We start from the raw sequence: 72,089 nt of genomic DNA, 5'->3' as shown, positions 1-72,089 counted from the left end.
CCTCTGCCAGCCATTTGCGTGCTGTCTTGGGAGTATTGCACATCAGATGGGAAAACTGGGACATCTGTGTGATGTAGGCGTTATGGCAAGAACGAAGGAACATGGTAACTGTATTTGTAATGAATGCTGTTTACACTACTAGTCTTTCTCTTTCCTCACTTTCTTGTTTTGGCTAGAAGCATCATTTAACTAATATAAGCAGAGAAAGCTCTTATTTTGTTTTCTGGTGATGCTATAAATGCTACGTGTCTCAGCCTGTAATGAATGACTGCACATGTGATGTTACGGCAAGGTCTGGATGTGGGGTGCACAGACTTGTGCTTCTCACTTCAGCGATTCCAGACTGTAGGAGATGTGATAAGCATGTGGTCCTCAGCCTCATCTCTCCCCCACCCCAATCCCATGCACTTTTTTTTCTAAACAGGAATGAGCAATGTGGTCAAAGCATGTTTTCAGGGTGTCCTTGTGTTGCAGGAGTAGCTCCACCATTCACAAAATACCTTTCTTCTTTTCCCCCTGTGCTAACATGTTTTTTCCAAATCCCCTCCTTTATAGCTGCCACAACCTTCCTCACTCTATCTATCTCCTCCCACCACCATTCCTCTCCTCACTGCTTTTCTGTAATTCTTTCTCCTCTAACCATCCAGCACTGTGCAGCCCAGTAAGTATCTTTGAATGCCTTTATTCCCATACTGTTCTTCTGGTGAGGAATGAGCCTGGTGAGAACAGCTTGTGACTACTGGCACTGTGACTGACCATCTTATTTTTACTCAGTTGAACTGTATAGTGCCAAGACCTCTGAAGGAGAAGACGAAGAAGAGAAAGGAAGAGAGGAACATGAGGAAAAAGAGGTGGAGGCAAGGCAGTGGAAGAGAAGCAAAAAAAAAAAGGGGGAAGGGTTGACAGAGTTTTAAAAATACAGCATAGAATGCATAGGGAAAAGAGCTCAGACAGGAAAGATAGGCCGAGGCAGGCAGGTGAGCAAAGAACTGTTTGTTGGCAAAGGCCTTAACAACACTCCATTGCCCACGCTACAAAAACTTAAGACTGTGAGACCACTAGGGACGGAGAAAGTACTTGCATATAATAAATGTAAACTGTAAAGGCAGTATATCAAATCCATGAGTCTTGACCCTTTCACTAGAAAAGAGAGACCAGGCTACAGTGACTGGTGTCAATTGGCAAAGCCACCGCAAGACACTGAGGGCAAAGAGTGTGGGCATGCACTCTTTTAGTGAAGCTGTGCACTCGGTCCTCCTCAAAGCTGCATGGTAATTGAGAGAAGCCAAGCAGGGGGTAGTTTGTCTTTAGGAATAGCAGCTGTTTCACCAAGTCTGGTGCAAGTTGTAAACTATGTTCTCTGCCATGTAGCAAATCTGTCCACTGGGCACACTGGTTGGTGAACAGGAAAGTTAGGGGGCCTTTTACAAAGCCGCACTAGAATTTTTAGCGCACAGCAAAAATCAACTGGTGGTGAATTCTAAGACACCCATTATATTTCTCTGTTTCCCCCTGCTTGGCTTCTGTCAATTACCATGCAACTGTGGGGGACAAATAAACTGAATATCCTGTCATTAACACTTGACAAATTATTAATAAAATCTTAAACTTACCCCTTACTTGAAAAGGCAACCATTATAAAACATTTAGAGCTGGACTGATTATATCATGAAGTTTAAGAGTCCACAATTTATGAGCTGTTGTGTTTTGAAAGTACTGTAATTTGCTCATTTAAAAAAATTAAGCTAATATATAGAGGGGCATAATTGAACGAAAACGTCTATCTCCATGGGCGTTTATCTCTGAGAACGGGTCCGTGAAGGGGTGGATCGAACCATATTTTCGAAAAAAATAGACGTCCATGTTTTATTCAACAATTTGTGAGCTGGGCGTTTTTGTTTTTCAGTGATAATGAAAAATGAAAGCGCCCAGCTCAAAAACGAATAAATCCAAGGCATTTGTTTGTGGGAGGGGCCAGGATTCATAGTGCACTGGTCCCCCTCACATGCCAGGACACCAACTGGGCACCCTAGGGGGCATTTTTACAAAAACAAAAAAAAAGGTAAAAGAGCTCCCAGGTGCATAGCACCCTTCCCTTGTGAGTTGAGCCCCCCCAAATCCCCCTCAAAACCCACTGCCCACAAGTCTACACCATTACTATAGCCCTAAGGGGTGAAGGGGAGCACCTACATGTGGGTACAGTGGGTTTGGGGGGGTTGGACGACTAAGCATTAAGCAGCACAATTGTAACAGGTAGGGGGGATGGGCCTGGGTCCACCTGCCTGAAGTCCACTGCACCCCCTAACAACTGCTCCAGGGACCTGCATACTGCTGCCAGGGAGGTGGGTATGACATTTGAGGGTGAAAATAAAATTTGTGAAACATCATGTTTTGTGGTGGGAGGGGGTTAGTGACCACTGGGGGAGTCAGGGGAGGTCATCCCCGAGTCCCTCTGGTGGTAATCTGGTGATTTAGGGCACTTTTTGTGGCCTTATTCGTGAAAAAACAGGGTCCAGGAAAAGTGCCCTAAATTCTAGCTACAAAAGCATACGTTTTTTCCATTATCGGCAAAAGGCGCCCATCTCTCCTCGGCCGATAACCACGCCCCAGTTCCACCTTTGCCACGCCTCCGACATGCCCCCGTCAACTTTGTACACTTCCGCGATGGAGTGCAGTTGAAAACGTCCAAAATCAGCTTTCCATTATACCGATTTATTTGTTTTTGTGAAATAAACGTCTATCTCCCGATTTGGGTCGAAATCTAGGCGTTTTTCTCTTTCAATTATAAGGTGGATAATGAATTACAATAATCTAGATGTCCCACAAATATATGAGCTATTGTTATTTGATGTTCAAAAGAGAAGTATGGATACAATTTATGAATAATATTTAAATTAGCAAAAAAAAAAACACAAGTGAATCACACTGGTAATATGAGTTTGTAGAGTACAAACTGAATCTATTTTTGTCTCATACAAAGACTGAATCAATTCAAGCATTTATCTCATTCAACCATTGAATCTATTTTTATCTCATTCTGAGCAGGAAGGAGCTGACCATTAAAAATTACCTCAGCGGATAAAAAGGTTAATGCGAGCTTAGTAACCCACAAAACCTATTTTTCTGGGTTTATCAACAACCTATTTGCCCACATCCATTGAGATGCAGAATTCAGATAGCTTGTTAAATCTCATTCTGAATGAATATGCATGTTGTCACCATTAGGAGTCACCCCAGTGGCTGCACCCATAGGAGCCAACTTTTCAAAATGATTGGGTTTGCTGAAATTTTTTTTTTACAGGTGGTGCATTCCCCCCTCCCCCTCTCACCCTCCCCTCCCCTCCTCCCCCTCCATTCATATCAAGCAATTCTCCTCTTTCCTCCCCTCCCCTCCCCTCTCATTTATGTCCAGTGAATTCTCCTCTCTCCCCCTGCTCTCCCCTCCCTCCATCCATGTCCAACAAGTCTCATCTCTCCCCTGCCCTCTCTTCCATGTCCAGCGATTTCTCCTCTCTCCCCTCCCCTCCATGTCCAGTAACTCGCCCCAAACACCACCTGTCCCTTTTCAGCCCCCCTCTCCACTGAGTTCCAGGCCCCCTCCATCTCCTCCGAGTGCCAGTCCCAACCCCAGTCGGACCTCTTCTCCCGCAACAGTCCTCCGTTCTCACCTTCCTGCCACCCTCATGGAAACAGGAAATGAGGGTGGGACCAGAGCTGATAAAGAAGGGAAAGCTGAAGCCGAGCCTGCTCGCCTTTCATTGCTGCTGGGACCAAGCGAGGTAAGATGAGTTTTAAATTTTGGGCGGCAGGAAGGTGAGGATGGAGGACTGTTGAGGGAGAAGAGGGTGGGTGGGTTAAAATATTGGGGGTGCTCGAGCCTATGGCTGCACCTGATCTCAATGGGAGACAGAATGCTTGTGCTCTGGTGTGCCTGATTCAGTGGGCCAGTATTGGGAAAGAACACTGCCCTATTTCTATTGCTCCTCCCCTACATTCCCCCCCTAATCCAATCCTGGTGCGAAAACCCTTAAGATCGCAATAGAAGAGCTGCTAGCACGTAAAAGAATATTTTATTAAGGAGAACAAAACTTTTCAATCGAATAACAAAGCTTTTCACATGTTTAGGATTACCATCGTATAATCTTTAAGACAACCACAAACAAACTCTTATACAAATGGATCTATAGAGCTACTATCATAGAACTCTAGGCTTACTTAATGGCATCATCCAATCCCAATGCACAAATGGTGTTGAAATATTTATTTATTCATTCTTATATCTCACATTATCCAAAAAGCGATAGAAATATGACAGAAATCTTCCAGAATCCAGGTCCATCATTACATTTAGGTAAGCATTCCAATGAGTTAGAAGGAATGCATGAAAATCCATCAGTAACAAAAGGGAAGGAAGCAACAGAATTTGCGAAGGAAGAAAAAAACTCTTTAAGAATCAGCAGGGGAGAAACGACAAGTGGCAGCTGCATAAGTACAGCGGAAAATACAAAGTTGTTGATCAAATTCGGACACATGAATGGTTAAGGGGAGGTAAATTGAAATCTAAAGATGAGTGATTGATAGCTGCAGCCCTGGACAGCGAATTACAGCATTGAAAAAATAAGACATCTGTAGATTCTGTAAGAAAGAGCTAGACACAGTCACTCATTTTGTGGTTGCCTGCATACTGAAGATGGCAGAAAAGGTTTATACAAAAATACAAAGAGGCACAACTAGTTGGCACATCTCATTCATTGGAAACTCTGTAAGCATTACAACATCAGTGTACCAGAAAAGCACTGGGATTGTGACCTGAAGAGAATTGTGAAAAACGGAGAGGTTATGATCACCTGGGACATCCCCATCCCAACTGATAAAAAACTGGTTGCAAGAAAACTGGATATACCAGAATGGAATCGATTATAAATGTATCCCAAGCAATTATTCGATGAATCATATGGAGAGAGAGAGAGAGAGAGAGAGAGAGAAGATCCTCAAGTACCAAGAAATGCAGTCCGAGATTAAGAAAATGTGGCAAAAAGATACAGAAATATTTCCCATTGATTTGGGTGCCACAGGCTTGTTCAAAAAGAAGGAAGTTCTCTTTGGTACAATGCAAGTACTACGGTGAGCATTAGCAGTACATTTGAGAAACTGAGACCATACTCCACATATCCTGGCTTAGGAGTGAGGTTCATTGCGGTCATGTGAGAGGCTCACAACCTAACTGTTAGATCCTACAGGAAGACAGAGAAGAGATACTGGGCATGAAGGGAGCACAGGGACAGGGACATAGACGAGCAATGCTGGAAAGAGAGAAATAGGGACACACAGGGACAATGCTGGATATGAGGGGGGAGCTGATCACAGGGGGAGGGATATGGACTGCAGGACAGGTCAAGATAGGAGCACAGAGGAGAGATTCTGAAAATAGAGAAGGAAAAGGTCACAGAGGGCAGATGCTGAACTTGGATGGAGGAAGGGATAGTGATAGAGACAGGGATACAGAGGGGAAATGCTGGACAGGAGGGAAGATGGATGATGGACATGGAGAGAGAAAAAAGTCAAATGATCAGAAGACAGGGAAAAAACAGAAAATCAGAAAAAAGACACTGAGACCAACACAAATCTCTGGTATTTTGCATTTCAGTTTCTATTTCTCTGTTATTATTGTGTGCAGAGTCTGACTTCCTGAGATTTCCAGTGCATTTTCTTGTCTTCATACCTCTATTATTGATGTGTGGTCCCTTGTTTCATATTTGTTGAGGGTCTAAATGGGTTTTGTGTGTATGACTAAGGAAGTGATTTTCAAACGTTTTACTATGGCGGAATCCATAAAATATTTTTTTATACACCAAGAAACCCTCAATTTATGTAAACATATATATATGTCCATACAAACAGATTCTACAATCGAATTTCTTAAGGAACCCCTGAAGATAGATTGAGGATCCCTAGGGTTCCGCGGAACCCAGTTTGGGAATCACTGGGCTAAGATGTGGTATTCTGCTAGCATGTAGTGCCTGTGTAGAAATCTTGTTGCAGTCGTATTTGTTTTGTATTTTTTCACTAGGTAGTGTATTGGTATTTTAGGGCATGGTGTAACCTTTACAGTGCTGCCTTTTTATGCATACGGTTGCTGCTTTTTGAGTCTTGAGTTAGTGCTGTTAAGGTATGGTAAGGTTCTGAATGTGTTTTTACACAAGTTTGTGCATAGTGTTTTGTAGTGGAGGGACTGTGTGTTGGCCTTTCTGTGATGACACCGAAACTTTAATCTAATTTTAGTTTATTATAACATCAGACTGGGATTTATAAATGTTGCAGAATCTGTTGTGTGTTGAGGTGGTTGTCTTTATAGCAGACAAGTGTGTGATTAAGTTTAAATGATGAGATACTGCCAAATGAGGAATATTAAATACTGTACAGTTGAATTGTTTCCATAGGTTTGTATGTGGTTTAGTGTTAAGTGTTTGAAACAATACTACTACTACTACTTATCATTTCTATAGCGCTACAAGGCATATGCAGCGCTGTACACCATACATGAAAAGACAGTCCCTGCTCAAAGAGCTCACAATCTAAATAGGACAGACAAACAGAACAAGTAAGAGGTAAGGAAATTAAAGAGGTGGGGATAAAAGGTACAGGGCAAGTGAGTAGTGGTTAGGAGTCAAAAGCAGCATCAAAGAGATGGGCTTTTAGCCTGGATTTGAAGACGGCCAAAGACAGGGCTAGACGTACAGGTTCGGGAAGTCTATTCCAGGCATGAGGTGCAGCAAGATAAAAGGAACGGAGTCTGGAATTAGCAGTAGAGGAGAAGGGGACAGACAAGAGAGATTTTCCACAGAACGGAGTACCCGAGGGGGGGGGGGGCGTATGGAGAGATAAGAGTGGAGAGGTACTGGGGAGCGGTAGAGTGAATGCACAATAGAGTTTAAAATATGTAACATGTCATCCATGAAGGTACGTGATGGCATTACTTGTCAATAAAAATAGCCGTCAGCCTTTCCTTGGGGTTCAGTTCCTTCACCACCTACGCCTAGGTGGTTTTTTTCTGCACAGAGTTTTCAGGTGCCATATATAGAATCTAGCCCTATATGTGGAAAGAGTGGGCACTATTTCCAAATAATGGAATCACTATACACACACACAAACCATTGAACATAAGTGCATGAGCAAACTTGTACAAACCATTGTACAAGCGTGTATGAGGAAACCATTGAACAAGTATTAAGTACAGTACACACTTGTTCGAAGAGTGTGCACTATTATCAGACACAGGAACAACACAAAATTGAATTTTCTGTCTGCCCATTCTTGCAAATAGTATGGTTTAGTGCATAGACCCTTTGAAGCATATTTGAGGGGGATATTGTAAGTCTGATCTTTTTCTTTTGGTTTATGGATTTGATGTTCCTTTTTTTTTTCACTTGCCTAATAAAAATTCTACCGCTTTAATCATGCAACACAAAGCCAAAGAAAAAACTTCATGTTTCATTTTCAGAAAGCAAATATTGCATTTGAAACTTCCTATTGTGGCTTTTAAACATGAAATGAAAAAGAAACATATTAAATAATTAAAATCTAATTTATTTTAAAGGCCTTCGAAAGGTTTCAGCTAAGACAGCGTGAGTTCAATTTCACAAAAGTATATTAGTATATGCCAAACCTATGCATTATTAATACCATCATTTATCTGCATGAAGTTAAAGTGCGATAATGAAATTCAACAAGATCCAATCAACACCAAAGACAAAGAAATAGCATACGGCAAGTTGTAGAAAAATTGGTGCAATTGTAATTTTAAATGCCTTTTTGAAGGCATCCTTGCAAGCTGTGACTTCTGTCTGAATGCTAAGCGAATGGGACATTACAAATAGCTGCAATCTTTTCTTTTTATAATAAGAATTTTAGGTGTGATGTGCTACATTTTAAAACATTACATGTAATCAAAGGTTTGCCTACTCAAATGAATTTTTATTGCTTTATATGCTTAAGGTTATAAAGTGTTTCTTGCTCAAAGACCTCAGCATGGGTAACCAGCGACTCCTAAGTTCAAATGTTGCTTTATGCTGAGGTCTTTGAGCAACAAACACTTTATAACCTTAAGCATATAAAGCAATAAAAATTCATTTGAGTAGGCAAACCTTTGATTACATGTGATATTTTTGATATTGCTTACCACACAAGACTTGAATCCATCAGTATTGAGAGACTAACATTTTAAAACATTAGCATATATAACATCATATACCTATTTGCAAAAGGTTATTCAAATGTGCATATACCGCTGGATTCTATTTAGCATGCCTAGGGATCTGCGCTGAAATCCAAGAGTATTCTATAACAACGTGCATAACTTAATTGGCTTAATGAGCTAATCAGCGTTGATAACAACACTTAATAAGCAATAATGTGCACTAATAGGCAATAATTAGAATTTACGTACACAACTCGCTAAGCATATTCTGTAATAAACTGCATCTAAATTCTAATGTACACAGTTCTAAAGGGGCGTGGCTATCAGCGGGGAAATGGGCAATCCCAAATTTACACACGTAGCTATAGAATATGGTCCAGGACACGTAAATCTATGTGCAAGGGTTTATGCCACATTTTCATTGGTGTAAATGGAGGTGGCAGGTTTAGGCGCTGGGATATCAATTAAGCAAATTCTATATACCGCAACTAAATCTTAGGTGCCACTTATAGAATACGCTTAGCTGGAAATGTTTACTGCATTGATTTTTTCATTGCCTTATATAGAATCTGGTCCATAATGTCAAACATGTGAGCTGGATTCAGTAAATGGCAGCCAAAGTTAGGTGCAGTTAAGATCCTCACTAAGCGCCAATTCTAAAAAGGGTGAAAGGGAAGGGGAAGGGGAATTGGGACACTACCTTTCTGTGGTTTTTGCAACTATATTCAAAGTGATTTATATGGTAAATACAGGTACTTATTTGTACCTGGGGCAATGGAGGGTTACGTGACTTGCCCAGAGTCACACAGAGCTGCAGTGCGAGGTGAACTCAGTTCCCCTAGGATCAAAGTCTGCTGCACTAACCACTAGGCCTACTCCTCCACTTATTGCTAAGCAACCTTTATAGAATAGTGCTAAGAGCAGATTCCCACATCCAGCTTGGGCACGAGGACTTAAGCCTGCTGAAACCTTGTGTAAAACCTTGATTGTGGAAATCTAAGTATTCTACGAAATGGTGTCTAATTTCTGGGAATGCTCCTGACCTGCCCATGCCCCTCCCATGGCCATTCCCCTTTTGAGTTGTGTGCTATGAAATCTAGGTGCCCATATTATAAAAAAGGGCATAGGGCAGATGAATGAATAAGACACAATTAGTGCCAATTAACTTCAATAATTAATTGTTCGCACCAAATTGACTAATTAGTTTCCGTGCTTATCTGGGATCTGTGCACAAAACTGGATGCCCAACTTTGGGTGACCTTTATAGAATCCAGGAGATGATGTGCTATAAAACACTAGCCAGTGTGTGTTTTGCTACAGCTTCTCTCTTATTCTATATCAATGGAAAAACATTTAAAGGCTTATTTACTAATATGAACAAATTAGCATACAGTAAGTGAAAATCAGTGTGCTGATTTCTCTGGTGTTACCAGCATATCTCTAGACAGTTACCATAAAGAAAAATCCTTTAACTTGTGTAACGTTTACTTGCAGTTAGTACAGATGACCTTACTGTCTCCTCACCAGGCTAACTGCACGAGTGAAGGTTAGCATGCGGTAGAGTAGTGTGTGCTAACTGCAGTGTTCAATCCATGCCTAGAAACCACCCATTTCTCACCCCATAATATGCTATGCAGTTAGGGGTGAATTCTATACATGACGCCAAAAAAAAATCAGCACTGAAAAAGTGCTAGTCTATAAGGTAGGCTTAAAATTAAGCACAGTTTATAGAATAGTGCTTATGCCTGTGAATCACACCTAACTTTAGGCTCAGCCATTTGCACTAACTGAAACATGGTGCAAATGAATGCCCCCCACATTCTATAACAACGCACGTAAATGTAAGGAATGCCCCCAATCCACCCATTACCTTTCCATTTCCTTGTCCTCTTTTTCAACTCGCCTGTAAAATTTTGGCAGCAGATCCTGTGACTAAATTTATGCTCATATATTCTGCTTACATCTAATTAGTGCCAATAATGACATGTTAAAAAGCCAATTAAAAGGCGCTAATTGGCTCTTTATTTAATTAAATTGCATGCACAAATTGGGCATGCACCAAATTTGCATGTGCAATTTTTGGCAATTTTTATAAGGAGGCTAGGGGCTAATTCTATGTCCAGGCACCTCTGCCTCCATTTGGACACTCTGACACTGACGGTAGGAGCATATTCCATCATGGAACAAAGCACTTAGGTTCTGTTATAGAATACATGCATAACCTAGCACCTGCACTTAAACCAGCCATACAGCTGGAATAAATGTGAGCTCCTAAATACGGCAGCTATCCCCTGGATTCTATATAGTCCCTAGTGTTCTGTGCCGCAATCTAAGTGCATTATATAACAACACGCGTAACTTAATTGACTCAGGGGCCCTTTTACAGAGTGGCGGAAAGCTCAACATAGGCTTACCGGTTGCTGTTTTGGGACAGCCGCCGGCCCAATATGGCTCCCGGCGGTAGTTCCGCCCTGAGTGTGTGCCATTTCAAGGGGAGAAAGAAACCCCCTGGAAATGGCTTGCGTGGCAGTAATCCAGTGGTAATCGGGCATCGCCGTGCGCTGCCGATTACCGCCGGGTTAGCGTGGGAATCCTTATCGCCACCTCAGTGGGTGGCGGTAAGGGCTCCCTGCTGCGTGGCACCACTTAAAGACTACACTTAGATGGAAATGTATTCCACACAGAGTTTTTAGGCACCATATATAGAATCTGGCCCTATGTCCATAACTTACAGTATTCTGGAAGTTATGAGTACATGGGAGCCCAAGCCATGTGTATGCTCCCTTGAAAGTACATGCTATGCAAGTTAGGTGGGTACTTATAGAATAGTACATAGTATTTTAAACATGTATGCATGTAAATGTGAGTGCCTGCTTTGCAAAATTGCCCTTTTAATATAGGTACTTACATTTTTGTGTCCCTTGCATTCATAAATCTCTATAATACTAGCACTTCCATGCATAAATATACACTTACCTTCAAAAGTGCCAGTAGGGCACCTAAGTGCTATTCTGTAATGGACACCCAAATGGGCAGAAAATAGGCAGGGCTCTCACTTATGTGCATAACTTACAGAATATGTTACATGTGTCCCTGTTGCAGGGCCAGTCTTAGCAATTGTGGGGCCCTGTGCAGACCAGTTTGGTGGCCCCCCCAGCTCACTGCCTAGCCCCGCACCCCTGGCTCCTTGCCTAGCCTGACCCAGCTAGCCCCGTCCCTTTTTTACAAAAAATTATGTGTATGGGGAGGGCCCCAAGTCTCGGAGGACTCTGTCCTCTCTTCCCTTCTGAGCCTCAAGGCATCATGCCATGCCATGCCATGCACTGTCCTCCGCTTCCATCCCCAGCTCATCCCACTAAGCCTTAGGGTGCCCTTCCCAAACCTATCAATGTTCCCTGGTGGTCTAGTGGTTTCTTCAGGGCAGGAAAGAACCCCATTCTTTCGTGCCCGCTGCTGCTGCTTTCTTTGAAATGGCTGTTGAGACTTCAAGCAGCGGCTTTGTGAGACTTTGAAGAATGTGGCAGTGGCAGCAGGCAGGAAAGAGTGGGGTTCTTTCCTACCCTGAAGAGGCCATTAGACCATCAGTGTGCTTTGCATTAAGGGAGTGCCACGGGGCCCCTAGGAGCACGAGGCCCTGTGTGGCTGCCCCTCTTGCTTCTGCCTAAGACCAGCATTTAGGTGCCCTCACTTATGCCAGCTTCATGACTGGTGTAACTGTGGGTGTGTACAAGTTAGGTGTATGGATACTGGTTTACACTAATATTCTATAATGAAACTCAGGTGCCCAGATGCTATAGCAGAATAGGTTTCTACTGAACATCCTCAAGGAACCTAAATGGTCTTGTGGAAAAATGTTTCTGGCTTATGGACAACTTGAACATTTTCGGCTATAAGTTTCAATTTTTAATTTTGACAAAATTTGATTATTGCAACATTATGTACCTTGGCAGTTCAAAATATCTTCTTAGGAAGCTAAGAACAACTCAAAATATAGCTGTTTTATATATGATTTGAGAAGATTTGACAGAGTTACTCCCTATTATATACAGTTTCATTGGTTTCCAGTGGGGGCCTGAATAATTTTTCAACTCTATTGTGTTTAACATTTTTCGGGGTCTAGTTCTTGATTATATGTGTTCTATGGTTCACACATTTGACATCAAAATATGATACTCGTGGAGGGGCATTTTCAAAAGGGACGTCCAAGTTGCGATTTGGACGTCCTTGCAAAATGTCCAAATCCAGGGGTGGGAAAACCCGTATTTTCGAAACAAGATGGACGTCCATCTTTCATTTCAAAAATACCATCAGGGACGTCCAAATCCTTAAATTTCACCATCCCTAGATTTGGATGTCCCTAGACATGGACATTTCTGATTTTTGGTGATTTTTGAAACCAAAGATATCCATGTCAAAAATGACCAGATGCAAGCCATTTTGTCATGGGAGGAGCCAGCATTTGTACTGCACTGGTCCCCCTGACATGCCAGGATACAAACCGGGCACTCTAGGGGGCACTGCAGTGGACTTCATAAATTTCTCCCAGGAACATAGCTCCCTTACCTTGTGTGCTGAGCCCCCCAATCCCCCCCAAAACCCACTAACCCCAACTGTACACCACTACCTTAGCCCTTACGGGTGAAGGGGGCACCTAGATGTGGGTACAGTGGGTTTGTGGTGGGTTTTGGAGGGCTCGCTGTTTCCTCCACAAACGTAACAGGTAGGGGGAGATGGGGCTAGGTCCACCTGTCTGAAGTGCACTGCACCCACTAAAACTGCTCCAGGGACCTGCATACTGCTGTCATGGACCTGAGTATGACATCTGAGGCTGGCATAGAGGCTGGCACAAAATATTTTTAAATATGTTTTTTGAGGGTGGGAGGAGGTTGGTGACCACTGGGGGGAGTAAGGGGAGGTCATCCCCGATTCCCTTCGGTGGTCATCTGGTCATTTCGGGCACCTTTTTGTGTCTTAGTCGTACGAAAAACAGGTTCGGGTGAAAACGTCCAAGTGCTCGTCAGGGACGTCCTTGTTTTTTTCGATTATGGGTCAAGGACGTCCAAGTGTTAGGCACTCCCAAGTCCTGCTTTCGCTACGCCTCCAATACGCTCCCTTGAACTTTGGCCATCCTTGCGATGGAGTGAAGTTGAAGACATCCTAAATCGAACTTTGATTATACCGATTTGGACGTCCCTGGAAGAAGGTCATCCATCTTCCGATTTATGTCGAAAGATGGAGCCTGATAGTCATCTAGGACTATCGTTCTTCATATAAAGGATTGCGCTTTAAAAAGCCTTTTACAGATTTATTTTCTTATCAGGCAACCAAAATTTGAAATTCTTTACCTAATTCTATTGTCCTGCTGACACAATATATTCCTTCCGTAATTACTGAAAGCAGAATTATTCAGAAAATATGTACTTTGAGGTTGAATTTGAGCCCATTTCATTTATTCTGTATATCTGAGAATTATATTGCTGTTTTCATAATTTTTTAATGCTTTTTCCTAAGGTAGGCTTATCTAGTAATATGTGAACAATGAAATTCTTTCCTTGATTGATAAAGATTGTATTTCTTGTGACGTGTGTAACCTCCCAGTCAAGTTAGACTGGTTTTTGACTGCTGTAATCCACTCCGAAATGTAAATTTATGGTAAAGTAAAGTAAATGAAGGTGTCCACTTGTAGAATCACCACATTAGTGTGCTAATTATCAAGCCAGCCCAGTAATGGTTACCATGCTTGTGTGCTATGATCACACATTCATCATGCTGTAACCGCTTAGTGCCCTTCAGTAAACATGCCCCTTAGAAAATCAGAGAGGGCCCAATATTCAGCCTGTGGAGATCAGTGTTTTGTTGTCCTCCACTGGTGCTAAACCCGGAAATTCATTGCCAGACCATGTCTGGGCATGGACATTGAATTTATGGGTTTGCAGAGCCAACTAACACCTAGCCAGTTAAGGGGCCTTTTTACTAAGCCGCGTAGGCACCTATGCATGACCAACATGCGCCAATTTGGAATTACCGCCTGCCTACCATGTGGCCCGGATTGTAATTTCATTTTTTATGTGCGTCCGCTACGCGTGCCAGAAAAAAAGTTTTATTTTCTGGCATGCAGCGCTACCGGGCAGTAAAAGGCATTTGACACGCGTAGCCCATTACTGCCCGGTTCATGCGTGAGACCTTACTGCTAAGTCAATGGGTGGTGGTAAGGTCTCAGACCCAAAATGGACACGTGCAAATTTTCATTTTGCTGCATGTCCATTTTCAGTCAAAATTTTAAAAAGGCATTTTTACATACATATACTCATACACATATACACACATATGATGGCTTCATATTTAGTGTTTTGAATAACTATAAGAAATATGTATAAGATGTATGCATGCAAATGAATATGCTAATGTGCCATGCTAATACGCTAATGTACCCTTCCCCCCCCCCCACATGAAACTGTCAAACTACGCCATGAAGGCTTGTCATTACTGTTTGCCGCAGCTTGTTTCATGGCAGCCTTTACATGCATGACATCAGTTCTGTGTGCAGCAGCAGCAGCAGCAGCGTGCATTGGATGCTCTCCAAACTTTTGTACTTGATGCTGGTCGTTAATGATTATTGTGACTGCTGACGTATTACAGTCTCTATCTTCGCATCTCCAATACTAAGCAGTTTCTCCCATCTTTCTGACATATGTCACAGGCACAGAAGATAACCTTGGGCAACTAACTTCTCTTTCCCCTTTTCTGAATCTGCTAATTTGCAGAACTCCATTCCTTTAATATATCCACTGTAACAGTTTGTGATTTAATTGAAATATTTTACTTCAAACATCACTTTTTGCACAAACTGAACATCAACTGCGGTTCTGGATTTTATACTTGAAGCATAAGCTTTTAGAACAGTTTCTACCTTTTATACAATTGTAACATACGATTTCAATTCACAGCTTTTGTTTTCATCTCATTCATGAACAGGCCTACTTCAAAGCCATAGTCACATTTAATAATTGGCTTCCTAAACAAATTTAATACATTCATTCATGACTGAAGTCTTTACTCTTCCACATCAAACACTTGTGACTTTCCACCTCTCTTGCATTCAGTTAAATTTGTACCTATTGTATTACAATACCAAGTGGCTTAATGCCTTGATTAGACTAAAGCATGTGGTGTATTCTTTAAAAAAGTGATCTTCCACATGACAAATGTATGACTTCACATCTTTATCTTGATTATTTAATTTCTATACCAATTGTCTATTTGATAAATTAACTGTTAGACAAATTGTCTCTTTGGACGAATTGTACTTTAGATGAATTGTATCCTTAGACCAACTGTCATTAGACCAATTGTCCCAAATCTGAAACAGAAATGCCTGACCACAGGAGTGGGGAGGGGGGGAGAAATGCTGGATGGGGGGGGGGGACTTGGAGAGAAGAGAGAGAGATTGGGTGAGGGGATGGAGAAGAGCCAAGGAGGAAAGGAAGGTGGGGGAGAGAGATACTGAATGGGAAATGGGGTGAGCAGAGGGAAATGAAAGGGGGAGGGGTAGAATAGAAAAGAGGCTGAACTCAAAGATGAAGCTCCTGGAATTGTTTCCAGTTTTCTTAGTTTAAAAATAAATCTGCACAGAACAGTGTAGGTAGCTGCGGAATATAAGACTTGTATAACATAACATAACAATGAATTACTGAACTACAGGGAGGGGAGAGGGATAGATCCTGTTCTTGGGATGGATGATGCTGGAGAATGGGAAGAGAGGGGGAGAAGCAGGGAGATGCTGCTTTTAACTCCTAACCCTTATTCACTTGTTCAGAACCCTTATTTTATCATCCTCACTTTAATATTCCCTTATCTTTTGTTTGTCCTGTTTGTCTGTCCTAATTAGATTGTAAGCTCTGTCGAGCAGGGACTGTCTCTTCATGTTCAAGTGTACAGCGCTGCGTATGTCTAGTAGCGCTTTAGAAATGATAAGTAGTAGTAGTAAAAGTAGTAGAGCGACAGGGGCACAGGGAGGTATGGGGACAAAGAGGGCAGGTGCTGGACATGGGGGAGGAATAAGGACCGGGACACAAAGGGAATGATGGTAGATATGGACAGAGAAGAAATGTCAAACAGACCAGAAACCCTGGAAAGAGCAGAAGATGAATGGGACTGAGGGGTGGGGGAAGAGAGGAAAAGGGAAATTGGACTTGATATACCGCCTTTTTGAGGTTTTTGCAACTACATTCAAAGTGGTTTACATATATTTAGGGTTACCATATGGCTCCAGAAAAAGGAGGATGGATTGAGTCAGCTGGGTTTTACTTCCATTGCTTTCAATGGAAGTAATTGAGCCAGCCGGGTTTTACTTCCATTGCTTTCAAGCAATGGAAGTAAAACCCGGCTGGCTCAATCCGTCCTCCTTTTTCTGGAGCCATATGGTAACCCTACATATATTCAGGTACTTATTTTGTACCAGGAGCAATGGATGGTCAAGTGACTTGCCCAGAGTCACAAGGAGCTGCAGGGGGAATTGAACTCAGTTCCCCAGGATCAAAGTCCTCTGCACTGACCATTCGGCTAGTGGATAAGGGGGTAGGAAAGAGAGCAGTTGATGGATGGGACTCAGGGATAGGGGTGAGGTGTAGGGAGCAGAACAGAAGATGGATGAGAATCAGGGTTGGCGTAAGGATAGGGGAACAGAGCAAAAGATAGATGGGACTTAGGGGTGGGGATAGAGGTACAGAGCAGAAGATGAATGGCACTTGGTGATTGAGTGGAAGAATATTGGTAGGGGACAGAGCAAGGAATTATAGATCGGCGATATGGAGAGAGTATTTTGAGGGGATAGTAAGGACCTAGCAATTGATAGGTACGAGTAGGGGTGTGTTGATGGGTTAGGAAAATGAACAAAAGTGTGAAATGGGGTGGGGGGTAGGGGACTAAGAGAGAGGGGATAAAATGTGGGGAAAGGTTGAGACATTTTCCATGTATTTAGTCTTATATCTCACATTATCCAAATCAAGTTCTATTCTATGTGGCTTACAGTATAATAGAATCAGTTAGTGTGGTTTACAATATAATAAGGAACAGCAATCAACAGGTTTACAGCATAATGAAAGCCTTATTAAGATAATGAATCAGATAGAGAACTGTAATCATCATTTTTCCTCTAGGAACTTGTACAAGCCTTTTTTTAAACAAAGATACGCTAACCGCTGTTACCACATCCTCCGGCAATGAGTTCCAGAGCTTAACTATTCTTTGAGTGAAAAATATTTCCTCCTATTTGTTTTAAAAGTACTTAATTGAGTGTCCCCTGGTCTTTGTACTTTTGAAACAGAGAAAAATTGATTCACTTTTACCCGTTCTACACCACTCAGGATTTTATAGACCTTAATCATATCCCCCATCAGCCATCTCTTTTCCATGCTGAAGGGTCCTAACTTCTTTAGCCTTTCCTCATATGGGAGGAGTTCCATCCCTTTATCATTTTGGTCACTCTTCTTTGAACCTGTTCTAATTCTGCTATATCTTTTTTTTAGTTACAGCGACCATAATTGAAAACACCATGTAGTGATGCAGAGGCATTATAATATTCTTGGTCCTATTTTGCATCCCTTTACTAATAATTCCTAGCATCCTGTTTGCTTTTTTGGTCACTGCCGCACACTGGGTAGAAGATTTCAGTGTATTATCTACAATGATCTTTTTCTTGAGTGCTCACATCTAAGGTGGACCCTAGCATCAGGTAACTATGATTCGGATTATTCTTCCCAATGTGCATCACTTTGCATTTGTCCACATTAAATTTCATCTGGCATTTGGATGTCCAGTCTTCCAGTTTCCTAAGGTCTTCCTGCAATTTTTCACAATCCGTATGTGTTTTGACAACTTTGAATAGTTTTGTACCATCTGAAAATTAATCACCTCATTCATCATTCTGATTTCCAGATAATTTATAAATATGTTAAATAGCACCGGTCCCAGTACAGATCCCTGAGGCACTCCACTATTCACCCTCCTCCATTGAGAAAAATGGACATTTAAACCTACCTTCTGTTTTCTGTCCAATAACCAATTCCTATTCCACAGAAGGACATTGCCTCCTATCCCATGACTTTTTAGTTTTCTCAGGAGTCTCTCATGAGGTATTTTGTCAAAAGCTTTCTGAAAATCTAGATACACTAGTTTGCTGCTAACTTCAGACTGGTGTCATATCTGCCTTTTTTTTATCTAAGGTTTTAGAAAAAAGGTGGTTTTAACACAACTGCTTGATTTGGTAAAGAAGCAGGGGCTTCTTTCTGAGTTTGTCTGGTGTTAGGATGTCCCATAGAATAAAAACTGTTTTGCTGGATATTGTTGATGACTCTAAGAAATATCTAGATAAAAGGTCTACTAACTGCAGGGTCCCACAGGGATCTCCCCTCTCACTGATCCTGTTCAACCTCTTTATGTCATCCCTTGCCTCAATACACCTGGGACTTAATGAACTATTATTATCCTATGCGGATGACATCCTACTTCTCTTACCAGTAACAGCATCAAACAAAGATCCAAGTAGTGAATGGTATGACTGCTGTTAGCACCTGGAACTTGATTAATAAAATGAAACTGAATGCACAAAAAAACAAGGTCCTGTGGTTCTGAAATCAGGGAGTTGAGGTCCATCAATATCTTTGTCCAGTAGTCAAAGCTTTACAGTCGAATCTGAAACCAGAGTATTAGGGTCTTGCTTGATTCTTCACTCACCTTCTCTTCCCATATTAATCAGCTATAGAAGAAAACACTATTCAAAATGAGACAACTATATCTAGTCAGAGCATTCTTCAATCAAAAAGCCTTCGCACTACTAGTCCAAAAGTTAATCCTACATCACTTGGACTGTAACATTCTATTTCTTGGTATTAAGTGTCAATATCAGCTGCAAGACCAATATACAGATTGAATACTAGTGTTTCAACTCATCTAAACAAACTGCACTGGTTTCCCATAGCAGAAAGACTCAGGTTCAAAGCTGCTTGTTTAGTTTTTCATATCTTACAGGGCTTCACTTCGAAACTGCTGACTAAGACCGCTTTGCTATATATATATAGTTTTTATTCTTATGCGGACGATTTTCTTCTTATTCATTATGTTAAACCATCTAATATGGATCTTACACCACTACAAATTTGTCTGGATAAAGTGGCAGATTGGCTCACAACATATCAATTAGTATTAAATCCAGATAAGACTATAACATCTTGGATAGTAGGACAGGGCACATGTCCAGCAGTGGTACCTATGCTATTTGGCAAGAACATCCCTACAGTTAAATCTTTCAGATACCTTGGGGTTATAATTGATTCTGCTCTGACTTTCGAGGAACAAATATCTGACGTAGTGAAAAAATCTTTTTTCCATCTTAGGAGACTTCGGTCAGTTAGGAATTCAATTAGTAAGGATTCCCTTAAAACGTTGACATCTGCTTATATTACCTCACGCTTAGACTATTGTAATATCATATATTCAGGGATCACCCAAGCTAGCTTGAAGCGATTACAAAGAATACGGAATACTGCAGCACGTATGATTTGTAGGGCCCGGAGGGATGACAGAGTAACACCTTTGCTACATCAACTGCATTGGCTTCCGGTTGAAGCAAGAGTTAAATTTAAAGCCTTAGTTTTGACCCATAAGGCTTTTATACACTAAATCCTGACTATCTGTCAAATCTAACTATTCCTTACACTGCCACACGAACCCTTAGATCCCTGACAGATAACAGGTTAGTGATTCCTCCTCTTGCTAGGGCTAGATGGGAATCTACACGGAATTCGGCTTTTTTCTATCTGTCTCCCTCTCTTTGGAATGGCCTTCCAAAAGAGATCAGACTTGAGAAATCTTACTTTCATTTTCGGAAACTTTTGAAAACCTTCTACTTTATCGAGTATGTAGATCAGAATTTAGAATAATGGAAGAAAGGTTATAAATGGGCATCTGTAATATATACTAAGTCAAAACTGTATTATCTGTCTGTGTATATTATATTATGTATTTAATTTAGTATCTGCGGTGTTCTCCTGTGTATTAATCATGAGTTATATTGTTTTCATCTTATGTAGCTAGTTTGTGGGTTTGCTGTGCTTTCCTGTAATGATTGGAGTTCTAATGTCTGTCTAATTTGTACTTATTGTATTGCTTCCTTTTATAAATTGTAAACCGTTCTGTCTTGCAGTAGCAATAAGATACGGTATATAAATTGATGTAAATAAATAAAATAAATAAATAAATATCTGATTCAGTCTAACAGACTGAAATAACTAATGCTACCATCACCATTTCAAAAGACAATATGAAATCAGAAGATTTCCAGCTCTCTATTCCCCATACTTGGAGTCAAAATATGGAACTCTCTACCTCTTCCCAACAGAACAGAAAACAGCTACTTCAACTTCAGGAAGAGGCTGCTTCATAATAATCCAACATGACTTCTACTTTCTAGTATTATCTATTATCCTTTCCTTTAATGTTTTTAGTCTCATGCATTACACCAATGGTCTCTAATGTTTCTCATACATCACACTAACACTGTCTGCTTTTGTCTCACCTAGAATGTAAACTGCACTGAACCCTGGAAAGGGGATATTAATGGTATACAATAATTGAATTGAATTGAATGATATCTTACTGGTTTTATTGCACTTAAGTGCCACCTTTGGTACACTTGCCGTCTTATTTTCGAAAGTGATGGGCACCCAGATTGCGACCCAAATCGGAAGATAGGCGCCCATCTCACAAAGGCGCCCAAATCGGTATAATCGAAAGCCAATTTTGGGCGTCTTCAACTGCACTCCGTCGTGGGAACAAACAAAGTTGATGGGGGTATGTTGGAGGCGTGGTGAAGGCGGGACTGGGGTGTGTTTATCGGCCGAGGAGAGATGGGCGCCTTCGGCCGATAATCAAAAAAAGAAATGTGTTTTTAGCATGAATTTAGGTCACTTTTTTGGACCCTTTTTTTCACGAACAAGTCCCAAAAAAGTGCCCTAAATGACCAGATGACCACTGGAGGGAATCGGGGATGACCACCCCAGTGGTCACTAACCCCCTCCCACCAAAAAAAAAGAACTTTAAAAACTTTTTTTCCCAGCCTGTATGCCAGCCTCAAATATCATACCCAGCTCCATCACAGCAGTATGCAGGTCCCTGGAGCAGTTGTTAGTGGGTGCAGTGGACTTCAGCCAGGCGGACCCAGGCCCATCCCCTCCCTACCTGTTACACTTGTGCTGATAAATGGGAGCGCTCCAAACCACCCCCAAAACCCACTGTACCCACATGTAGGTGCCCCCTTTACCCCTTAGGGCTAGGGTAGTGTTGTACAGTTGTGGGTAGTGGGTTTTGGGGGGGATTTGGGGGGGGGCTCAGCACCCAAGGGAAGGGAGCTATGGACTTGGTATTTTAATTTTTTTTTAATTTTTACAAGTGCCCCCTAGGGTGCCTGGTTGGTTTCCTGGCATGTGAGGGGGACCAGTGCCCCTGGCCCCTCTGATGACCAAATGCCTTGGATTTGTTCGTTTTTGAGCTGGTCACCTTCGGTTTCCATTATCGCTGAAAAACGATACTGCCCAGCTCAAATCCGCACAAATCCGATGCATTTGCCCGGCACAAACCGTATTATCGAAAAAAAAAATGGATGCCCATCTTTTTCGAAAATACGGTCTGTCCCGCCCCTTCACATGCCCGTTCTCGGAGATAGACGTCCATGGAGATGGGCGTTCGCGTTTGATTATGCCCCTCTTGATCACACAACTTTATTAACTAGATTAATGAAAATGGATTTTTGATGTTGCATCTGGTTCAGATTTTTTTTTAGAGAATAGGTCCCAGAGTATATTGGTTAAATCTGAACTCTCTAAATCTAAATTTTTGAAATATGGAGTAGCAGAAGGTGCTTTATTGTCACCATTGCTTTTTTAAATCTTTATATACACCCAGTTATTGACATTGAGCTGAGACATGGAATTCATATCCATTCGTTTGCTCATGACATTCAGTTATATGTTTCGTTGGGATCAGCCCAAGAAGGCCAACTGGAGAAATTGCAGATTTGTTTGACTGAAATAAAAAATTTGCAACTGAATGCATCTAAAATCAAATTCTTATGGATTCATAGAGGTAATTGTCAATTTTCCAGTCCATCTTTATTATGGAAAGGGTCAGGATCAGGATATTTGGATTGTGGAAGAGCTAATTTTAAATATGTAAAGCTGGCTATTGATGCTTCTGGATTATTGTCTAGTACATGGGGTGTGCAACTCGAAAAATGTTCATGTTGTGTCATTTCCTGCAATGTTCATTTTGTTCAGGGTCCTTTTTTTTTTTTGCAATGTTTAATTATGGAAACTGTATCATTAAGAGTGTGCACTCACAAAATATTTGTTTCCTTTCCTATTATTATCATTTGAAAATGACACGCAATGACATTAAGAATGTCATTTGAAATGAATGCACATCCCTACTGCTGAGCAATCAGAAGAAAGCTGTGTATAATGAACCTTTGGTCTTCTTTCAACCCAACTAGCTACATAGATTTGTGTTTTTAGAGCGTCAATACAACTTCCTATCTTACTGCTTCCTCCTGTTTTTTGTTCTGAGATTATTATAATACCAGACTGAGATTGTTCTTGTGCCACATTTGTCCTTTTGCTACACTAAGGGGCCCTTTTATTAAGCAGTGCTAAAAAGTGGCCAGCGCTATCCCCAGCGAGGGTCTTTCCCACTTTTAGAGTGGTGGTAAAATGACCTCATTTTCCAGTTTACCTATTAATGGCCATGCTCTAATTTTGGGCAAGGCCATTAGTGTGTGAGCCCTTACCACCACCTATTTTATGGATGCTAAGGGCTCACGTACTAACCATGCACTAATCAGTCAGTGTGTGGCAATATAGTTGTGCAAACCGATTAGCACAGAACAGGCTTACTCTACACTCCCCAGACATGCTCCCAGTGCTAGCTCATGGGTAACATACCCTGATCCCAAATCTACCACAAGAAGACTGAGCATGCCTGTGGTTATTGCTTTTTAACCTGCAGTAAGCAGGCATTAGTACTTACCGCAGCTTAGTAAAAGGACCCCTGAGATGGTTATAATGTTGTTGGCTTTAGTGTAAATCACTTAGGGCCCTGTTTTACAAAGGCGCGCTAGCATTTTTAGTACACACTAACCATGTAGGTGCCCATAATATTCATAAATATGCATAAAGGAATCCTGTGCAGAAGGAATGGATCCTCAGAAGCTTAGCTGAAATTAGGTGGCGGAGCAGGTGGGGGGAAGAGGGGTTGGTGGTTGGGAGGTGAGGATAGTGGAGGGCAGACTTATACGGTCTGTGCCAGAGCCGGTGATGGGAGGCAGGACTGGTGGTTGGGAGGCGGGAAGTACTGCTGGGCAGACTTGTACGGTCTGTGCCCTGAATAAGGCAGGTACAAATCAAGGTAAGGTATACACATATGTTTGTCTTGTTGGGCAGACTGGATGGACCGTGCAGGTCTTTTTCTGCCGTCATCTACTATGTTACTATGTATATGTTACACGGTTAGTGCATGCTAATTTTTAGCACTTACTAAAATAAAGCTAGCGTGTCTTTGTAAACAGGGCTCTTGGGAACCAGTTGCTGCCATGATAACACCAGAAACTAGCTGAAGTTGCTCTGGATGATGCTCGTTTGTTTGAAGTAATTGCTATTGCAAGATGTTCAGGTAGGTTCAGCTTAAAAGGTTTGATTTAGTTGCACTAATTTCAACTATATCTTCTCTGTGTCTAAAAGATGATAGTTTCTGTTGGCTGTTGCTACCTCTCATTTTGTTTGTTCTGCTGAATCCTTCTGCTGCTTATTCTCCATGTCTGTTCTTGTATTTGCTGCATTCCAAGGGACAGATTTAAGGATTAAGCAAAACACTCACAAAATCAACATGTAAATTGAAAGCAGTAGCAAGAGAAATGGATTTTTTTTCTACAGCTCCACAATTAAGACTTGTATGCAAATTCATATGCTGGAATTGCAGAAAATTTTGCAGCATAAATATTAAAATGAAGCAGTTTATATATTTGCATTACAAGCTGACATTGCAGATTTATTCAGCAGGGTGGTTTACTTGTTACTCAATTATTTGCGCATCTGATCCTAATTAGCAAATTAATTAATTGAGCTTGAAAAACAAGAGGTTCATGTACCTTTTCAAGCAGAGACTTATTGTTGATCCTTTTGCCAAAGTTCTTTATTCAATGAAGTTATCTTTCTTTTTTCTTTTATTCACTTGTGTTATCTTTCTCTCTTATTAGGGTTTGGATTAAGATCTAATCAAGTTTGGGTTATAATTCAGACCATCTAGAGCAGGAGTGGGCGACCTCACTCCTCTAGGGCTGCAACTCAATCAGATTTCAGGATTTCACCAATGAATATGCATGAGAGTTTTTGCATACAGTAAAGGCAGTGCATGCAAATAGATCTTGTGCATATTCATTGGGGAAATCTTAAAACTCTGACTGGGTGTGGCCCTTGAGGACCAAGGTTACCCATCCCTGATCTAGACCGCCTTATCATTAATGAAAAAGTTTGCAAATGGGCAAACTATGCCCATCAGAGTTATTACAATATTGTGAGACAGAAACATCAAATAAGTCAACTTGTATTTTGCCATGTTGAGAGGCATTTCTCACGTGTTTTGGATACTTAAGAAATTCTGGCCAGATCTTCACAGAATTCCCAACCATAACTTTCAGCAGGGTAGAATATCAGGGAATTTATGTCAATAACATTAAAAAGAGCTCCTTACTGAAAAAGATCTCACTCGACCAGGACAAGCTCAAAAACTACCAACCAGTCTCTAACATTCCTTTCCTAGCAAGACTTATAGAAAAGACAGTGTGCATTCAACTTAACGACTGGCTATTGAAAGTAACTGGCTAGACCCATGTCAATCTGGCTTCAGACCTAGGTACAGAACAGAGACAGTTCTTGTGTCTCTTCTTGATGATCTGCACAGAAATCGTAACAGGGAATCTGCCTCGATACTAGTGTTGCTAGATTTCTCAACAGCCTTCCACACTGTGGATCATAATATCATGCTTACAAGACTGACAGAAATAGGTATCAGTAGCACAGTACTTACATGGTTCAAATCCTATTTGTTAGACAGACAACAATCAGTTCTGTTCAGCAACATCACATCATTACCTTGGGCACTAAACTGTAGAGTGCCACAGGGATCCATACTGTCTTCCATTTCATTTAAAAGCTACCTCAAGCCTCTGGCTGAGCTGCTTCAGTCGATGGACACAAGATTCTATATCTATGCTGATAAAGTGCAGCTACTCATGCCCATTGAACCAGATCTACCCACAGCTCTGAGTAAACTGTTTGCCTGCCTAACCGCAACTCAGGAATGGGCAAACAATAACAAACTCTGCCTGAACCCAAGCATAACAGAGATTCTTTGGGTACATAACACAAATGGACAAATACCGCACTTCAAATAACCTTTTGAGAAGTATAATGTAATCAGCTTTGCTCACACTCAGTTAGCAGTGCTTGGCTGGAAATCTGATGGTATTAGTCGTGGCTGACTCCCAGCTTTCACACCACTGAGCGTCAGAAAGCTACACAGGTCACTAACCACGCCCTTTACTTCCTAGAAATAAAGGGGGAAAAAACTAAAAATTGGATTACTCCTGATTCTGAGGGAAACCAGACTAGCTTGGAAGATGTAATAATTTTATATTTATTTAATAACACCAACAGTTTCAGTGAATGAAAATAGTCAACAGTTTTTGTAATAATTGAATTATAATTTCTATTATCAGTTTCTTTAGTTGAATCAATACATTTACAAAACATTAACCTTTTAACTTTTCCTTTCTTTACAGGTTTCTCAACTTTACCATCGCAGACAAGAACAAATCAGATAAGTACTATAACATTCAACCTACCCCCCTTTTTAGACAAGAAAATGTATATGTTTAAGAAAAACCCTTATAATCAGCGACCCACCCCTTTTTAGAATTTGATTCTTTGTTATTCTTTTCTTTTACAGGTGTCAAGGATCTTCACTCCCGGGAGACTTAAGGTAAGTAAGAATTTTTGTCTATTTCTGTTATCTGTATTCTTTAACTCTCTTTGTTATACAATTGTACTTAGCTGTCGCCAAACTTGTACACAGGATCTTTCTTGCGGTGGGGCCCAAACTTCGGATGTCCACTCTTCCCTCCGTGACGTCTTTGTGCTGCACCTCTCGCTTAATAAATAAAATGGGAGCAAAACCCTACCTTCTTATTTTAAATCTTTTAGAATATTCTATTTATGGGAATTTATAATAATAAACTGGGCATACTAGCTAAAATTAAACAAAAATTAAACACCCTTCTATTTCAATTCTAGGCTTTATTTTATATATGCCCTAGGCTAAACAGAGTGTCTGATCACTTGCAGCAGAGCAGTGCAGCTCAACATTCCATTGCCAGCCTTACTTCCCAACATTCCGCTCCTTCATCTTCCCTGCACTCATACAGCCTTTCAAGATTCTTTCCTTTACCCTCACCTAAAACCCCAAACCCAACTTTAAAAGATACTTAACTCAACCACTTAACCTCCCCCCTCACCTTATCTAACCTAACTTTCACTCTCAATCACCTTTTACTCACCCAGGACATTCAAACTGAAAATCAATTTAATGGAACCCTCTTCACTCTAAATTTTAATCACACATACATACTTCCTAACTACCCTCAATAATTCTATTACCCTAAAATTATTTGTTCTCTTTTTTTTCACCCAAAATCACTTTTCCACACTCACAATACCACAGCGCTTCCTCACTCTCTGAAGGTCAAAACCACTCTGACCAACTGTCCACCAAGCCGTTTCCTAGGAAACGGACCCTTCAGCTTGGGGTTCCAAACCCTAGCAGCCAATCCTAAGTCCTGCTCAACATTCCGCAGCTGCCTGCTGACAAACGGAATGCTGAGCAGCACAACTAAATCTCCATTTTAAATAAGAAATCCCCATAGAAATCTATGGGAAATTCCTAAATTATTTAAAAACCACAATAAATTTATGTTAAATCACCCCAAATTTACTATGCCCACTAAACTTCCCATTCCCTACTAAACTGTATTTTTAGAATTTAAATATCCCACAATTTAACGTCCGCCCGCCATTATTCCACCTAAACCCCTTCCAAAAATCCCAAACTCAGTAAAAACCATTCCAAAAATTCAATAAATACTTCCTTAACCTGCCCCATCAAATTTATCAATTTAACCCTTTCCTAACCCTGTTAAACCCACGCTCGCCCAAAACCCCTATTTAAAAATTAAAAATTGAAAAACTAACTCACCACAAAAATCCTAAAAAATTCCCAGAACCCAAATCTGAAAACTAAATTTAAATAACTTGAAACCCCAAATTTTTAAAAATAAAAAACGCTATTTATGCAAATTTAAAATCAACCGATTAACATTTTGGGTCAAGTGACCCCTTACCTGATCCGGGATTTTCTCCTCACGTTTCCACTTCCCTCCGTTCCGGTCCACGACGTCCCGACGCGAAAACGGAGCCAAAACAAAAAAAGCTCCGAAGCCGGCCCAAAATTTAGGCCCTGGCTTTGGCCTACTCGCTAAACCGCGCGTCGCCGATTCGTGCATGAGGCGCGCTGCCTCATGCACACTCGCGATGACTCCTCCTTCTTCTCCTCACAGCGCAGAGGGCTGCACTCCCTCCTACGGGCCGAAATCGGCGCCGAAAACAACCCGACATCGCCTCCCCTTCTCAACAACCGGTCACCTTCCTCTCACCGGCCCCAGCGCTTCTTCCCCTGCCCCGAAAGCAGCGACAGCGCCCACAAACAGTGGCGCTGTTTCTTTCAGCGTCTCTCCTCACGTCTCTCCCGGGGATGTGCCTCATCCTCCCCGGGAGTCAGAAAACTCCAGCGCCGTCTCCCCTACGCACGAACGGGCCCACACCTGCCCCGAAGACACCCCGTCCCTCCGGGCCACCTGAACAGCCCCAGAACGACCCCCTCCCCCACAAGGTGGGACCGGACTCCCCCACAAGACTCCCCAGGTAAAAAAAACTTTTCTTTTTTTTTATTTTAACCCCCTGTTACAATAAACTCCGCCTAAAATCATAGGTCAGGAATCTTGGGATACTGCTAGATTCATCATTCCCTTTGATCCTGCAAATTCAAATAACCTTTAAAAATTGTGTCTGTCACCTATGGCAGCTACGAAATCTCTCTCCATACATTGAAAAGATGAGTCTGACCACAGTGGTTAATGCCATGATAACATCACGACTGGACTATTGTAATGCCCTGTACACTGGTCAAACCAAAAAAAGTTTGTATCAGCTCCAAGTAATTCAGAATGCTGCAGCATGACTGACAGAAGGCTGCAAACAGCGTGACCATGACACATCCTTCCTGCAAAAACTACACTGGCTACCAGTGCCTTATAGGGCTAAATTTAAAACTCTATGGACCCTGTTTACTAAGGCACACTAGTGTATTTAGTGCGTGCTAAAATTTAGCGTACGCTAACTCAAGAGACACCATCCTGCTTATAATCGAACGAGAATAACGCCCAAGTTCCGACCTAAATCGGGAGATGGGCGTTCTTCTCACAAAAACAAATAAAGCGGCATAATCGAAAGCCGAACTTTGGACGCTTTCAACTGCACTCCGTCGCGGATGCGGACAAAGTTGACGGGGGAGTGTCGGAGGCGTGGTGAAGGCGGAACTGGGGCGTGGTTATCACCCGAACAGAGATGGGCGCCCTTCGCCGATAATGGATGCGTTTGTAGCTAGAATTTAGGGCACTTTTCCTGGACCCTGTTTTTTGACGAATAAGGCCCCAAAAAGTGCCCTAAATGACCAGATGACCCCCAGAGGGAGTCGGGGATGACCTCCCCTGACTCCCCCAGTGGTCACTAACCCCCTCCCACCACAACAAATGATGTTTCACAACTTTTTACTTTCACCCTCAAATGTCATACCCTCCTCCCAAGCAGCAGTATGCAGGTCCCTGGAACAGTTGTTAGGGGGTGCAGTGGACGTCAGGCAGGTGGACCCAGGCCCATCCCCCCCCTACCTGTTACAATTGTGCTGCTTAATGCTACTAGTCGTCCAACCCCCCCCCAAACCCCCTGTACCCACATGTAGGTGCCCCCCTTCACCGCTTAGGGCTATAGTACTGGTGTAGACTTGTGGGCAGTGGGTTTTGAGGGGGATTTGGGGGGCTCAACACCCAAGGGAAGGGTGCTATGCACCTGGGAGCTCTTTTACCTTTTTTTTTGTTTTTGTAAAAGTGCCCCCTAGGGTGCCCGGTTGGTGTCCTGGCATGTGAGGGGGACCAGTGCACTATGAATCCTGGCCCCTCCCACGAACAAATGCCTTGCATTTATTCGTTTTTGAGCTGGGCGATTTCATTTTCCATTATCGGTGAAAAGCAAAAACGCCCAGCTCACACCTTGGCGAATAAAGCATGGGCGTCTATTTTTTTTAAAAAATACGGTTCACTCCGCCCCTTCACGGACCCGTTCTCGGAGATTAACGCCCATGGAGATAGGCGTTTCTGGTCGATTATGCCCCTCCATATATTCCTATGAGTGTCTGTAGAATTAGCGCACGCCAGTTTTTAGCATGTACTAAAAACGCTAGCATGCCTACAGTGTGGCTCAGTAAATAGGGCCCTATGTTTGATTTTCAAGGCCCTGAGACAAAATAGGCCAGAGTACTTAAAGAATAAGTTAGCTCTTTACCTACCTTTGAGACCTCTAAGATCCTCTCAAGGATCATCAGTATCTGTCCCCTCATCAAAGGAAATTGTACGATGTGATACCCTAAAGCGAGCCTTCTCAGCAGTAGCTCCCATACTCTGGAATTTACTTCCAGAGGGGCTGCGTATAACTCGAGACTACCTCTACATCAGGAAGCAGGTAAAAGTCTGACTTTTCTCCCAAGCCTTTAATACATAGGGTGACTGACTATACACCCATTCTGCACTTTGACTAACTTGCTACACACACTGTAACTTAGACCAGATCCTTATATCTTGATTAACTGTACAAAGAACTGCCTTTAGTTTAGTCACCCATTTATCCCAACTGACTCTGTACCACCCATCTTGTCCCCATCTATATATCTGCACTTGGACCCTCAGCTACATGGTAAACTGTATTGTAGAAAAGTATTAGTATCAGCAATGTTATCTGAATGTTCTAATTATGTGCTTATTAGATATTCCATTGCTATTATGCTTACATCAAATTATATCTCTGTTATTTGAATTTCAGTGCTGTTAAATGTGTGTATTTTTGATCCTGTTTTATGGTAGTCCTATTATTAGCTTTTTAATTTGCTGTTTTCAAGTTTTCCTCTTTCATTGTGTCTATGTCTATGCTTTTTCTTTTTACTATTGTTATGCTGTTAACAAAATTGTAAGTTTGATGTTAAACTGTACCTACTGTACACTGCCTTGGATGAATCTCTTCATAAAGGCAGATAAGAAATCCCAATAAATACAAATAACTTATAAACCTCTGTATTATCTATGCAAGGTGCATCATAGATGCGGAAAATGTTTCTTGTGTGCCTCCAGGATAGAAGGTTTAATCTGCTTGTCTGTCTAACAGTTATAAGATTACAGCCAGACTTGATATTAATTGCAAGTCATCTTATCTGATATAGATGATAAATCTTCTCATGCCCCCTTAAGTATACTGGTACAACTTAAAGATGGTTTCAACTGCGTCTTAGTGAACACAGGAACCATCTCAGGACTGGTGCAGTGAATGCACTACTAGTAGCCCATTGGCAAGGGAAGTGTCATTCAATTGATGACTTCACATGACTTTGATATATATGAAAGGCAATTTTATAAGCTGGTGTCTAGATTTAGGAACCAATAGTGTGCTTATTTTACAGAACTGTAGTGCTTATGCATGTGATTGGAGCAGGTAATGGGCAGTTACGCATGCAAGTGCTAGGCACTGTTCTATAAACTGTCCCCCTAACTGACCAGAACAGCTGCTGACAGGTTAAATAGTGCTTAACTGACTATCCACCAATATTCAACGGAGTATAACCGGCTATTTCACACTAAATATCTATTATTAGCAACTAGCAGGTAGATGCTTATATCGGCCAATATAACCAGCTATCCACCGATTTTAAAAGCCAGTTTTGCGGCCATATTTGGCGCAATGAAAATCTGGTATATCTTTGGCCGGTTTAAAGATAATCGGCTAAGTCTGATTTAGCCAGTTATCTTTAAACCGGTCCAAAAGTAGTCACATATTCAACGGCAGTCACCGGAAATGATCCAGCTTTGAATATCTGGTTTTAGCGCTGACTGCGGGAGTTAGACGGTCTAACTCCCACAGTCTGAATATCAGCCTCTGTGTGCCTAAGGGGCTCATTTTCAAAGCATTTAGACATAGATAGTACCATAATAACCTATGGTACTTTGTGTGACTAAGAGGGGCATAATCGAATGCGAACGCCTATCTCCATAGGCGTCTATGTCCGAAAATGGGTACATGAAGAGGTGGGACAGACCGTATTTTCAAACAAAATGGATGTTTTTGAGCTGGGCGTTTGTTTTTTTTAGCGATAATGGAAACTAAAAGCGCCCAGCTCAAAAACGTCCTCATCCGAGCCATTTGGTCGTGGGAGGGGCCACGATTCGTAGTACACTCGCCCCCCTGACATGCCAGGACACCAACTGGGCACCCTAGAGGTCAGTGCGGTGGACTTCAGACAACGCTCCCACATGCATAGCTCCCTTACCACGGGTGCTGAGCCCCCAACCTCCCTCCCCCAAAACCCACTACCCACAAATGTACAACACTACCATAGCTCTTAGGGGTGAAGGAGGCACCTACATGTGGGTACAGTGGGTTTTGGAGGCCTCCTATTTACCAGCACAAGTGTTACAGGTAGGGGGGGATGGGCCTGGGTCCACCTGGCTGAAGTGCACTGCGGAACCCACTAAAAGTGCTCCAGGGACCTGCATACACGCAGGCCTCTAGGACTTGTTGCTGCTATATAACATTGGCACACCAGTTGACACCTGAAGACTAATCTCTCCGAAAATGTCCTTTATTGGAATAAGCACGCTTACTCACAGTTAACTGCAGATCAGAGGTTGTGCCCCACTGGCAACGAGTCTCCCTGGTACTGAGATGAGCAGTAGGTCAGAGCTGGCAGAATGCTGAACAATGCCCTCTTTCAGCCACATTCAAGGGAAGAACTAAGTTCTGTAACGTGGCTAACACGTGAAAGGGATCTAAAAGTGTCTTACAAAAATGGCCACTACCGGAAACAAAACAGGGCACACTCTGACCCAGTAGGCAGGGGGAAAAGCACCATGGGAGTAGAGCCTACCAACTACCAACATCGTGAGCATTTGCCACAAGCTAGTGGAATCACGGAGCCCAATACCCTACACCCACCACAATGCACTGCTGATGTGACTCTGCAGTGCGCATAACAGAAAAGGTATCACACTCACCCGAGAGCCACATCAGAACCAGGGAAAGGCTGGATAGAACACATTCTGCTGTCATGAAGGTGGGTACGGCATTTGAGGCTGGCATACAGGCTGGAAAAAAAGTTTTTAAAGTGGGTTTTTTTGGTGGGAGGGGGTTAGTGACCCCTTGGGGAGTCCCGGGAGGTCATCCCCGATTCCCTCCAGTGGTCATCTGGGCAGTTGGGGCACTTTTTTGGCACTTGTTCGTGAAAAAAAAGTGTCCACAAAAAGTGACCCAAAATCGCGGTAGAAACGCCTTTTTTTTGATTATCAGCTAAAGACGCCCATCTCTCCTCGGCCGATAACCGCGCCCCAGTTCCGCCTTCACCACGCCTCCTACACGCCCCCGTCAACTTTACCCGTTTCCGCGACAGATTGCAGTTGGAAACGCCCAAAATCGGCTTTCGATTATACCGATTTGGGCGCCCACGGGAGAAAGACGCCCATCTCCCGATTTGGGTCGCAATATAGGCATTTTTCTCTTTCGATTATAAGCAGGTAAGTGATTTAGGGGCTCATTTTCAAAAGTGTTTTGAAAATGAGCCCCTAACTCACATACCCCAGATTCTATACACTGGCTCTTTTTACCAAGCTACAGCAAAAGGAGGCCTGTGATGGCATTGGCGTGTGTTTTTGACGTGTGCCGATGCCCCTTTTATTGCAGCTTGTAAAAGGTAGGTCTTTTTATTTTTAAAGAAATGGCCATGTGGCAAATGAAACACTAGCTGTGTGGTCATTTTGGGGGGAGCCCTTACCGCCACTCATTGAGGTAAGGGTTCCTGCACTAACCCGGCAGTAACCGGGCAGTGTGCGGCACTGCCTGATTACTGCCAGGTACACACCGGTGTTACAAAAATAAACATAGTTTTGTAGCACCGGACATGATAACGCTTTGGGAGTGGAAAATACCACCGGGCTGCTGCAGTAGCCTGGCGGTACTTCCTTTTTAGCAAGCTTTGGGCTTACCACCGCTCTGTAAAAGGGGTCCTAAATTTAAGCACCAATCCAAGATGTGTGCCCAACTAAGGGCGTCTTTTACTAAGGAGCACTCATGTTTTTAGCACACGCTAAAATTGTAGGCATGCTAAACATTAGAGATGCCCATAGGAATGTACTGGCATCTCTAACGTTTAGCGCACCTACAATTTTAGCGCGTGCTAAAAACATGAGCGAGCCTTAGTAAAAGACCCCCTAAATTGGCTAACGACTCAATTAATGCCAATAATTGGGTGCTAATTGGCACTAATTGGAACCAATTTGAATTTGTATGCACATCTTGCTATGCACTATTCTATAACAATGTGCACCCAAATCCAATAGTGCACAACCCAAAAGGGGGTGTGGCCATGTGAGGTGCATGAGCAGGTCAGGGGCATTCCCAAAATTTACACGTAGTGTTACATAATACCAGGGATGTGCACCCAAACTGGGCACCAAGAATTACACCTGTTTTCAGCAGATGTAAGTGCTGGCGTCCAAATTTGGGTGCTGAAATCGGCACTCAATGCAATTCTAAAATGGGCGTTCGTCTTTGAGTGCCCATTACAGGATAGCGTTGAGCACCATTTACTAAATTTCGCCTTTACTGTGCAGCTGTCAGGGGCATACACATAGATGGATCATAGAAGAAGTGAAAACCTGAAAATTATGACCTCCTCCAATTTCATGCACCAGAGGAGGATGGTGGGATTGGGGGGGAGGGGGGGGAGGGGGAGAAGCTACACTTGTTAATACAGTACGCAATTAATGAAATATTTTTTTTGGTTTTGTTTCCATTTTGAAATGTCTATAAGAAATTGATGGGTCCTTTTACTAAGCTGCGGTAAAAGGGGGCCTGCTCTAGCATCAGCACGTGTCTTTGATGCTCGCTGAGGTCTCCTTTTACTGCAGCAGGTAAAAGGCTGTCTTTTTTCACAAAAAGAAATGGTCGTGCAGTAAGTGAACCACTTGTCGCATTTGGGGGGGGGGGGGGGGGAAGCACTTACCACCACCCATTGAGGTGGCAGTAAGGGCTCCTGCGCTAACCTGGCGGTAACTATGCATCACATGGTGCTGCCCAATTACTGCCGGGTAAAGGGTAAACACCGCTACAAAAATATTATTTTTCTAGCACCAGAAATGGCAAGCGCTGGGTGTTGGGAACTACCGCCAAGCTCCTACGGCAGCCAAGTGCCTGTTGCCGTGCATCAACCCTTTAGTAAAAGGGCCCCTGAAGTTGCTAGACAGGGAGGGGTTCAGGAGTACTATGCACTGTCATGCAAAAAGGACCACTGTTCTATCTACTAAGATTTATTGGAGCTTGGTTTGCTAAAGAGGTAGTTTTCACAGCCTATGGAGTGGGATGAAGTCATTATTGCTACTTAAGGTGTCAGAAGAAGCCCTGATTCATGGCCCCCTGTGTGAGCTGGGATATAAAACATCTCTGAGAAGCTACAAATGAAAGCTCATGGCACCAGATCAACCCAATTCCAACTGACCAGAGGCCCAAATCTTCTTTTTATCAGGAAACATGAAATTCCTTGCTTGCAATGCTCATTCTCTGTCACAACAGCTAAATGGAGACATACAATGTGCTCTCACTCCCTTTTGGGGTTTTTTCATCACACTCTATCTTTGCTACTCATCAGACTGAGCATCACTTGATCTGATACCGTCTTAACAAATATCTGAGGACCTGGGAGTGCATGAAGGATTGTGAAGGGGGAGGGGGAGTATGAGATGTTCTTTCTTTGAGTGTGAATACCTTGGGTTGGATAAATGAGGGGTTGTCAATCATCCTTCTAATTAATTTCTCTCTCTCCTTAATTTTATCCCTCCTTACCCTTTCTCCCAAATTACACTATCCTATCCTGTCTACCCTCTTAATGTAACAAGGGTTAAGGGTAAAAAAAAAAAAAAAAAAATTAAAAAACTTAATCCGGGTCCGCGGTCCACCTTGGGCTCCGCGGGGGGCTGGTCCGTGAGGCGCTATGGAAGCGCGGCAATTTTGTTTTGTTTTTTTTGCTCCCGGGACAATTAAGCATGTCCTCGGGAGTGAAGGGGTGTTTGGGGCATTTTTGGCCCGGTTTTGGGCCGATGGGAGGCCGCACGGTGAGTTTCGGGGTCCGGGAGCAATTGAGCATGTTCCCGGACCTGAAGAGGGGAACCGGAGGCCGGAGGAGCGCTGCAGGAGGCAGCGCGGAAGTTTGCCGGCTGGGGGAAAGCGCCCGGGTTGTTTTTTTTAAAAAAAAAGATGGCCGGCGAGAAGAAAACGTCGGCGCGCGCGTGCATGAGGCGGCGCGCCTCATGCACGAACCGGCAATGCGCGTTTGTGCGACTAGGCCGAAGCCGGGGCCTAAATTTTGGGCCGGCTTCGGAGGTTTTTTGTTTTTGCCTCCGATTTTGATTGAGGACGTCCGGGACCGGATCCAACGGGAGTGGTCGTGTGTAAGGAAAATCAGGAAAGCAGGTAAGGGGTTTTTAACCCAGAATTTAAATTAGTTTATTTTTAAATTGTATTAATGCGGTTTTTGATTTTTAGAAATTTAACGGTTAATGATTTTTAAATTCTGTTTTTGGATTTGGGGTCGGGGAATTTTTTGGGATTTTTCTGGTATATTAGTTTTTGAATTTGAATATTTTAAGGGGGTAATTTGGGAGGGGTCTGGTTTTAAGGGGTTAGGAAAGGGTTAACTGGTTAAATTCGACAGAGTAGGTTCAGAGGGGAATATTAAAATTTTTGAAATAGGTTTTAAATTTTTTGGGAATTTTTCCAAGGATTTTTAGAAGACTGTTGCGTGGCGGGGTTAAATGTTGGGATATTTAAATTTTAAAAACACCGTTTAATAGAGGATGGGAGGTTTAATTGGCATGGGAAATTTGGGGTAATTTGATGGAAATTTATAGGGGTTTTATATTAATTGAAGAATTTCCCATTGATTTCTATGGGGATTTTTTCAATTAAAATGGGGATTGAGCAGGACTAGGGATTGGCTGGCTGAGGGCGGAATCCCAAGCCAAGCAGCCGTCTCCTAGGAAACGGTCAGTAGGACAGTTGGCAGAGCGCTGGTGACTGTGGAGGTGGAAGGAAGTGTGTTTGGTGGTGTGGCTAATGTGGTGAGTTTGGAGTGATTTTGAGAAGGTTGGAAGTGGGATTTTGACTGAGTTTGGTGATAGGAGGGCAGTGTGTGAGGGGAAAGTGGTGAGTTGGAAGTGTTTTGTAATTTTTTCTGGTGAAAGGTGTAAGGAGGTGTATATATGTTTGTGCTCATTAGTTTAGGGAAAAATAAGTAAGATTAGGGGGTTTAGCGAGGGTATAGTTATTTTAATTTTCTTAGTTAAGTGTTGCCCAGTGTTATAAATTATATATATTTAAGTCATTTAGTGTGGGAAGGGGTTGGTTAGGAAGATAGGGTTTTCCTTCCATTTATTTTTATTAAGAGCGAGGTGTAGGGGGACGGTGGCAAAGACAGTGGCAAAGAAGTCTGGAAAACCTGAGCTCCCACGCAAGAAAGACCGTGAAGGATTCTGCATCAGAAAAAAAACGCAGCTAAGTGACAACACAGTGACAGGACAGAGAAATAATTATTACTTACCTGAGTTGGGTCACTGGGGTTGTCTTACGAGGACCTGTGAGAAAAGGGAAAAGAAAAAGGACACAAAGTATCAATTCTTTAAAGTTGATATACAAGGGAGAGTTAAGAAAGAAATTAGTCATAAAGAAAAATTTACACTTAATACTTATCTGATAAGAATCTTGGTATCGATGCCAGAGGGAGACTTCTGAAAAAGAGAAAAAAAGTTATACAATTATAAAATACATTTGGTTTTGCACTAAAATATAAACTTTGATATATTATTGTAATTGAGGGAAATTGGGGTATTGGAAAAGAAAATATACTGTTGTAATCAAATTTTATAAGGTTAGTGGTGAAAGTCTGTTAGTTAATAATTTATCCTTTTATTATTTGAATTGAATTAAAATATTGTTGTTTTTGGGTAATCATTTTTTCCGTTTGGTTATTTCAAAACAGGACAAATCCAACTTTAGCTTATTTTTCCCCTCATTTTCTTTGAGATTTTGAGGCGTGGTTAGTGAACTGTCAGCCTCTCCGTCCTTGGTGAGGTGATTCTGGGCACTAATAGAAATTTTAAGTGCTCAGGGACACTTTACACTGAGGAACGAGGAGGGTACAACGACATTTTATCCTAGTCATATTTTATCTAGCTCAACTTATTATACACTACTAAGCCCAACTTTACGTTGTTTTACTACTGTTTTATTAAAATTCTATTAACTTTGTATTTCAAATTACTATGTAAGCAGCATTGAGCCTGCATTATGTGGGAAAGTGCGGGGTACAAATGTAATAATAATAATAATAATAATAATCCTTGTATAATATTTTGAGAGGGTAATGTTTAGTATTGTGTTTCTTAAGATTCAATAAAGCTGTAAACTCAAAAAAGAGAAGCTTTTTCTGGAAAATGTTCTGATATACTTTCAACAGGAGTGATGCAAGTATTTGTTCTGTATGTGTAGATTTACTGTTTAAGATTGGCATGGTCAGAAAAGAACTATAAACAGTTAATTTCACTTTATATGCACTTGTGTTGCATTATTATAATCTAGAAAAACAGCAGTAACTTAAAGATGTGGTATATGATCATATAACTTCCTGGCTTACATCTCCACTGTATTTTTTGTGCCAGCATAAAACATTCAAGCATGCTGGCATTACTGGTTTTCAAAAATCATTGGCAGAGATAGCAAGAGCTACATAACATAAGAGTAGCCATACTAGGTCAGACCAATGGTCCACCTAGCTCAGTATTCTGTTTTCCAAACAGTGGCCAAGCCAGGTCACAAGTACCTGGCAGAAACCCAAATTGTGACAACACTCCGTACTACAAATCCCAGGGCAAGCAGTTGCTTCCCATGTCTGCCTCAATAGCAGACTTTGGACTTTTCCTCCAGGAATTTGTCCAAACCTTTTTTAAACCCAGATACGCTAACCGGTAAGTTCCAGAGAGTTTAATTATTTGTTGAGTGAAAAAATATTTCCTCCTAATTGTTTTAAAAGTATTTCCATGTAACTTCTTCAAGTGTCCCCTAGTCTTTGTACTTTTGGAATGAGTAAAAAATCGATTTATTTGTATTCATTCTACACCACTCAGGATTTTGCAGCTATGTTCTTTATACGCAGGAAAATCTCTATATACATGAATTATTTTAACCTCTCTCTGAAAGTGAAGATTAACAACTCTCCTTCACAGAGCAGAGGCTTCTGTCAATAGCCAACAAATCCTGCAGAAAAGGAAGTGACATAACAACAGAATGAATTTGCATTTTTAATTCTACAAGCACACCCAACGAAATTAGATAGGCAGCTGTTGCCCTCTGAAATAATTTCGCTGACAGCTTATTGTCAAAATTTAATAACCATCTGTCATTTATAACCCAAAACTACAATTTACTTCTTTGCATGAAGTTTTAAGGCAACTGCACTTTTCAGTTCTTTCCCTAGTTTTATGGAAGAAACTGCTTTCATCAATTGTTTAATTATCTGTGGTTCGCCTGACTGAGGTGACAAATGACTGCAAGAAATCAGAGCTAGAATAAATGAAATTGATATACGCAATGCACAGAAAACTCTCTAGATATTCTGATATAGGTTTGTGGTGTTTCCCTTAGTTACAGTTTTGTAGTTTCTCTTGCACACCTTGGTAGATTGTTAAGTCAAATAATGTATTGTGCTGCTTTTGATAAATGACACGTTTGATCATTCATGTTGTTTATCATTGCAGTACAGAAGTACAATGCTGCCTGAGGTCAATATGCAACAATAAGCCACATTGCGTCTGACAATGACTACTGGTAAACAGCCTGAGGTCCTTTAGAATATTAATTATTCATAGAAAAACAAGCTGATCCTATGAAAGAAAGGTGGTGGTGGCTGGGGATGGGGGGGTGGGGGAGAGGTGTAATAAGAAATTGATGTGCCAAACCAATTTAAGAATTAAAATGTTGTAGATGTTCACATTTTATATGGCCAAATACCTCACGTGGAGGGGCATAATCGAATGAAAACGTCTATCTCCATGGGCGTTTATCACCGAGAATGGGTCCGTGAAGGGGCGGACCGAACCGTATTTTCGAAAAAAAATAGACATCCATGTTTTATTCGACAATTTGTGAGCTGGGCGTTTTTGTTTTTCAGCGATAATGGAAAATGAAAGCGCCCAGCTCAAAAATGAATAAATCCAAGGCATTTGTTCGTGGGAGGGGCCAGGATTTGTAGTGCACTGGTCCCCCTCACATGCCAGGACACCAACCGGGCACCCTAGGGGACACTTTTACAAAAAAAAAAAAAAGGTAAAAGAGCTCCCAGGTGCATAGCACCCTTCCCTTGTGTGTTGAGCCCCCCAAATCCCCCTCAAAACCCACTGCCCACAAGTCTACAACATTACTATAGCCCTAAGGGGTGAAGGGGAGCACCTACATGTGGGTACAATGGGTTTGGGGGGGGGGGGGGGTTGGACGACTAAGCATTAAGCAGCACAATTGTAACAGGTAGGGGGGGATGGGCCTGGGTCCACCTGCCTGAAGTCCACTGCACCCCCTAACAACTGCTCCAGGGACCTGCATACTGCTGCCAGGGAGGTGGGTATGACATTTGAGGGTGAAAATAAAAAGTTGTGAAACATCATTTTTTGTGGTGGGAGGGGGTTAGTGACCACTGGGGGAGTCAGGGGATGTCATCCCCGATTCCCTCTGGTGGTAATCTGGTCATTTAGGGCATTTTTTGGGGCCTTATTCGTGAAAAAACAGGGTCCAGGAAAAGTGCCCTAAATTCTAGCTACAAACGCATACTTTTTTTCCATTATCGGTGAAAGGCGCCCATCTCTGTTCGGGTGATAACCATGCCCCAGTCCCGCCTTCACCATGCCTCCGACACCCCCCCCCCCCATCAACTTTGTACGCTTCCGCGATGGAGTGCAGTTGAAAACGTCCAAGTTCGGCTTTCAATTATACAGCGTTATTCGTTTTTGTGAGATAAACGTCCATCTCCTGATTTAGGTCGGAACTTGGGCGTTTTTCTCGTTCGATTATAAGCAGGATAGTTTCAAAGAGAACCCCTCCCACCCATGTGTTTCTTTTTGGAAATCAGCATAAACTACAGTATGAGCAGATGCAGTCAACATGTTAGCTCATGCCAGTACTAACAGTTAAGGCAATGGCTCGACACTTAGCATGTGCTAATTCCCATGTTAACTGACAAACACAGACCGGGATGGGGAATGGGTAGAGAAAGAACAGGGACTGTGCCTTACACTTGCATGGTACGGCACTGTAGCAAGGGAGCTAATTCTCTCAATGTGAGGAAAAAATACTGCCACGTTAGGTGCTGCTGTGAGAGAGATGGACCATTCACCTATCGCCTCAATAGAAAGCCCTGGCTACATTGCTCTTATCCTTATATGTGCTGGCATTGCCCCTTATTCAAGCTGTAGTACTGACATTGATGACCCCTGATGCAGGCATTCCACTGAAACATGGCCCATGTTGGGTCCTTCAATAAAGTTTGGCTGTCTATCCACTCTTGGAAGCACATTGTGTTCTTTTTGCTTAATATGGCACTTTTACCACACAGTGGCAGCAAATTATAGATGACACTTTGTGGGGGTGTTCCCTCTATTTTTATTGCATGTCATGTTCCTATTAGTACATGGTACCTGCTGAGATAACAAAGGATCATTTACTACCTAATTAGGAGGTAGTAAGTAGTCCTACATTGGGCTAGATTCTATATATGGCAATTAAAATCTAGGAACTTCTGATTTATGCGCCTAGTGGTATTCTATAAGTCACATCTTTTCCGGAGACGGGAAGGCGGTAGAACTAGAGGACATGAAATGAGGTTGAAGGGGGGCAGACTCAAGAAAAATGTCAGGAAGTATTTTTTCACGAAGAGAGTGGTGGATACTTGGAATGTCCTCCCGAGGGAGGTGGTGGAGATGAAAACGGTAACAGAATTCAAAAATGCGTTCGATAAACATAAAGGAATCCTGTTCAGAAGAAATGGATCCTCAGAAGCTTAGCAGAGATTAGGTGGCAGCCCCGGTGGTGGGAGGTGGGGCCAGTGGTTAGGAGGCGGGGCTAGTGCTAGGCAGACTTCGACGGTCTGTGCCCTGAAAATGGCAGATACAAATCAAGCAAAAAAAAGAGCACAAAGGGCCTTTAAAAGCAGGAGGGAACACAGTTTTTTCATTAAAATAATCCTTTAATGGTGAACTTTGATTGAAGAGAGACCCGACACGGGCCGTGTTTTGGTGCTACCGCACCTGCGTCAGGGGTCACACCAATGACAAAGGAGGCTTCAATAGACTAATTCTTTCCAAAATTTTGTATAATATATTCCTCCCTTAGGTTTCCATTCACCGTCCTGGGAGTGTGATTAAATACGTGCGCAGGATCCTTATTGTACACTTTAAGGAGAGCTCTGTCCTGAATGTTCCTTAAGACAACCGGGTGCTGAATCCTGTCACTACTCTGTTTGGTCTTTTTGTACTTGGTTCCCTCTCTTTGTTACATTATAGATACAAATCAAGGTCAGATATAGATATAAAGTAGCACATATGAGTTTATCTTGTTGGGCAGACTGGATGTACCGTATTGGTCTTTTTCTGCCGTCACCAACTATGTTACATCTACAGTCAGATGTGGTTTATAAATAGTGTATAGGCTAAGAGAATGTGAATGTGCACAGCCATATATGCCAGTGAAAAGCTGGTGTAAGTGCCTGCACCTAAATCTAGGTGCACGCCCCCAAATTCTGTAACCATGTGTATACATTTGATTGATTGCCCTGAAGTGCCCACACTCCTCCCATTGCCACGCCCCCTTTTTGGCTATGCGTGCAGGAATTTATGCACACCTCTTTTTAGAATATGCCTAATTTGTGCTGGTACTTGGTCATTTTTGGCCAATTATCAACATTAATAGGCTTGTTAACTAATTGAGTAGCACACATAAATTGGCCACATGCACAATTTCCGACACAAATCGGGAGATGGGCATCCTTCTCCTAAGGTCGCCCAAATCGGCATAATCGAAAGCTGATTTTGGGCATCCTCAACTGCTTTCCGTTGCGGGGACGACCAAAATTCAAGGGGGCATGGCAGCAGTGTACTGAAGGCGGGACGGGGGCGTGATTAACAGATGGGCGTTCTCGGCCGATAATGGAAAAAAGAAGGGCGTCCCTCACGAGCATTTGGACGACTTTACTTGGTCCTTTTTTTTTCATGACCAAGCATCAAAAAGGTGCCCGAACTGACCAGACGACCACCGAAGGGAATCGGGGATGATCTCCCCTGACTTCCCCAGTGGTCACTCATCACTAATCACCTCCCACCCTGAAAAAAACAACTTCAAAAACTTTTGTCTTTTTTTTTTAGAGTATGTCCTTTGTCCCTGCACAGTTGAGGATGGCCAAAATGTGGATGTTTCTGTGAGAAGGACATCCATGCCTTTGCTATGGTTCTGACACCCTCTTTTTTTAATTATTTGGATTTTGGATCAGAAGTAGTAGCAGTGGGATTTGAATCAGCCACCTGTGGATTGCAAGACCAGTGCTCTAGCCACTAGGCCACTAGGCCACTCCATTCCCTTGAAATTTGGCCATCCCTGTGTGTGTGTGTGGGGGGCAATATGCAGGTCCCTGGGGGGGGGGGGGAGGTATGTGTGTGTCAGTGGAGGCATAACAAAGGCGTGAATGTCCTTCTTTCAAACATTTTGGACATCATCAACTGCCCCCCACAGGACGCCCAAATTTCAAGGGAGTGGAGTAGAGTGGAGGAGTGGCCTAGTGGTTAGAGTACTGGTCTTGCAATCTAGAGGTGGCTGGTTCAAATCCCACTGCTGCTACTTGTGATCCAAAATCTAAATAAATAAAGAGGGTGTTGGAGACATAACAAAGGCAAGGACATCCTTCTCATAGAAACATCCACGTTTTGGACATCACAGGGAAGGACGTCCTCAACTGCTGTTCCCCTCCTTAGAAGGGAAATCGGGTGACAAATGAGCTAACAGCGAGCAGCTCATTTGCATGCAATTTCCTTCATGCATGCCCGTTCCTTTCCAGATCGGGAAGGGCTTTTTCCATTCAGTTAATGGGACCAGTGCACTACAAATGTTGGCTCCTCCCACAATTAAATGTCTTGGATTTGGTTCTTTCTGAGATGGACATCCTCACTTTCCATTATCGCCAAAAAACGGGGATGACCATCTCTAAGGTCGACCTAAATTTCATGATTTGGGCGTCCCTGACCATATTATCGAAACGAAAGATGGATGTCCATCTTGTGTCGATAATACAGGTTGCCCTGCCCCTTTACGGGGCCATCCTTAGAGATGGGCGCCCTTATAGGTGGGCACCCCAGTTCAATTATCCCCCTCCACATTAGCCTGTTAGCATGCAGTAAGTGTAATGGCTAGCTGGCTAATGCTTCCATGGCCACTCTCTGCCCATGCCATGCCATCAAGGGAAACAAATCTGTAAAATGCAGTAACTTTCAGTTTAATACACAAAAACAAGCAAAGTATTGCAAAACCCCTTAATTCTGTCACATAGACTGTTTCCGCACGTTAACTGCGTATTAAGAACTTAACACCCTTTCTTAAAAGGACCCCTAAGCAAAGTAAAATATCAGTGAAAATAAAAATACAGTAAAGCTAATAAAAAGAAATAAACTAATATTCAAACTGCACATCACAAAAATTTCAAAATAATACAATCATACTAATACCCATAATAAAAACTATTGCAATAAAATGCAAAAGTACGCTGACTTACAGTTTTCAAAATCCTCCTTCCACCACAAAAACAGGAGCTCCATGGCCCCAACATAATACCTTAGTCCCCCCTCAACAAAATCAATAGTATCCCTTTCCAATCTTCTGCCTGAAAATTGTGCCCATCAGCTTCTCCCTTTCTCTAACCCCTTATCATGCCAACAGTTCATTGTGTACACCACATGTCTAGAACTGATAGAAGAGTAGAGTAACACTGCTAGAAGTCTATCCTCCTCTGTACCCTACTCTATCAGTTCTAAAATTAATAATGCTATTCATACACATTGGAGGATCTTACATGTCCATGACTGCTTTGTTGACCACCCCATCTGTGCGTTTTGACGCAGTAGAACCATAGGAGAAATATTGTCCTATAAATGTCCTGATGTTCAGCCGCATCTCCACTGGGCCACTTCAAATGTGGAGAATGTTAATGGTATTCTACCACTATAGAAGGACCTGAATGGAAACACCCTCTGACCTCACGATGCATCACCTCTCGTACTTTCTCCAATTGTCTTTCTAGAAATATGGTGTATGCAATTATGTGTCCTTGCCAATTGCTATACATTGGACGTTCCAGTCCCCCATCACAGTGAGGCTTACTGAACACAAATCTAGAATCAAGAACAATTTATTTATTTATTACATTTGTACCCCGTGCTTTCCCGCTCATGGCAGGTTCAATGCGGCTTACATAGTAGTTAGGATTTCAGTGAATTACAGAGAGAAGTACAATCTGTAGCAGCGTTGTCTTAGCGTAGCAGTATAGAAGTAGTTATTTGTTATCGCAAGAGAAGGGGTAGTATAGGTGAGAGAGTTAGGGAGGGGGTGGGTGAGTTGTTTTAGTCAGGAGATTTGGTGTGAGAGAATAGGGGGGGAGGAGAAGTGGGAGGATTGGTGGGAGGGTGAGGGAGGGGGTCTAGTTCCTTGTCATTATTGCTTGGCTGGTTGTTATGTGGATGGGTACATAGTTTAGGTTGGATCATTTGGGTAAGCTTGACAGCTCCATTAGTACAGCATTGGCTAGATTTGAAACATCAATTAAGCGACATCAGATGGAGAGTACTAGACAACGTTCCATTAGGGTGGGAGGGTGGGAATTCTGAGCAATTGCTCAATTTTAAAGAACAGCGCTGGATTTTTCTGTTAAAAACGCTTCATCCCACAGGATTGAATTCCAAATTGGATTGGTGGTCTCTACTGTGATTGGTTGACCAAGCTGCTACATGATAGCCAATCAGAATAAATCTAGTCACAGTTATCTGACAGATATAGAACTGTGACCGCTTTGCTGCAATGATTTTATCAGTTCCTAATTTGATTGGATGAGTTAGCGTGGGCAAGCCAGCCTATCAGGATGTCAAGTCTGAGTCAGCTGATACGTACTTAACCGCGAGCAGCCTTTGAAAGTGCCGCGGCCATTTTATTTGCAATAGAGAAATTCATTGCTGCCATTGTTGTAAGTTATTATAGTCAGAAAGGCTACTACACTTATAAATGTTGTTACATCCTTGTTGAACTTCTAATGCTTAACTCAGCTTTGTTTTCCCAGCGAACCTCTTCCCTGACGAAGATATGAAACTTGGCCATGTCGGCAGAGGCTCTTCTGACTATCAATTTTGCTGCCAGTTAAGTAAAAGCATGTGAATGCATTCAATTAAGCATTTAAACTATAGATGTTTATAGACACTTCACTGAAGAAGTAGAAGCTATTCTGAAGAGATTTCCATTTAAAAAAGAAAAAAATTATATAAAGATATTTATCACAGTATTTTTGGAAGTTGTTAATATAAAGGATCCCATAAAAACACTGTGGATGCATAAGGAATTGCACTCTGAAACCAAATGATGAGTTCAATAAGCAGCACTGTTGTATTAAATTCTGATAATCCCAGTAACTTTAACAACAGAGTCTACTACTACTAAAAAATCTATCTACTATAATAAAACGCACCCTCAACGTTCTGAGGACACTGACGTCACTGCAGGCACTCACACACCGGTTCGTAAGTTCATGGTGGTGAAGCCACAACACTCACCATGTCTGCATGCCCCGCCCTCGCGTCACACGTGATGACGTCGAGGGCGGAACATGAAAACAAGGCAAATCAACGCTACTCCTCCTCTTCCAACAAATCCCAGCCGCAAACGACGACGTGCCCATCACCCCGGCCCCTTTCATCTGTTTCCACAAGCTCTTATAATTTCTTAGGTTCAAACAAATAAGTAACAGCACCCTAAATATTAACACCAGATGCAGACAGACATTGCAGCCTAATAACCATGTTCTAGAAAGCTGACAGGTAGCTGTAATGTCCTTATAGTCCCTAATGAGTTCTTCGCTGTATATTGGCTGCTTTCAGAAATTAAAAGATAGAGAAAAGGAAAGACATAAGAACAGAAGACAGAAAGGGAAATAAGATGACACGTACAGCACCTTGAGCTGCAGGTGAAGAGATACTATTCTAGATCAAAGGATTTTTTTTTTATTTTTATTAACTTTTATTTTACATTCAGTCGTTACAACTAAAATGTCAGAAAAAAGCAAATATCATAAAGTGAATTCACAATTTAAGGAAATAAATCATATTCTTTTAGACCACAATATAAAGTCGAGGCAAGATACAAGGAAACATTTTTAAGGAATATATATAACAAATAATGTCCTAAGAGCGGTAGCACGCAATATTCTCACAGCCGGATATCAGCGATAAACCTATTGAACATTCAGGTTTGAGTTCCACTATTCTCTCTAGAGCTAATGAAAAGTTTCATTTTGAGGGGATCAAGAAACATATAAGTTACTGAATCAAGAGATACAATGCAGCGACATGGAAATTTTAACACAAAGCACCTAAAGCCACTACTCTAGGCCTAAGCCTCATAAATTCTCGTCTCCGCAATTGAGTCTCTTTATTTAAATCCGGGTAAATACGAACTTGTTCCCCAAGAAATTTTTCATTTAAATGTCTAAAATACAGTTTGAAAACATTATTTCTATCAAGTTCCATCGCAAATGAAACCAAAAGGGTTGTTCTTTCTGTCACAGTGTCTAATGAATTCTCCAAAAAGTCCGTCAGGTTTTCAAGCGGATTCTGAGCAGCCTGTTGAGTTGGTCTCTTAATCCCAGTTAGATATTGAAGTTTATTAATAGGAGGGAAAGCTTCAGTTGGAATTTTTAATATTTCCAGAAAGTATTTACGAACCATATCTATAGGTAAAGTCAGGGGTGCTTTAGGAAAATTTGTAAAACGTAAGTTATTTTTCCTCCCCTGATTATCAAAAAATTCAAGTTTTCTTCTCAGTATTTCTCTCTGTTTGGAGACTTCACCCGCAAACGACTGTAGATTAGAAAGTTCCACCTTTAAGCTTCCAATTTGATTCTCTTGACCCTGTATTTTTTCCATTATATTTTGTTGTAATTGTTTCAAATCGGTAATTTCTATAGAAAAGGAATTAGTTACCTTAGTGAGTAGGGAATTCATCCCCTGAATCGCGTCCCATAGGGATTCCAGAGTCACTACAGCTGGTCTTAAAATCTCCGCACGTACTACGGATGTAGACCCTGAAAGCATGGGGGTCGAGGTGGCAGTAACCCTCCAGGTCGATTTTTCTGCTATCGGGGTAGAAATAGTCGAGGCACCTCCTTGGGACGAGTTGTTTCTCTCCTCTTCGGGAACAACCATTCCTGCCTCGGCAAGAATACTACTTCCGGGTTGCGGAGGCGCTGGATTTTCTGGCGGGCTCAAGAAGACCGCTCCATCGCTGTGACCCACCGAAACCTCAGCGGGTCGATCCGAAGAGAGTAATTGCACAGCCTGCGGGAGGAGACCGACTTGCTCCAAGGTGAGTTGCCGAGGAGTGGGAATCTTTCCAGGTATCGAGGACACATCCCTGGGTTTCCCCTTCCTTTTCCCCATTATCCAGGGTAGGATTATCTCGCCAGCAACAAATCGCCTCAGGGAGTCAGGAGCTCACTCGAACGCGTCCGCTCCTAATCCACCATCTTGCCTCTCTCCGAATTTTTTTTTTTTTTACTTCTAGGAATACCTTACTAGGTTACCTAATCAAGAAGTCCTAGTAAGGAACAGTTTTTGACCTTCTATGAGGTGTTAAAGGGAGGCTTGCCCCACCAACCCAATAAGAAAAGTTTACATGCTGTCTACATCACACATGCTTTTCCCTGTGGGAGGAAAAAATGAGTGGGCTAGTGGTGAGATTAGGTCACTAGAAGGTTCATCCCTGCAAATTGCATCCACTGAGTTTATTTTTAATTTCCTGTGTTTAATTTTGGATGGAGGTTTTCACTTATGCAGGCAATTATAGAAATAGAAAACACGATAGCAGAAAAAGAGCAGTAGCCATTTTAGTCTACCCATCTACGTCGACTGCTCAACTATACAATTTTCTTTCTTTTTCTTAGCGATCCTCTGTTTTGTCCCCTGTTTTCCTGAATTCAGGTAGGTAGTCCTTCTCTTTATCCATACATCCACTGCACTTTCCATAAAGAAACATTTCCTGAGATTATTTTTTTACCACCTTTCACCCTCATCTTGTAACCCCCTTGTTTAGACATTCTTTCCCATTGAAAGAGACTTGCATGCTGTGTGTTATACTTTGGATGTGTGTAAATATCTTTCTTTTATCTTTCCTGTCCCATCTTTCCTCTGGGATATACAGTAGATGCCTAGATCTTTGTCTTTCCTTATATATTTTATGACAAATATCACTGACTATTTTAGTAGCTTCCTGCTAGGCCAACTCTATCTCGTTTATATCCTTTTAAAGGTGTGGTCTCCATAGTTTTACATAGGTCTCTAAATGAGTCTCACCTGTGACTTAATAGAGCCATTACCACATATTTTTTTGATCTAATTATCCAAGCATCCTAGCTTTTGCCCCTACCTTTTCTATCTGTTTGGTCACCTTAAGACAGTGGTTCTCAACCCAGCCCTCAAGGTACACCCAGCAAGTTGACTTTTCAGGATATCCACAATGAATACATATCATATAGGTCTGCATTTACTGCCTCCTAGGTATGTAAATTTCTCTCATGCATATTCATTGTGGATATCCTCAAAACCTGACTGGCTGGGTGTAGTCCAAGGACCGGGTTGAGAACCCCTGCTTTAAGATCATCAGATGCAATCATCCTTAGGGCCTGTTCTTGTTTTATACACAGGAAATCTGTTTTATACACTAATATTATAAGGATGGACCTAGAAAAGAATGAGAAATTGTGTGAGTGTGATAGCTAAGATTTAATGCTAATAAATGCAGGATCATGCATTTAGGCTGTAAATATCCACAGAAGGTGGTGAAATTTTTCTGTGTACAAAAGGAAAAAGAGCCTTGGTGGCGATCATATTTGATAATCTTAAGGTGGCCAAACAGATAAGGCAGTGGGAAAGGCTGGAAGGATACTTAGGTGCATTAGGGAAGGAATGGCCAACAGGACAAAGAAAGAGATAGTGCCTCTGTGTAAGTCTCTGGTAAGACCTCATTTGGAGTATGGAGTACTCTATACAGTTCCAGAGACCAAACCTTGGAAAAGAGAGAGAAAGAGAGAGAGAAAGAGAGAGAGAGAGAGAGAGAGAGAGAGAGAGAGAGAGATTCAAACATCTCCAAGGTATATATACATGGGAGTCAGGCCTTTTCAATTGAATGAAGGCTCTGGAATGAGGAGTCACAGGATGAGGGCAAAAGAGGGCAGACTCAGGAGTAAGTACATAAGTATTGCTGTACTAGGACAGACGAAAGGTCCATCAAGTCCAGCATCCTGTTTCCAACAGTGGCCAATCCAGGTCACATATACCTGGCAAGATCCCCAAGAAGTACAAAACATTGTATACTGCTTATTCCAGAAATAATGGATTTTCCCTAAGTCCAATTTAATAATGGTCTAAGTGAAATATAATAATGGTTAAGTGCCAATATTCAGCACTTAACCAGTCAGGTTAACTGCATAAATAGGATAGCATAAAAATCAGCCCTGCCACTCAGGATAGGCCTACCTAAAATCCCTGGTGGTCCAGTGGGGACGATGAGGGACAGGAGAGAACCCCACTCACACCTGTCTTTAGCAGCTGCCTCTAGAAAATGACTGCTCTAATCTCTTGTAGCGGTTTATTATTGCTCATCAACACCAATTATTACCTTAGTCTATAACTTGCACATGCACATTTGCATGATAGCCACACATTTGGGAGTGCAACTTTCTAGAATTAAGGGGCTAATGGAGACAACTGAGGCATAGATCTCTAGGAAGAGAGAATAGAGGAAAGGGGTCCGAACATACAAGAGTTCTGGATAATCTGGTATCGTGCTAGCAGTTTCATCAGTGGCTGCAGTGGTGTTCCCTGCTGCATTGCAGTGCTGCAAATAGTTGTTATGGAGATGTCTTCTTGGTGATCAGTGTATCCTTACTGCAGTGCTTGAAGTGGAAAATGTTCAGCACTAATCTTCTAATTTTATAATAGTCACCAAAAATTGTGCGTGCAAATTTGGGCGTGTGCCCAATTTGCGTGTGCAATTTAATTGAATAATGAGGCAATTGGTGCCACTGATTGGATTTTTAACAAGCAATTATTGGCAGTAATTAGATTGAATTGGCATTTATGTGTGTAAATTTGCATGCAATCCGAAAAAGAGGGTGCAGAAATGGGAGGGGTATGGGCGTAATGGGGGCATTCCTAAATTGAATGTGCATTGTTATAGAATAACTGAAATACGCACCTAATGTAGGCATGCACATTTCAGTTGGTGCAAATGGCTGCGCCTAAAGTTAGGTGTGATTCCTTGGTACAAGCACTATTCTATAAACCACGCCTAACTTTAAGCACAGCTTATAGAATACCACGTTTATCAGTGCTTTTTGTTTTGGCGCCATGAATAGAATTTAGCCCTAAGAGTGACTGAACCTCTTTCAGAAGAAAAGGAGAGATGGATTCAAGTCAACAGGTGTTCGCCAGTATCGCTTACAACACAGATTTAAATTGGTTTACCATCGGGGTAAGTTTATAGTAAGTCGCCTATCTTGTATGGCAGAAATTAACGTAAATTCACACATTTTAAAAAGAAGAGCATTAACATACTTTTGAAGAAGTTTAGCTGTAGAAATGAAACGGTCTAATTTTCTTAAGATATAATTGACAGTAATGGGGAAATTCATATGGAGACTGAGAAAGTGTCAGTTCACAATAATGAGTTTCCCAATGAGCAGCAGAAGGGCAAAGATTATATAGAAAGAAAAACTGCTGACCGAAGTGGGTTGGCCAGCTATGAAGCAATCAACCAATCTATACAAATCAATGGGATCAGCAACATGTCTTTAAAAAAACAGAAGTATGTCTAAATATGTTGACATCTGGTGTATGTGTACAGATGTTTCTCAACTACCTTGAAAACAAAAGACTGTCAGTTCCAATCTTAAATTCAAGTTCAACTATCACAACATTTGCAATTTTGCCTACCTCCAGTTTATATTGGTCCCCTGGACATCTTCTAGTTTCAAACATTTCTTATCTCTCTATTTACTTCTTTATTTTGAGGCCTATTTTTCCTCTTGTCTCTCAGTATTTGCAAGCCCTGCATAAATAAACTCTATTTGCACATACTTGGGTAGATATTTATCTGGCAGCGGTCAGTAGGCCTGTTTTTTGGCTGCTGTTGGATTTTTCCCTGGACATTTAATGCTGGGCCATGTCCAGGCACCAACATTGAACATCCAGGCATACACAGCTGCTTAAAATGTATGCAGTTAAATGCAATATTCAACACTTAATTGCATAAAGATAGAACTGTGTTTTATGTGGTCCTATTTATGGTCACTTTATGCGGTAAGAATTGAATATCATACTTACCACATAAGGTGACTTCATAAAACACAGTCCTATCTTTATGCAATTAAGTGTTGAATATTGCATTTAACTGCATACGTTTTAAACAGCTGTGCATATAAGTGCCAAATCTGCACAGGTCAACCCACAAAAGAGCAGAAAAGAAAAGCAGACCCATGCGATAAAATTAAAAATTATATATATTCAGCGCAGATACAAAAAATCTGCAGATTTTATGTATCTGTGTTGAATAAATTTTGTTTTATTTTACCACATGGGTCTGCTTTTCTTTTCTGCTGTTTTGGATCTTGCAGACTGCTTGCCTGTGTGCATTTTAGGACCACCCACAAAAGAGCCATGGCATATTAGCAACACTATTCAGTTAAGTGCCATTGAATATGCCCAGCTAACTCCGAACAAATGATTCAAGTGGCCAGGAACAGTTTCTGGCCATTTAAATTGCTTTGAATATTGACCCCACTATGTCCTCTTTAGCCATTTTCATAATGTCTAGTAAAATTGCTAAGCTTGCATTTGTAAGTAACTTCATTGAAGACAATCATCGGTCCAAGTAGTTTTAATTATTTATTCTTCAGTTCCACATTTGCAATTTAAATTACCCTATTGAAAGTACCTATATACATTTACGCCTCTTCTCGGATACAGATATATTTGCCAGTTTACTTTATATGTTTATGTACATCTTTTATAGAATAGTCACATAAGTGCAGACCCCACTTCCAGGAATGCCTCTAACCAGTTATGACAAACTTCTCTGCATACAGGGTATATAAGCTGCACTCTGGGCAAGTTTATACAAGGCAATCTTAGCATGCAAAATGCTGTTTTATGTAGAGAGATGCCTTATAAAATGTCCCTTTAGGAATCTTTGTATGGATCTCATTAAAGTAGGCTCACTCTTTATCTATGTCTAATTTTTATTCATGTATAAGAACATAAGGATTGCCATACTGGGACAGACCGAAGGTCTATCAAGCCCAGTGTCCTGTTCCCAACAGTGGCTAATCCAGGTCACAAGTATTTGGCAAGATCCTAAAACAGTACAATACATTTTATTTTGTTTATCCTAGAAATAAGCAGTAGATTTTCCCCAAGTCCATCTTAATAATGGCACATGGACCTTTCTTTAAATTATCTAAACCTTTTTTAAACCCTGCTAAGCTAACTGCTTTTACCACATTCTCTGTCAACAAATTCCAGAGTTTAATTTCATGTTGAGTGAAGAAATATTTTCTCTGATTTGTTTTAAATTTAGTAGCTTCATTGCATGCCCCCTGGTCCTAGTATTTTTTGGAACGAGTAAACAAGCAATTCATGTCTACCTCAGTGCAATTTTATAAGAGATATTTTCCATGTGTAAAACTCACTTTACACATGCCAAAAGCTTTATAACATTGCCTTTATATGTTCAAATTTATGAATATTTTGCTATAACCATAGGGAACTACAATGGAACCAGCATCTATCCAGCAGAACCCTATTTCCTGAAATCTGAGCACGCATCTAGTCAAATATTAGACTCTCTCTTAATACATGGCCATCACCAGAAAGCAATTGTCACAGCAGACCTGAATGTTTAGGCCATGGTAACTTATAATTTTAGTAAACCGCTTCTATGCTCTTTGGAGGAACCAAACTCACATTACTACAGTACAGCTGAGAGCTGTGATTACATTCAGAAGACCATGTGTACATCCTTCTTCTCCTGCTTAGTACAGAAATACTAGACATCATGATGTATCTAGGCAAGTTTGGCCTCCAAAATAGAGATGAATTCTAGAAACAAAAGGCTGACATGTTTCCTGTTGCCCTCTAGAAATAGCCAAAAGCCAAACATTATTTTCACCTCAACAGATAAACTGTGAAAGATACCTCAATAATAGGCCATCATGCCACTTCTCATATAGTGTGTGTTAGCAGTAAATTAAACAGACTGAGATCACACTTAGGAATGAGGGTCATTACTGTCATGGTATGTGCAAAATTAAGTTATTTGGAGACATTGCCCCTGTGAAATAAGCTCTAATCAGCCAGAATCAAATCAGGTACTCTCAGTCCCTTTAAATCTGCTCTAGAAAGAAATATTCTGCTTTGAAAGACTCAACATTTCTTGCAGTATAGATAAAAAAATAGCACTTTCAGACCCAGCGAGGTGAACCTCAAATGCATATCCATTTAATTAAATCAATGGGAAGAGTTACAAGTTACTTTTGTACCCCTTTTATACTGGCTATTCTTAATTTTGAGGAACAAGCATGTGGTGTATTTCATCTGTGCTGCCCCTTTCCTCCAGCTGGCCTTCTCAGTCAAACACTAGGCTAAATATTGGAGCACTGTCACTTTAAAAGCAGGTAAGGGGGAGCAAGATGACAGCAGGAAGTAACTATGCAGTATGTTGAGCTTTGCACTTGATAGTTGCAGAATGCTAAGCGCAAAGATAAGATTTGTTCTTACCCACTGGAGTATGGGTTGATGCCTGCTTCAACCCAGCAAACTATCACTTCGTATGTGGTTCCTGCAGCTCCTGGGAAAAATTGATTTATGAGGGCCTTGTGGATAGAGAACTGGCCCCCAGCACATTCAATGACTTGTTGAGTCTGAATCATCGCAAGACTCCCGCAAAGGCCTGAAATGACCGAAGACACAGCTGCTGAACATGGTGCAACAGATGCGGTAGGAGTTTCTGTAGCCCTCTGCTGTGATGGGTCAGCTGTTGTGGCTGACCAGGAATACCTTCAGAGCTCCACTATGAACAAGTTGAAGATGGAAATCAATCCCCTGGGGGTGAGTTATTGCTACCAGGCTGTTATGACCCAAGGACAGTTGAAGATGTCTGAGGACATAACTTTGGGAGATGTACTGTATGGGATGCAATTGGCGAACTGGAGCAATTGGTGTTATCTTGATTGGATAAATATTTGGAAGTTTCTGGTTCTGTTCAGGTACAGGCAAAATGGAATGGGGAAGTTTTGGATGTCCATAGCAAGAAATTGGAGAAGATAAAAACTTGGTCTTTCATAGTTTGGAGATGACTGAGAATTTTAATAAATGTTTAAATTTGAGATTTAGACATTTCCCAATTACCTTTGAACTGCTATTTCCAAGAGATCCTTCAAATACCTAAGAAAACATTACCACCTTTAACTAAAGCTTTGTATGTGGATATTGGAAAATATGGAAGCCAGGAGAGAGGCAAAGATCAGAAGAAGGGACTTTGGACTTGACTGGATTTCTGGAAAATTCCCCAGGGCCCTTTTACCAACCTCAGGTAAACAATAATATGTACTTAATGTGGGTTAAAATGCAATACCATGGGGCACACTCAGGCATCCTGTGATAGCTTTGGAATTTGCATGCACTACCCACATGCTAAAAAATAAAATGTATTTTTTAGCTCTGGGGGCGTGTTTGGGTCAGAAAATGGGCATGGCTATGCTAATCGGTTAGGGCATGGGCATTGCTATATACTAACTGATTAGCACAGGATTAGCACATGAGCCCTTACCACCTATAAAATAGGTGGTGGTAAGGGCTCACATGCTGATGGCCATGCACTAATGCCATATGCTGGCAGTGCTAAAAGTGACCTCAGTGCGCAGGAAAGACCTGGTTGGGGCTACCGCAGGCCACTTTTTAGCACTGATTGGTAAAAGGTCCCCCCAGTCTGTTGTAGTCACTATGTCTACTCTAATTGTGATTTTTATTTTGGAGCCAGAAAGAAACTGGATACTATGGGCCGATATTCAGTGATATTTAACTGGCCATGAACCACTCCTGGCTGGTTAAATAGTATTTAGCTGGCTAAGCACTAATATTCAGCATGAGATAGCCAGTTATTTCTGCTGAATATTAGTGCTAAGCAGCTAGCCACTAACCAGCTATCAGGCTTATTTTCGAAAGAGAAGGACGCCCATCTTTCGACACAAATCGGAAGATGGGCGTCCTTCTCCCAGGGTCACCCAAATCGGTATAATCAAAAGCCGATTTTGGACGTCCCCAACTGCCCCTCCACATCACGCAACTTATAGTTTATAGCTTATTGAAAATTTACCGTACCACTCAACTGTCAAGCAGAGCAGAGCGGTATACAGGCTAAACAGAAAAGTAAGACAGGAACCCCAATTTATAATAGGAAAAGCAAAAGCACACATATGAATATAAGAGTAGCACTACTGGGTCAGACCAATGGTCCATCTACCCCAGTATCCTGTTTCCAACAGTGGCCAATCCAGGTCACAAGTACCAAGCAGAAATCCAAATCATGGTAACATTCCATGCTACCAATCTCAGGTCACGCAGTGGGTTCCCCATGTCTGTCTCAATAGCAGACTACGGACTTTTCCTCCAAGAACTTGTCAAACTTTTAAAAAACCCAGATACACTAACCGCTGTTACTACAAATCAGCTAAGAACGAAGAGATCATCAAAAGTAAAAAAAAAATGTTGAGAGGAAAAAAGGACCAAGTGGACCGGTGTTAAACATCTCGCGAGGACATTCAAGAAGGGACATGACAAGCTTGGTTAAATAACCAGGTTTTTAGATCAGCTCTGAAACTCTTAAAGGACTGGTTAGTATGGAGTTCCAAAGGCAAACTGTTCCAGATGGAGGGGGCCAAAAAATAAAGGCAGTGTTGTACTCAAACTGTGCAGCTTTAGAGCTGGGCAAAACTAAGCAGTGGTGGTTTAAGGATCTAAGGAGTCTGCTAGGGCAATAAGGTACAGTGAGATCTGATAGATAGCCTTGGATTTTGAACCTCGGAGCCTTGAAAGTAAGAACTACAATCTTATAGATGATTTTTTGTTAGACCGGTAGCTAATGATGGTTTTTAAGTAGGTCGGTGACATGATCCGTGTGGCGGGCATAGCACAATAATCTGATGGTGATGTTTTGAAGCGTTTGAAGTCTTTTAAGAGAATATCCAGGCAAGCCTGCATAAACTATGTTACAGTAATCTAGCCTTGTCATGAAAAATGAAAGAACAAGGGCATGAAAGAAGTCATGGGTGAAAAGGTGACAGATCAACCGTAACTGCTGGAACACAAAGAAACAAGATCTGGACAAGGCCAAAATCTAGGGCAAAAATGATAAGGAGAAATGTCAAATGATACCAGTGACAAAAGCTGGTGACTGGGCTAACTGAGGAACCAAAAAGTGATAACGGGACAGAGGGTTGAGGCATAGTGCCCTTTAGCCAACCAGCGACTGTTTTATCTTTATTAGGAAATAGTCTGTGTGCACTTAACCACTTATCTACTTGGTCAAGGCAGGATTGGAGGGAGTCTAAATCTGGGGAGTATGAGTTAGTGGGAAAAATCAAGAAAATATTGTCAGCGTAAAAATATGAAGAAATCCTAGAAAACTGGATAAGTGATGCAAGGTAGCTAGGAAACAGGTTGAACAGGAGAGGGGATAATACTCAACCTTGAGGAACACCACAGCAGAGTTGCCATTGCTGCGATACCCCATGATGAATGCAGACACGGAAAGAACCCTGGGATCAGAAAGGAAGTGAACCATGAAAGGACAGTGCTAGTGATCCCCAGGGAAGCAAGATGTGATAGAAGCAACGTGTGACCAACAAGGCCAAAGCAGTGGCGTAGGAAGGGGGGCGGTTGGGCAGTCCGCCCCGGATGCATGCTGCTGGGGGGGGGGGGGGGGGGTGTCCGCTCTGCTGGTTCCCTGCTCCCTCTGCCCCGGAACAGGTTACTTCCTGTTCCGGGGCAGAGAGATCAGGGAACCAGCGGAGCCGATGCAGCTCCCAGCGACATGCACTCGGGGCAGTTCGGCCCTCCCACCCGTCTCTCGCCGCTTTCCCATGTAAGTACGCGCTCCGGGGGGGGGGGGGGGGGTGCGCTCCGGAGAGGGGAGGGTGTGCTCCAGAGGGGGGAGAGTGCGCAGTGGCGACCCACCCCGGGTGTCAGCTGCCCTCACTATGGCACTGGGTCAAAGGCAGCAGGAAGGTCAAGGGAGACAGCTAGAACAATGTTATGGTAAGCACAAATATTCAACTCTAAACCAAATTGAGCAGTTAAGATATTCTACTTAAATAGTAGGACTATCTTTAACCACTATTAATTTAACTGGTTAGTGCTGAATATTCGCTTAGCCAGTTAAGTTGCTGCAGTCAAAACTGAAACCAGATATTCAATGCTGGTCGCCGGATACAGGTTGGCATTGAATATCTGGGGTCAGCGCCGGTAGCGGTAGCTAACCACGTTGCTGCTGGTGGCTGGATATCAGAGGGTGTGTCTTTATTTCCAGCATGTTTATTCCTTCCCCTGATTTACTTCCATTCAGGTTGATGGACCTTGATGGGCAAGAGGTGTTTTATTTTTGTAACAACTGTGAATGTTCAGAATATTAACATATAGATGCGTATGTGTCCACTTTCACATGTATATGCTAGTATTCCGTCTAACTGCTATTCAGTAAATACCCATCTAATGAACTTGGTGCATCTTTGCAGAATATATTTAAACACTGTGGGTGGAGTCACTGAGGGGAATTTTCGAAAGAAACGTCCAAGTTGCGATTTGGACGTCTTTGCAAAACATTGAAATCCAGGGGAAGGGAAAACTGTATTTTTGAAAAAAGATGAACGTTCATATTTCATTTCGAAAATACTGTCAGAGACGTCCACATCCTTAAACTTCACCGTCCCTAGATTTCGATGCCCTTGGATTTGGACATTTCGGACGTTTGGTGATTTTCGAAAACCAAAGATGTCCATGTCAAAAACGTCCAAATGCAAGCCATTTGGATGTGGGAGGAGCCAGCATTTGTGGTGCACTGGTCCCCCTGACATGCTAGGACATCAACCAAGCACCCTAGGGGGCACTGCAGTGGACTTCATAAAATGCTCCCAGGAACATAGCTCCCTTACCTTGTGTGCTGAGCCCTCCCAAACCCCACTACCCACAACTATACACCACTACAATAGCCCTTATGGGTGAAGGGGGGCACCTGTATATGGGTACAGTGAGTTTGTGGTAGGTTTTGGAGAGCTCACTGTTTCCTCCACAAATGTAACAGGTAGGGGGGTATGGCCGCCTGTCTGAAGTGCACTGCAGTACCCACTAAAACTGCTCCTGGGATCTTCATGTGCTGTCATGGACCTGAGTATGACATCTGAGGCTGGCATAGAGGCTGGCACGAAATATTTTAAAAGATTTTTTTGAGGGTGGGAGGGGGTTAGTGACCACTGGGGGAGTAACGGGAGGTCATGCCCGATTCTCTCTGGTGGTCATCTGGTCATTTTGGGCACCTTTTTGTGCCTTATTCGTAAAAAAAACACGTCCGGGTGAAAACGTCCAAGTGTTTATAAGGGATGTCCTTGTTTTTTTTGATTATGAATCAAAGACGTCCATGTGTTAGGCACGCCCAAGTCCCACCTTCACTAAGCCTCCGACACGCCCCCTTGAAATTTGGACGTCCTTGCGATGCACTGCAGTTGGAGATGTCCAAAATCGGGTTTCGCTGTAGGGTACAAAGTATTTTGCTTCCTAAAGCAGAGAAAGCATTTTTATTTTTATTTCTCCTGTGCTGTGTGATTTCTCTCTTTCGTGTTCTAATTTTTGGTACTTTATTCTGTAATTAGTGAGGGTTTGTCTGTGTTCTGTGAGTGACTGAAGTAAAATATTTAAAAATGTTAGTGTTTCCAAACTTTCCATAACTGCGAATGTGGTTGGCGTTGATGCAGAACAGACTGTTTACTCAGAAATCCATCATAAAGTTCATGCTAAGGCATTATTTAGGAGTACACCAAGCCTAGTGTCCCCCATGTTAACTCTGGGCCTCCCAAAAATGTCATCTGGCTATGCCTCTCAATTAAATAGGTTCTGTAATATTTGAAAACAATTAAGTTGGTATCCAAAATCCCATTTTATGACAAAAGATATTCAGAAAAAAAAAGTTGTTTACCTCAAGGAGTCCAAAGCAGCCGGAGGTGGACCAACCAATTATGCATTCAAAACAATCATCTGTCTTTTTCTATTACTTCATATTTTTTCACACAGGTATTTTGCTAGTGGTGATAATTTGCTGTTATTGAACTGTTCACAAACCTTGCAGATCCTAATGAATATTGGCAGCTCATGAATGACTGACTCTGAGCCCTGGAGTGCTGGATCCATTTATGTTAAAGTGATTGGAAAGTTGCCACTTGCTACCAAATTTAAGAGTATATAAGCTTTGATAGAGAGACAAAAGACACTTGGGTCAGTAATTGATTATCACCTGTGATTACATCCTCTAAATTGATATGTTTTAATTAGTGCGTTTTTTCTAGCAAAAAAGGTGTCAGTACTCAAATGCCAGGCCACCCTTCAGGGGTGGGGTGATCACTGAGGGACTCAACCCACAATAGCCAGGCCCCCTGCAACCAGTCACAGAATCTATGACAAGACAGAATTGGTGTGTAGAGCCTGAGCTCTTTCATTAAAACTTGGGGACCGTGGGTCAATTTTAGCAGACAATGGAAAAGGTGCCGGTACTCAGTATCCCCAAGTACCCCCTCAAAAAAAGCCCTGGTTTTAATTCCCCCAAACAATACAACAAAAAACAGATGAAAATATTCAGTCCTTTAAAAAATATACATTTGTTTGAAGTACTTCTGTGATCCCTTGAATAACTAAAGACCATATAAATACAATACAATGTACTTATTTTCCACATCTTACTGAAGGTTTAGCGTGGATTACAAAAAATTATATGGGGGGGGGGGGGGGGGGGAAACAATACCTTAAGAAACAATGTAATTAATAATGATAATCAAACAATCAAAAACGTTTTGGGGATCAATATTTAGTCAACAGTGCTCAGTATTTTGCTGACCACCACCAGTGCTATACCCAGAAATTCAATGCCAGGCCATGTCTGGCTTCGGCATTGAATTTCCGGGTTTGCAGAACTGGCTAAAGCATAGCCAGTTAAGTGCGATATTCAGCACTTAGGGGCACTTTTACAAAGTGGTGGTAAGCTCAATGTGGGCTTACTGCACACTAATCCAGAGCCCTGACGTGCACCATTTCCTGTGCTAGGAAAAATTGGCCCATATTTTGTAGTGTGGTGGAAATTGAGCAGCGCCGTGCGCTGTCTGGTTACCACCGGGTTAGCACAGGAGCCCTTACTGCCATCTCAGTGAGTAACAGTAAGTGCTCTCCCTCACATGGCCACGCATTGAGCGCAATCTTACCACATGGCCATGGCCATTTTAAGCCTTTTTTACCCACTGCAGTAAAAAGGTCCCCACCGCTAACGCAGGGCCCTTTTTACCACAGCTTGGGAAAAGGACCCCTTAACCAGCTATGGGGCACCACATAAAGATAGGGCTGACTTTTATGCAGTCCTATTTGTGAGGTTACCTTGAACATTTAAGGGCTGACTCTGCCCCCAGAACACCCTCCAAATAGCTGGGTTTTGAGATACGTAGATGCTAACCAGACATATTCAGCAGCACTAACAGTTAAATGCCACTGAATATGACCGGTTAGCCCCGAACAAACAATTTAACCAGTGAGGAGCCATTTCTGGCTCGTTAAATCACTTTGACTATTGATCCATTTAAACAAGAAAGTTTTCAGTAATTTCCTGAATCTAAGACAAGAAAATCCCAATCTAATTTCTAATGGTAGAGAGTTCCAGAGTTTAACAGCTAGATATACTGTAGATACCAAGCGGTAAGAAATCTGCTTGGTTTATCAGTTACTAATCTGAATGCTATACACATTGGGGGGTGGGGGAGGTTGTAAAGGGGTCAGTATTCTGCCTGTGGCAGTCAGCAGTTTTTAAACCATTATAGTCATGGGCTGAATTAAGACTGGGTGTTCAATTCTAGGCCATGTCTGGGCATTGGCACTGAATATCCACGTCAGTGCAGCTACCCATAAGTTGCTTGGGCACTGGCTAATATTCAGACTGGTCCCTGGGTAGTTTGGTGGATAAAGTTAGGACAATTGTTTTGCTGTCCTAATGTTATTCACATAATTATGATGCTAGCAGACTTGCTGCTAACTGGGAAAATCCCAGCTGTGCCCTGACTCTGCCCATGGGTCAGAAGAGATATTCAGTGGCACAGCCTAGTTGTCCCTGAATATCCTCTCCCAGCCTGCTCTCTGTGATTTAACCAGGCAAAAGCCTCTCAAAGTGTAATGCATGGATTTAGCTCATACATTTCTACTAATGATTCAAGGCAAACTATGTTCAGGTATTGTATATATTTCCCTGAAGCACTTACACTGTTTGTACCTGAGGCCATGAAGGTCTGAGGGGGCCTTTTACAAAGCCGCGCTAATGTTTTTAGCTTGCAGTAAAAATCAGCTGCCATACGTCTAGTAGCTCTATAGAAATGAAGTCATAGTAGTAGTAGATGCCCATAGGAATATAATAGGCATCTCAGCGTTTACTGCCAGCTGATTTTTACCGCGAGCTAAAAATGCTAGCACTGCTTTGTAAAAGACCCCCTAAGTGACTTGTCCAAGGACACAAGCATTGTTAGTGGAATTTGAGGCTGGCCTTCCTGGTTCTCAGCCCACTGATCTAGCCATGAGGCACTCTGCCACTTATATGTAGAAAACGGCTCTTACAGAATTGTGGTGTTGCATGCATGAATCCAAGTACATGCACTGACTGAAGCATGTGTACTTTTACATGATTAGTGAGTAGGTATTCTCAGGGGCACTTTGTGCTTAGAGCTGTGGTAGAATTGCAGTGTACATGTCTAGTTTATAAATACAGCCTGTCAGCAGTAGTGAATTTGTGCAGAGTCTAATTTCTAAAGGCATGTATACAACTGTATTGCCTTTATAAAGTAAGTGTACAAAAGGTGCTATTTTGAGAATTTTTATAGGTACTGTGTTATAAAATTACTTCCCACATGAAAGAAACAGGGATTCCCATCCACCCAGTTCTCTCTGTTTCCCACCTAACCTACCCCTCCCTCTTCCTGTGAGACTGTCATTGGAATGCTTTTGTACTTATATATTCTGATATTTGTCAACACTTGCTTATTTCCGATCTGAAGAAGAAGGGTTACCTTTGAAAGCTAATCAAAAGATGTATTAAGAAGGCATCATCTTATTTTCTTTTCTATGTTTTGATTTATTTCTATTTATTACCTTTAAAAGTGAATTAACATGGCTACCACACCACTTTAGATAACAGCAAATAGTAAAAAGTGTTGTGTGTTTGAATCATTGCCATTTTTCAAATGCTATACAAGGAAGTATGGATAAGTGAAGGTAGAATTTTTGTTTCTCAATTTATTAACTGTAATATGTCAGTTTTATGCTAGATTGCATAGAAGGAAGTATAACCAGCAAAAGAAAAGATACCCTTGTGCCATCTTGTCCGCTGTCGTGGACAAGATGCTGGGCTCGATGGACCCTTGGTCTTTTCCCAGTATGGCATTACTTATGTACTTATGTACTTATTGTGTTCAGTTTTGGAAGCTGTATCTTGCTGAAGATGTAAAAAGACTTGAAGCAGTTCTTGGTATGGCATATAGACTCTATGTGGATGACATTCAGGGCTTCCCCCCATGATAGGAAAATGGACTACACGTGTTGAGCAAATACAGTTATATTTTGATTTGGACCAAAACACGTATGAGAAGAGACTTGAGGAACTGAATATGCATACCCTAGAAGAAAGAAGGGATAAGGATGATATTATACAGACATTTAAATATTTGAAATGTATTAATATGCAAACAAATTGTTTTCCAGAGAAGGGGAAGCAGTAGAACTACACGTAAAGATGAAAACGGTAGAAGAATTCAACAATGCATTGGATAAACATAAAGGATTTCTATATGTAAAGAGAATGGAAACAAAACTTAGTGGTGATTAGACAGTAACTCTAGTAATTTGGTAATCAGGCCAGTGCCAGGCAGACCTTTATGGTCTGTGTGCCAATTATGGCTAGATAGATTTGTATGGGCTGTAGTGGGCTTTGATGGCAACCCCAGTAGTTGGGGAGTATGCCTAGTACAAGGTTGACTTCTATGGTATGTGCCCTGAAAATGGCAAGGACAGATCAAGAATATATATGTTATACTGCATCATATGCTATGAGTTTATCTTAGTGGGAAGACTGGTTGGACCATGCAGGTCTTTATCTGGCATCATCTACTATATTACTATATGAAAGTAGAATAACACTAAAGGAATATGCAACCGTCGCTTAAACATTGCCAGCAGTGGGGACTACCATCTACATATCCCTACCATCCTACCCCTGAGCTAGGGAGGCAGAAGTAGTACTAATGGAGGGTGATGAGGATGTATGGGACTCGTTTCATAGTGTATCTAAAGTTGAGATGGAAACAAGGTCTACTTGGGCAGTGACTGACTCCTGTTTGTCAATGATTATTGGGCAACCTTTGGGAGAGGTAGCGCAAGTGATACAGGTGTTAAATGTATCCCTTGGAATGTGTGCAGTTTCTTATTTACTGAAGTTGGCTACAGTGAAACCCCTACTGAAAAAGGTGAGTTTGGATCAATCAGTGATAAGGAACTATTGGCCAATCTTGCTATTAACGGTAGTGGCAAAGATAATTGAGAAAGTATTATTGGAACAACTTCCAACTTAGTGAGTATATTGATAAGAGGCAAGGGCTGAATTCTTTTCAGTATGGGTTCAAGAAAGTGCATAGCACGGAAATGCAATTTGTGTCTATGGTGGATGAGTTGTGATGTAGTATGGATGACAAAATGTTACTTATTGTTTTGTCATACTAGAGATATTATCAGTGTTTGACTTGGTGAACGATGAGCTGTTGTTGTGAAGACTGTATGAACTTGGGTTACGTGGGTGTGTCTATGACTAGGTTGTCTCTTATTTGACCAGGAGGTTGATGCAGGTGAAGATTGGGATTTTGGTGTCTCCGATGTACCCTATAGACATGGGAGTGTCACAGGGTTTGGCATTATCTGCACCTCTATTCAACATCTACATGGCTCCAGTGGGGAAGATATTTCGGGATCTTGGTATGGCATATAGACTCTATGTGGATGACATTCAGGGCTTTTCCCCCCATGATATGAAATAGAGCACACGTGTTGAGCAAATACAGTTATATTTTGATAAGGTTTATGGATGGATGAGGGAGAATCAGCTTGTTTTGAATCTGCACTAAACAGACCTTATGATAGTGGGAATGCACATAGATCCTGAGATACTGGGTGATATTGTGCTATCTGGTAAGATGTTGCCAGTAAAGAAAAGTGTGAAGAGTTTAGGTGTTGTACTGAATTCCAGTTTCTGGATGCCAGATCAAATAAGACAGGTGATACGCTCATCTTTTTATAAGCTTCATAAGTTGAACAAGTTGAAACCAACGCTGTCAGTATATGATTTTAGGACTGTGATACACAGTCTGGTGCTGGGTAAATTGGATTATTGTAATGCATTGTACTTGGGGCTCTCACTGCAGGTCACCCAGCATGCTGCAGCGTGGTTGATTGATGGTGCCTCAAAGTATGTGCATGAGACTCCTATATTGAAACAACTGTAGATGTTACTGGTGGTAGGCAGAATTCAGTTCAAAGTACTGACACAGCCAGTTTACGCGACAGTACCTTGGCATTTTTTGCAGATTTTGAAAGTGTATCAACCACCATGTTCTCTGAGATGTGTGGATGTGAAGTATTTAGAGGTTGTGATGTTGAAGAAGATACTAACCTGACACAAGGACAGCTGCGTTTTTAGTTGTAGGCAGGGGCGTAGCTACGGGTGGGCCTGGGTGGGCCCAGGCCCACCCAATCTCAGCTCGGCCCATCCATTTGGTTGTCTTTCGCCAATTGATGGACTGGAAGTGCACGCACTGCATGTTTTAGTTCTTCTGCGGACCAGTCGAGTGCATTTATGGCAGCCGGCAGCAAAAACAGCTTTAGAGTGAGCCGGCTGCCTAAATGCAGTAACCTGCTTAGTTTTTGACTTGATTTTTTAAAAGTGCGGGTCCATGTTGGGAACGGCCGCTATAGTGCTGCGACGCACCACTGCTGTTGCAGTGCTGTGCTCTGCTGCTCATCGACGGGCCTATTAGGGCAGCCGGCAGCAAAAACAGCTTTAGAGTGAGCCGGCTGCCTAAATGCAATAACCTGTGGGTCCGGGTTGGGAATGGCCGCGACGCACCACTGCTGCTGCTCTCCGACGGGCCTATTTTCATGGTTTCTGCCTTTTCTTGCCCCCCACTGCCCCTGCAACGTGCACAGATGCCAGCGTTGCACAGAAATGGCTCCCTTACTGTGCCACAGAGAAATTATTGGACTCTCGCTTCGACTTGCTCCCTGTTCGATCTGCCTTCTTTGGTTGAGCCCCTCAGGCGTCGGTACTCCTTCGCAGTCCCCGATAGGCACAGAGCCAGCACATGGGGGGGGGGGGGGGTTAAGTATCTACAGTATAATGTTGGTTCTGGGCTTCTGGGTGGGGGTGGACTCTTCAATGCCTAGGGGAAAAGGTATATTTATTTAATGATTAAATATACCTTTTTCTTTTTTCTCTAGGCAGTGAAAAGCCAACCCTCACTCAGAAACCCATCAACAATAAATTTTAATGTTGGGTTTATTGGTGGGGGTAGGATCAGTACCTAGTTTAAAATGAAAAAGTTGTATGTTGTTCATATTGGTGGGTTTTTGGATAGGGATGGTCTCTGCAGTGCCTAGGTTAAAATATATATTTTTAAACATTTAATGTAGTGGGATGTTGGTGGAAGACTGGGATGGGCAGAGGAGATGCCAGACTGTGGGAGGATAGGTAGAGAGTAGGACAGATGGTAGGGGGCAGGGCTGATGCCGCACTATGGGACAATTTCTAATTTTTTGGTCCTTTATTCTGTAATTGATGACGGTTGGTCTGTGTTCTGCCTGTGAATGAGCAGCTGAGAGATTCTGCTGGTATGTGGTTTGTGTGGGGATCTATGAGTTTGACTTGTCTAGCTTTTCCAATGGGATGCAAATTGCTGTTGTGTATATTCACTGCTGTCTTTTTAAAGGTAAAGTTATTGGTATTCGTGTTCAGAATTGGTGTTAAGGTTTGCGATACAGGCTCTATGAAGCTTCTTTTTAGAATTTAGTGTTGCTTCACAAAGTACTGTACCTGGCATTGAAGGGTTTGGTGTTGCTACTATTGAGGTGCTACCAGAATTCCAATACATTTTCCCTATGGAAAGCTGTAAAAGGAAGCATTCTAGCTATGTTCTTTATGCTACAGATTCCACAGCAGATGGAAAAATCTTGATGTTGACGACAGTATGATTTTTCTTTTCATCAGTGAGGAATCTGGGGCTTTGCTTCATGCGGTTTTTTGATGTGTTGAAGAATAGACAAAGATTAACATTTTTGAAAAATGTAAGGTATTTACCTGTTTTGCTTAATCAGGCGTTTACATTTGCTTTATAGCAACGTTTGAAGGAAATATGCCATTGCTGTAATTATATTGCAAGATCCTGTCACATGTGTTGAGATGTTTGCCATTATAGTAGACGTATATCTGGTCAAGTTTAAGATATGGGATAATGTAACTATATTTATCATTTTTTTCCTTTTAAGTATGTATGTTGATGCAGGGTAGCTATTGGGTAGAGAAATATATCATCAAGTTCATTCTAAGGTATTATTTTGTAGTATCCCACAAAACACTACATATATATATATATATATATATATATATATATATATATATATATATATATATATATATAGTGCCCACCCATATTAGCTCTGGGCCCACCCAAACATTCAGATCTGGCTACGCCACTGGTTGTAGGTCCGCTCTTGTGGAACCATCTGCCTGGATATTTATGTTTATGCACAAACTTAGTACAGTTCAAGGAACTTTTAAAGATCCATCTGTTTTTTTTTTTACCACATATCCTGTTGTATGAAACAGATTGTTAGTACAGTGATGTGAGGCAATTCAGCACACATTCTTTATTTGTCTTGATATGTTTGTTTAAGATATATGGTTTTATAGTTATTATGTATGTTTTAATTGTAATCTACTTAGTTTTTAGGTGGAATAAAATCAAGCAATCAATAACTAACTAAATAAATAAAGCACCTCTACTTCCCTCATCAGATTCTGAAGAGAGTTTAAAATATATCCTGACCAATGTTGGACACAGAAATCCATTTGGGAGATACAGTCCTAGACAATCAGCTGTCAAAAGGCCTTGGGGCATAACTAAACCTGTAACATCAGAACACATTTTGAAACATCAGCATTTACGCATCTCTGAATCCTTTCCACAGCCTTAGGACTAATGGCATCCTGCCAAACTTGTTTGGGAATGATTTGAGACCATATAATAATAACCTAGAAGAAATAACACTGAATCAGCTGTAAATCTTCATTTGCCCAACAAGTTCTACTCATTTAATCCAACAAACACTACCCCTCCCTCTTCTTCAATGAATAAATAATTTAGAGTTGAAGAACACTTGCCATCCAGGAGGAAAAGCAGTACATAGCATGAAGATCAAGCCAAAGCAAATGAATGGCACTGGAAACAAAGCCTAGATACAGTGGGGGAAATAAGTATTTGATCCCTTGCTGATTTTGTAAGTTTGCCCACTGACAAAGACATGAGCAGCCCATAATTGAAGGGTAGGTTATTGGTAACAGTGAGAGATAGCACATCACAAATTAAATCCGGAAAATCACATTGTGGAAAGTATATGAATTTATTTGCATTCTGCAGAGGGAAATAAGTATTTGATCCCTCTGGCAAACAAGACCTAATACTTGGTGGCAAAACCCTTGTTGGCAAGCACAGCGGTCAGACGTCTTCTGTAGTTGATGATGAGGTTTGCACACATATCAGGAGGAATTTTGGTCCACTCCTCTTTGCAGATCATCTCTAAATCATTAAGAGTTCTGGGCTGTCGCTTGGCAACTCGCAGCTTCAGCTCCCTCCATAAGTTTTCAATGGGATTAAGGTCTGGTGACTGGCTAGGCCACTCCATGACCCTAATGTGCTTCTTCCTGAGCCACTCCTTTGTTGCCTTGGCTGTATGTTTTGGGTCATTGTCGTGCTGGAAGACCCAGCCACGACCCATTTTTAAGGCCCTGGCGGAGGGAAGGAGGTTGTCACTCAGAATTGTACGGTACATGGCCCCATCCATTCTCCCATTGATGCGGTGAAGTAGTCCTGTGCCCTTAGCAGAGAAACACCCCCAAAACATAACATTTCCACCTCCATGCTTGACAGTGGGGACGGTGTTCTTTGGGTCATAGGCAGCATTTCTCTTCCTCCAAACACGGCGAGTTGAGTTCATGCCAAAGAGCTCAATTTTTGTCTCATCTGACCACAGCACCTTCTCCCAATCACTCTCGGCATCATCCAGGTGTTCACTGGCAAACTTCAGACGGGCCGTCACATGTGCCTTCCGGAGCAAGGGGACCTTGCGGGCACTGCAGGATTGCAATCCGTTATGTCGTAATGTGTTACCAATGGTTTTCGTGGTGACAGTGGTCCCAGCTGCCTTGAGATCATTGACAAGTTCCCCCCTTGTAGTTGTAGGCTGATTTCTAACCTTCCTCATGATCAAGGATACCCCACGAGGTGAGATTTTGCGTGGAGCCCCAGATCTTTGTCGATTGACAGTCATTTTGTACTTCTTCCATTTTCTTACTATGGCACCAACAGTTGTCTCCTTCTCGCCCAGCGTCTTACTGATGGTTTTGTAGCCCATTCCAGCCTTGTGCAGGTGTATGATCTTGTCCCTGACATCCTTAGACAGCTCCTTGCTCTTGGCCATTTTGTAGAGGTTAGAGTCTGACTGATTCACTGAGTCTGTGGACAGGTGTCTTTCATACAGGTGACCATTGCCGACAGCTGTCTGTCATGCAGGTAACGAGTTGATTTGGAGCATCTACCTGGTCTGTAGGGGCCAGATCTCTTACTGGTTGGTGGGGGATCAAATACTTATTTCCCTCTGCAGAATGCAAATAAATTCATATACTTTCCACAATGTGATTTTCCGGATTTAATTTGTGATGTGCTATCTCTCACTGTTACCAATAACCTACCCTTCAATTATGGGCTGCTCATGTCTTTGTCAGTGGGCAAACTTACAAAATCAGCAAGGGATCAAATACTTATTTCCCCCACTGTACATGCCCCATTCAGACTCTGATGTCCTCTTTCTGGCTCAGAAAACAAAGGAGTGCCCATGTCCACACACGAATCTCCTGCATAGCAGAACCTGTGAAGGAAGTTGAAAGCAACAATAATAAAGTGTGAAAATTGACAATTAGTAGTATGTAACATTTACATTTGAGAGACTAGTGCCCCAGATGCTGAATGGCTTGCACTGGTAAAGCTTGCACTGCAGAAAGGAAGCTGCCTCAATTTTTTTTTTTTTTTAAATAATTTGTTTATTGCTTTTTTTGAATACCACATATAACAGTATGCTTATCGTACAAACTAATTATAGAACCCCCCCCCCCCCAATTGCGATCCCTTACATCAACATCAACATAAATTAACATCATCTTTAGTCCTGACCCTCCACTCCCCCCCTTGATCTTACTGATTATCCCACCCCTCCCCCGACCGTTTCATGGTGTGGTTATATGCTTTGATTTCCATTGTTCATATGATTGCCAAGTCTTTTGAAAGGCTCCCAACTTGCCCTTCTAAACAAATGCATTCTTTGGTTCACATTGCAGCAATATTTGGAATCAAATTCTACTAATTAGCCATCTGAGCACAATATTATGATTCCCCTTTTCCCCTTTTTCCCTTTCTTAATTTTTCCCTCTGCCCCCAGTCTTTCCTTTTAAGTTATCATTTCTTTTTATACAACTTCCATTTTTGTATACCTGTTGTATACTTCTTCGAATTTTTGAACTTTGACAGTAATCTAGTTATATGTTTGTTATCATATGGTTCTTCTAATGGAATGGAAGTTTACTATATTCTGTACTGTATTTGGATGGATGTTATATTTAAAATTAATAAAAAATAATGAAACTAAACAAATGGAGGCTTGGGTTAAACCAAACCCTAGCCAGGTGGTGTTCTGAAATTGTCCCATACTGAAATTTGGTCGAGAAGATCCTGTGAGTTTGACACAACCAAAATAATCCCCCAGAAACATGAAAGCACAAAAATGTGCACGCACAATGAAATGGACATATAGAGGGGCATAATTGAACGAAAACGTCTATCTCCATGGGCGTTTATCTCCGAGAACGGGTCCGTGAAGGGGCGGACCCAACCGTATTTTTGAAAAAAATAGACGCCCATATGTTATTCGCTAATTTGTGAGCTGGGCGTTTTTGTTATTCAGTGATAATGGAAAATGAAAGCGCCCAGCTCAAAAACGAATACATCCAAGGCATTTGTTCGTGGGAGGGGCCATGATTCGTAGTGCACTAGTCCCCCTCACATGCCAGAACACCAACCGGGCACCCTAGGGGGCACTTTTACAAAACAAAAAAAAAAGGTAAAAGAGCTCCGAGGTGCATAGCACCCTTCCCTTGTGTGTTGAGCCTCCCAAATCCCCCTCAAAACCCACTGCCCACAAGTCTACACCATTACTATAGCCCTAAGGGGTGAAGGGGGGCACCTACATGTGGGTACAGTGGGTTTGGGGGGGTTGGACGACTAACGCATTAAGCAGCACAATTGTAACAGGTAGGGG

Source organism: Microcaecilia unicolor, chromosome 1 (assembly GCF_901765095.1).
Source record: "Microcaecilia unicolor chromosome 1, aMicUni1.1, whole genome shotgun sequence".
NCBI classification, from domain to species: Eukaryota; Metazoa; Chordata; class Amphibia; order Gymnophiona; family Siphonopidae; genus Microcaecilia; species Microcaecilia unicolor.
The sequence above is the reverse complement of the archived record's forward strand: the minus strand, read 5'-3'. Positions refer to the sequence as shown.